The following is a 72,089-nucleotide window of genomic DNA, read 5'->3' on the forward strand; positions in this document are numbered from 1 at the left end:
ACAAAACGTGAAATGTTTGACGCCTTAACGTCCCATCCTCAAAAGCACTTGGTTACCTGTTTAGTGATTTCCTGAGAATACAAGTTGGTTTGAAAAAGTGTCAACACAAAGGTTGGTGAGTCCATAAGTTTTTTTTTGTATGCAATTATGAAAACCTTTTTCTTGTAAAAGAAGTGTCCGTTCCAGAAAATCCAATATTTTCCTTAATGTGTAAATGTAGTCTTAAAACCCAAAGACCAGAATGTACAATTAATTTGTCATATTTATAGTAAAACAATGCAAGTTTAAATCGACATAAACTCGTTTGATTTCAATGAAATCCCCGTGAATTCTATGTTTGTTAATACTTTCTGTGAGTTATTATAACCATGATATGACCTAGTTGGCCTGAAACGACGTTCTTCAGGCGTCGGAAATGTTATGACATTTGTCACCTCAGACCTGCCGGTCTAGCTGTTGCATGCAGCTCAGGTGTGGGTTTGTCAAACCCAATATAGATCTATATACAACTATCACGATCTCCCTCCAGGAGACTCTGGTTACAATACAGGACTTATTTGTAAAGTGAAGAGAATGTCTCACAAAGTCATTAACGGAATTACGTGTTGTGTAATGAAAATCCTCTTTGTATAAATGTACCCTTTTGAAATTTATGTATTATGTAATATATCATAAACTATACCTATTATAGTTTATCAAAACAAGGGTAGTAGTAGTAATGTATGTAAACTACACTTAACATAGTTTATCCAAATGTTTGTATGTAATGGATGTACTTTGATCATAACAATTTGTTATTTCTATGCTTTATCTAGCAAAATCCATTTGTTAACTGTTGTATGTCCTTATACTAATAAAAAATGTCATATAATGCAATAACATATAATCACATAAAGATATACACCTTGCTCAACATGTTACAAGGTGTAATGAAATTGATAGCATTTTCTGTTGTTAACAATTTCTATTACTGTTCTTAGAAAATTTGTAGAAAAATCATCAAAGGTCCAAATCAGAATCTGTAAATTCTGAGAGTTTGGAAAATGAGTCTAGTTTGTTGATAAATGTTCATAAATTCTGACCTCCAACTTAGGTGAAAACGTCCATAATCACAGACTGGTCCGGATTGGTTCTTGAAATGATAGGCAGTTTTGTAAAAATCACCATAAATTGTAGAAAAATCTTATGGAGATGTGCAAGTAGCCATTTTAAAGCTACGAACTTGAAATACTTGCACCTTGTACAGTTTTGAAAACGAAAATGTTTAAGTTGACCAAAACAGTCCGTGAATGGAGTCCAACTTTTCTGATGAAAGCTGTTAGAAGAATTAAGTTGTGTTCTTGGTGTTTTAACTTGTATTCCCCCCTTTAAAACATAAGAAAACATGAAAATATAGGGGTATGAACTCACCTTGTGTGATTTCAGTGGATGAGTGTTGGAGAAGGGAAGTGTTCAACTCAAGAACACTTGAAGAAGCCTTGAAGATTTCGAGAATCTAACACCAAAGGGATGGAATTTGTGTGAGCAACCCATGATTTGAGTAGAATGAAGTGTAATAATCACAAGGAGGATGAGTTATACTTACCAAGAGTGGAAGAAAACTTGATGATCAGCCTTGAAATCCCGAAATTGAGAGAGAAAGTTGGAGAGAAAAGTTGTGTTTGATCTTTGGTGGAAATGAGTGAAGTGGGTGAAATGAAGAGAGAGAGTGGGAGTCTTTCAGCTCTTTGGACGAGATAATGGCTGAAAAATGATGAGAAAGTACCTTGACATGACCAGGGTAGGGTGGGAGGAGTGGTTGGCCATAGAGTGGGTGAGGGGGGGGGGGGGGGTTGCTTGTGTCATAAAGTAAAGCAAGGTCAACACTCCACCTTAATTACTCCAACCACTAAATCTTGGATAAGATTTGCATTAAAAACGTGATTAATTAAGACATATGGGTCTTAATATGTTAAAATAAAGTTTTGGGTGGAAATCCCTCGTTAAAATAATTAAAGACGGGCTTAAAACTGAGTCGGGGTCGAAAACCGGGTAGAAAAACGCAAAATCCGAAGTCAGGAGGTGATTCCGGTCTTGCTCGCTGAAGTGGACCCCAAGTGGAGCTCAGTCGCGGATGCAGAAGGAAGGCGCTGCGGTCCGAAGTTAAGAGGCTGCGGTTCGAAGTCAGGAGAACCGAAAGCGAACATCGGATGCGTGCTCCATGCCGCTGCGGTCGGTGGCTGCGGTCGGCAGCTGCTGGCTGCGGCTTGCTGGCTGCTGCTACGGCTGCTGGCTGCGGCTTGCTGGCTGCGGCTCCTCAGGGAGACTCCGGTTCAAGGAGGGTTTGATCCCTATAGAAGGGCTCCGGCCCTAATAGGCTATTTTCCAAGGTATCTTCCCGTTTCGCATGGTTTTTCACCAAATCAAGTGTCGGGACGCCCCAATTGATTACGAAAAAAAACCAAAAGAGGTTTTGAGAGAGATTTGGGAGAGATTTGACATTCTTGGAGAGATTTCTTATACAGAGAGAGATTTGGGAGAGATTTGACGTTCTTGGAGAGATTTCTCATACAGAGAGAGATTTTGGAGAGATTTCACATTCTTGGAGAGATTTGGGAGAGATTTGACATTCTTGGAGAGATTTGGGAGAGATTTGACATTCTTGGAGAGATTTCAAATAGAAGGAGATAGAGTGAAAACGATTGAGGGAGGTTACGTTTGTGACCTTTTTGAGTGTCCGGCTTCGCAATGCAAGGTCTGTAAACCCCGTTAAGTCATGTTTTAGTGTCCTACACACTCCCGATGAGTGTGCAATAGTGTTTTATCTCTTTGGTTCATTGTTTAGCATTATCAAGGCTAAGAAAAATTAAACACACGAATTTTCCAAATGATGTTTTCTCATTAAAATAGCGGGTTGTTTAGTAATTACATAGAGTAAACCCTAACATATAAGGGTCAACTGAGTTGACCGGTTTGACTTGTTGACTTTGTTTGACTTTGACTTGACCGGAAATTGACGATTGTCACAATATATATATATATATATATATATATATATATATATATATATATATATATATATATACCTTAATAAACATTTAGCATGTTCTGCTGAATTTTAAGAGGTACAAGGTATACTGCAATATTTACAATCAGTTTATGCATAGATCTTATCTAAACAACAATTGAAAAAGTCAAACAACCTCTTATCACCCCCTGCCTTGTTGTTTTGACCAGGTCCCTATTCCTATCCGTCCAACAACCTCCCACGTCATCGATTGTTGATGATTTGAAATGGTAGACTCAGTTAAAGTATGAGCTTATACAATTACTATAAAACCCAAAATCACCATCGCTCCTACTACATAAAGAAACAAAATACGATTTTCTCTCTCTGTCTGTCTTGCAACTCTATCTTTTACTATGCTTTTGCTTGATCGTGATTTTCATGTTCTACATATCGTTTTAGGGGTTTGGGTGTGGCCGCCTCTGCCATGAACGTTGACTTAAATGATCATCATACCACCGCCTTCATGACACCGAAAGCCCTAGCATCCGACTCCCTGGGTTGTTCACCGCAACGAACTACCACCACATACCACCTCTCACCCCCAAATAAGTGCTAAATTTAGTGGTTTTTGTTGCCATATCTCATTCTAACATGTTCGATTTTCTACCAGGTTCCAAAATCTGGAACGAATCAACCTCTAAAACCACGAAAGAACTACCATTGTTCTTGGTTCCAGGTTATTTCAAGTTATAACATGTTTGGTATTTCTGTTTTTACCTTTTTAATCATTTATCGTTTTTAGTTCCCATTGTTTATGGTTTTTGTTTTTAAACAGCGAAACGAATTTGTATAGAAAATATAGAAGATAGAAGTGATGCAAGGTGGGAATGAAAGTCGAAATATAAACAGATGTGTGTTAACTGGGGTTAAATGCAAGAAATAATTGTGTTTTTCTATTTCTATTTTGAATAGTCTTTTTAATTACTCTAACATGTACGTGTATGTGCAGATAATCAGGTTTGTGTTTGTGTGTATCTTGTGTATCCATGTGTGCAGATGTCTGTATGTGTGTATCTATAAGATAAGAAGAAGGCGAGCAAGTGCTATTTTTGTGTAAATATGGGTTATTTTGTAGAGAATTTGATCATAGAAGTGCTTCAAAGGTTTTATTTTTGCATTTTTTTGTCTTGCTCCTTCTGATCTTAGTCATCTATATAGACATGTTTGATTTTTTTTTGTCTTTCCATCTGGAAATAAAAACCCGGGTTTGAGTATTGTTTGTTTTGATGCAAGGTAGATAGAGTTTGATGAACACATATCACAAGAGGGCAGAATGGTAATTAAGACTTTGTATTTTGATGGTATTTTATAATTTTTGATTAATTAAACTCAACTACTAAAATTGTGCACTAATTTGGATTTTTTATTTACTGATTATTAATAAGCATTTAGCATGTTTTGCTGAATTTTAAGAGGTACAAGGTTTACTGCAATATTTACAATTAGTTTATGCGTAGATCTTATCTAAACAACAATTGAAAAAGTCAAACAACCTCTTATCACCCCTTGCCTTGTTGTTTTGACCAGGTCCCTATTCCTATCCGTCCAACAACCTCCCACGTCATCGATTGTTGATGATTTGAAATGGTAGACTCAGTCAAAGTATGAGCTTATACAATTAATATAAAACTTAAAATCACCATCGTTACTACTGCATAAAGAAACACAGTACGATTTGCTCTCTCTGTCTTGTTAGGGTGCAAAGTCACACTTGGATGTAGTATTTTAGGCTTACCCTCTTGTATGTGTAAATGGGTTGAGTCTTTCCTATAAATAGGAAGTGAGTGACTCCCATTAGGTAAGGAACCATTTGGAGTGTTAGACTAGAGAGAGAAACTTTATACAAACCCATTTGTATATTCTTTCTAGATCTAATATGAGCTTACATAGATTTATTTACTCCTTGTGTTCTTGATTTTACATGATGATTCACTAGATCTTTCTAATTCCGCACATGCCATCATAATCAACACCACTACATGTCTGTCTTGCAATTCTATATTTTACTATGCTTTTGCTTGATCGTGATTTTCATGTTCTACATATCGTTTTAGGGGTTTGGGTGTGGCCGCCTCTGCCATGAACGTCGACTTAAATGATCATCATACCACCGCCTTCATGACACCGAAAGCCCTAGCATCCGACTCCCTGGGTTGTTCACCGCAACGAACTACCACCACATACCACCTCTCACCCCCAAATAAGTGCTAAATTTAGTGGTTTTTGTTGCCATATCTCATTCTAACATGTTCGATTTTCTACCAGGTTCCAAAATCTGGAACGAATCAACCTCTAAAACCACGAAAGAACTACCATTGTTCTTGGTTCCAGGTTATTTCAAGTATAACATGTTTGGTATTTCTGTTTTTACCTTTTTAACCATTTATCGTTTTTAGTTCCCATTGTTTATGGTTTTTGTTTTTAAACAGAGAAACGAATTTGTATAGAAAATATAGAAGATAGAAGTGATGCAAGGTGGGAATGAAAGTCGAAATATAAACAGATGTGTGTTAACTGGGGTTAAATGCAAGAAATAATTGTGTTTTTCTATTTCTATTTTGAATTGTCTTTTTAATTACTCTAACATGTACGTGTATGTGCAGATAATCAGGTTTGTGTTTGTGTGTATCTTGTGTATCCATGTGTGCAGATGTCTGTATGTGTGTATCTATAAGATAAGAAGAAGGCGAGCAAGTGGTATTTTTGTGTAAATATGGGTTATTTTGTAGAGAATTTGATCATAGAAGTGCTTCAAAGGTTTTATTTGTGCATTTTTTTTGTCTTGCTCTTTCTGATCTTAGTCATCTATATAGACCTGTTTGATTTTTTTTGTCTTTACATCTGGAAATAAAAACCCGGGTTTGAGTATTGTTTGTTTTGATGCAAGGTAGATAGAGTTTGATGAGCACATATCACAAGAGGGCAGAATGGTAATTAAGACTTTGTATTTTGATGGTATTTTATAATTTTTGATTAATTAAACTCAACTACTAAAATTGTGCACCAGTTTGGATTTTTTATTTACTGATTATTAATAAGCATTTAGCATGTTTTGCTGAATTTTAAGAGGTACAAGGTTTACTGCAATATTTACAATTAGTTTATGCGTAGATCTTATCTAAACAACAATTGAAAAAGTCAAACAACCTCTTATCACCCCTTGCCTTATGCGTAGATCTTCATGCTCTTATGTTTGTTGAAGATGTTCTTGATGATCATCATGTTCTTGATGTTCAAGAAAAAGGAGTTCAAGTTGATTTTCATTATGAAAAAGTTTTTTGCTCGATTGGAGTTCAAACCGTTGATATTTTGTGTTCTTGTGATTCGTTTGAAGGAATGATTCCTTATCGGAAGCCAGTGATCCAAGTAATTCACAAGTATCAAACTCCAAAAGATTTGATTCAAACTCATAAAGTTGAAGTTGTGAAAAGTGGGTTTGTTCATGAAATCAAGTCTTCAAGATGCAAAAAGATGAAAAGAAAAAGAAGAAGATTAATCGGAAAAACAAGCGGGTTTACTCACAAAAATTGTCAAATGTTGTGAAGCCGAAATCCGTGAAGCAAATTTGGGTTCCAAAGCAACAATCTCCAAGTGTTGCATTGAATTTGAAGTCAAAACCCAAAAGTGTTGGTGGTTCTTTTGAAGATGTTCTTGGATCGTTGAAGAACACGAAGCACGAGTTGTACATCTCGCATAGTGGGTGGTACAATGTTTGATTTGGAGATTTTCTCATTCCAACAAAAGAACCAAGATCTTCTACATTTGATTCGTTTGTTGAAAATGGAACTAGATTCGTCAAAAAGGTATCTCAAATTCTCAAATGGATTCCAAAACGTCCATGATTTCAATTCGTACTTTTCGTTTTTCATTTTTGATCGATTTGCCTCATTGGATCTAATCAGTTCCAACCCCATAGTTGATCCAATTATTTTTGTTTAGATCGAAAATTCAAAAATCAAAATCATTTTAACAAACTTCGAAATTCATTGTTCATCATTTCTTTTAATTTGAAAGTCACTGTTCATGAACTAATCTTTGAAGCCCAAACTCAATTTTGATCCATTACTGTTCTTTTATTCATTTGAGTCCCTTTACATAATTTGATTCATACGAGATTGTTCCTGGTGAAGCCCAAAAGAATAAACACTTTGATCGATCCTCATCACATGCTTCAAGTGTTTGTACTCTCAACTATTCTTGACTGTGTTCATACGAGTTTTGATTCGTATCGTAATTCTTAACAGTCAATGTTTGTTTCTTGTGGAATTCTCTTGTGAATCGATTATGTTTGGATTGTACAGCCATAAAATCGATTATGATCAAGATGTCAATAATTGATTCAATTGAAAGTCAACCGAGTTTTTGTTAAAGTCAAAATTGAAATTGATTTTGGTTCATTATTCGACTGATTTTGAATGGAAATCAAGTATGATGGTCAAGGATTGATTACGAACAGATGAAGAACATTGATTGTTGATTTCGAAAGTTGTAGGAATCGATTGTTGGATTTATTTGGTATAGACAGTCGATGTGTGTTGGAGTCGATCGATGCTCGCTTCGATGGCTTGGGGAATCAGACTGTATTTGGAATTCAAATGGATTCAACAAATTTTTAATCTTGAAATCGAAATTTGTGTTAGAAGAATTGGCGATGATAAATCGATTTGCGATGTTGCTGTTATGGATCTTGAGTAGAAATTGAATTCGAGACTGATATTGTTCTTCTTTTGTCAACTGGGAAAATATTAGGATCGAATGGATTTGGTTTAATTTCGAATCCTTATAGGTTGATAGTCGAGAGTCGATCGTGGGTATTGGAAGTCGATTTTTCAATGGTCGATGGTATTTGTGTTCATAACTGAAAAGCGAAGAATGAAAGTTTGGAGTTTGGATTCGTTGATTTGGAAACGAAATAGAATGGTTGATTTGTTGAAAGAGACGACTTGGATTCGTTGGTCATTACTTAGGTTGAGATCGATTTTGGAGTCGATTTTGGAGTCGATTTCATTTTGAATGAAGCCTTGAATTTGAATGAAGTTGATTTTAAGATGTACAGTTGATTTCGAATGTTAGTGTTGAATCGGAGAAAATTGTTGTGGAATGAACGATGAATTGATAAAGGATCTGTTATTCGATTTTGGGTTTGGTGAACTGGAAAACGAACGAAAAACGATGAACTGTAAGAACGAAAATTGATTTTGGGTTGAATATACAAAGTGAGATAATTCGATTCAGAGGTTGGATGATTAAGAGGTTACTGTTCATTAAGAGGCTTCGAATGCCTTCGAATTCGTGAATATGGTTATGGATTTGGTGCTATGATCATACGAAGAGGAGAGAGAAAATTTTGGGGAAGATGATTTTCGTTCGAAGGGGAGAGAGAAGGAAAAATTTTCGTATGTTTGGATGTAAAATTTTCGTATGTTTGGAATGGAGAAGTAAAATTTTTCGAATGTAGTCCCTCAAATTTCGAATGGTTGACAAATGGAAAAAGGCTTCATATGAATGACCAAAAACTTTGATCAAAAAGCAGAATTTTCGAATTCAACCCCTGTACCTTCGAATATTTGTCACCTCCACAATTAATTGAAGTTTTGAATGTTTGACACTTTTCACTCAAATTCGAAAATTTTCTGAATTTTCGAATGTTTGGGACAACTCTTCGTATGTTTGGAACACAAATGGCAGAATTTTCGAAAATAATACCTGAGGCTTCGAATGTTTGGCGGTTCATACCCATTTTCGAAAAAGGATTGTTTTTGCTGAAAATTGATGAAAATGCATTTCAGGCCCCTGCAGTTTTTGCAAATTGACGCTTTCTAACCAGCTTTGAAAAAGGGGAGAGTTTTGCATATTTTGCTGTTTTGGGCGCAACGGGTCCCTGCAGAATTTTTTAGTGACGATTTTTACCCGGTTTTTGAAAAATCTTGCAACTTTCACCCAAAAAGTCAAAAATTTTCATAAATTGGAAATTTTTTGTGGCTTTTTCGTGATTGTTTTTCCGTGCAAGATTTTTGGTGATTCATTTTGGTACACATCAAGCGGGAGTATCGTGAAGACTATTCCTCGGGCGTTTCTCACGCTTAATGGGTTTTATAATCATTTTTTGATTATAAAAAGGGGGAGAATGATGGGTATTCGAAGCTTCTCGGGTTTGTCGAATATTCATTTGCGGATTTGAAGACCGGTGTTACTTCGAGGGGGAGTTTGGTCTTGATCGCGCTAGATCATTGGAGACTGAAGCAGGGACATCCAATCCTAACTTTGAGGGGGAGAATGTTAGGGTGCAAAGTCACTCTTGGATGTAGTATTTTAGGCTTACCCTCTTGTATGTGTAAATGGGTTGAGTCTTTCCTATAAATAGGAAGTGAGTGACTCCCATTAGGGAAGGAACCATTTGGAGTGTTAGACTAGAGAGAGAAACTTTGTACAAACCCATTTGTATATTCTTTCTAGATCTAATATGAGCTTACACAGATTTATTTACTCCTTGTGTTCTTGATTTTACATGATGATTCACTAGATCTTTCTAATTCCGCACATGCCATCATAATCAACACCACTACATGTCTGTCTTCCAATTCTATATTTTACTATGCTTTTGCTTGATCGTGATTTTCATGTTCTACATATCGTTTTAGGGGTTTGGGTGTGGCCGCCTCTGCCACGAACGTTGACTTAAATGATCATCATACCACCGCCTTCATGACACCGAAAGCCCTAGCATCCGACTCCCTGGGTTGTTCACTGCAACGAACTACCACCACATATGTAACGTCGTAATTTTCACCATAATTTTTTTTTCCTTTTTAAAACATTTATTTAACAGAATACGTTAGCGAAAGACTTAGTTTTTTTAATTCAAAACATTTTCAAACCACACGTTACCATTTTCATAAACAAACATTCAACCATTTAATTAATGCAAAAAGGAGTTCAAAGGAAAATAAAAACCAAACGTGTTCAGGTGGCATCTTTATTAAAACTAACTACCCAAAAGGAACCCAACCTCACCAAGCCATGCTCCTAAGCTACCTGTACCAATCAAAAAGCATTTAACAAAGAAACAAGTGTCAGCAACCGCTTCGTGAGCCGACAAGTTGTACACATCCAAAAAGAAAACACACAATTCCCGTAAGGGTCATTCATGCAAATCATGATAAGAGCATAGTCAAGAAAAACAAATAACATGATATCATAATTTATTTCAATCATATAGTTTTCAACTTAACTTAAACGATTATCACATATAATTTAATTCACCGTTTATTATATGACCGATTAACTACTTTGGGGTTCCTTAGGGAGAGTCTACCCAACAACTTAACCCCGTTCACTACTCGTGTGCTCAGCCAGTTTAGTGCTCTAAGTGGCTCAAGACTACCATCCGAATACACCAACCCCAAGACTTCCACTTTCACTACTCCGACTTGCAAAGTACAAGTACTTCACGGTGTCGTTCAGGATCGGTACAAACGGTGTCAATTCTACCGTTACACCTCCCGATTCTCACGTGATGTTTGATCCGGCCACACCATAAAGCCAACACCACTCCAGTTCTCGTACACCGAGCTGCACACGAACCACATGTCACACGACTATCTAGAAAAGTTCGTGTAACTAATCACCGTTATCGCTTAAGCTCTTTCAACCTATTCGACTTGCAAGGATCTACCCATGTCACCGTTATACCCCGCAAAAGCATGCATACACCATAATAATCATGTTACTCATACAACTTAAACGAGTAATTATCATGTAATGAAGTTCATTATGATGTCACCATACAATAGCATATAACTACCAATTCATGACACATCATATCCGCATGCAATTTACAACGTTCACATAACATGAATATCACCATAGCAACTGATACCAAGGAATAAGCACACATAAGATGCAAACAACATATGTTCAACAATTATCATAAGCATCTATAAACCTAGCATGATTCCTAATTTGCATCAACAATTCACCTATGAGATGTGGTTTTCGGTTATGCACTAAAGTCAACAAAAATTATCGACTCACCTTATGTTTGAAGCGAGTTCTCCTTTTTACTTCAAGCCTTGACCCTTATTGAAGTTGTCAAGTTTTCACCTAATAATCACACATACCAAACAATCCTCAAAATGGGGTCCACGTTTCATTAACACCTTTAATTTCTTAATGGGTTACATATTTTTTTAAGTTTCACAGCTTGACCACTGTTCAGTGTTTTGGTCATAAAACAGAATCTCTAACTCCGATTGAGCTGACTCCGGACTTTCTGAAAACTAGACTCGATTTCCTACATTTTACCCGGAGAGGGGCATCAGCCAATTCTGCCCAGATTAGCAGCTACAGCCCTCGCAAGGTGGGGCGAAGTTGCTGTGCAGATTTCCAATAATTGCCAAAATCACCGTATGATTCATAATCTTGGACAAAGGATTAAAGCCATACGATTTAACACACCAAAAGCTTGAATGAAGGTATTAATAAATAAATTAAGTGGTTTATGAAAAGACCAAGAATTGACTAAAGTAAGATGCCCTGATGCACCAATAAAGACTTCTTTTAGTTCAAGATACATGTAGGGACGAATTTTGAGTGAACTTTAGACACACATTATGGGGTTTTCAAGTTTGTTGTTTCAGCCTCCAAGTCATGGTTTTGAAGACCAAAAATACAAACAATACCACCAAAAATTTTGAGGACTTCCAAGCTAGAATTTTGATAAAATCTTTGCTAGTCCAAACAACAACATAAATTCCCACATATCAAAACTTCTAGGGGCTGTTTTGAGACTCACAAAGAGAGTTCAAAACATGATTTTTATGAAGAGAATTCTTTACATAGGAACATACATATTTTGGGTGATTCAAGAATCAATAGGCAATTCACCAAAAGAAAAACAATTCAACCCATGATTGTAGTAAATTCGTCAAGCATGAATTCGATCAATTCATCAAATAGTGGGAACAAAACCATGATTTGAATTTTGAAGTGAAATAGTGCATGATTAAACTCCAACACAGCAAGCAATTTGAATCTAATTGAAATATGAACTTAATAGGAAGGAGATTCAGGGAATTACCAAGATGAATGGCCAATTCAACAAGTTTGGAACAAGAAATCGGAGCCACCGCCCTTGCTATCGTGATCGACACTCCACAACAAGACCGATTGGGACTTGCTTGCTGATGTTCGCAACCTGCCCCTGCCTTGTCTTCTTCTCTCTTTCTTCCAGTCGACGCACACCACACTTGGGAGGAATCCATCGCTACTTTTTTTTTCTTCACACCCTGACGACGTCGAATGGGAACCGAAGGCAGGAGGTGGGTTTCTGGATTACTTCTTATTCCACACGAGGAAACGGATTGGAGAATAATCGATCCAATTCCCTTGAAGGTTATACGTAATTACTATACTCGAAGAAAACGGAAGAAAATAAGCACATACGTAACTATCGGTTAAATTGAATTCAAAATAGAAATGTTACACTTTAAGTCCTTCGATTTATTTCAAAATAATTCTTTTAACCTTTTAACAATTTCTTTAATAATCAAGTTTCATTCAATGACATTTTATGACATTTTAACTCCTCTATGTCATTCATACGTCTTACTGAATTATATATATACCTTATTTTCTATAAAAATCAATTAATTAAATTATATACCCGTTAAATATGTCGATTAATTAATTTAGGTATTAATTGACACCCTTTTTGTTTAGTTTATTTCATTCTATACCCTTAGAATCGAAATATCTTTACAACAATTAATTTTCGAGTAACAAAAAGCTAACATCGATACCGGAAGGATTTTCAGGTCGTTACAACATACCACCTCTCACCCCCAAATAAGTGCTAAATTTAGTGGTTTTTGTTGCCATGTCTCATTCTAACATGTTCGATTTTCTACCAAGTTCCAAAATCTGGAACGAATCAACCTCTAAAACAACGAAAGAACTACCATTGTTCTTGGTTCCAGGTTATTTCAAGTTCTAACATGTTTGGTATTTCTGTTTTTACCTTTTTAACCATTTATCGTTTTTAGTTCCCATTGTTTATGTTTTTTGTTTTTAAACAGAGAAACGAATTTGTCTAGAAAATATAGAAGATAGAAGTGATGCAAGGTGGGAATGAAAGTCGAAATATAAACAGATGTGTGTTAACTGGGGTTAAATGCAAGAAATAATTGTGTTTTTCTATTTCTATTTTGAATTGTCTTTTTAATTACTCTAACATGTACGTGTATGTGCAGATAATCAGGTTTGTGTTTGTGTGTATCTTGTGTATCCATGTGTGCAGATGTCTGTATGTGTGTATCTATAAGATAAGAAGAAGGCGAGCAAGTGGTATTTTTGTGTAAATATGGGTTATTTTCTAGAGAATTTGCTCATAGAAGTGGTTCAAAGGTTTTATTTTTGCATTTTTTTTTGTCTTGCTCTTTCTGATCTTAGTCGTCTATATAGACTAGTTTGATTTTTTTTGTCTTTACATCTGGAAATAAAAACCCGGGTTTAAGTATTGTTTGTTTTGATGCAAGGTAGATAGAGTTTGATGAGCACATATCACAAGAGGGCAGAATGGTAATTAAGACATTGTATTTTGATGGTATTTTATAATTTTTGATTAATTAAACTCAACTACTAAAATTGTGCACCTATTTGGATTTTTTATTTACTGATTATTATTTTAAACTTTTTAAAATACAAAATTTTGTGATTATTATTCATTGTCACATTCATTTCTGAAAACTACCACAGTATATGGTGCTTATGAAATCATTGTTTTGTTTTGTGTTATGTTCTACCTTGATGTTAATGGGTGGTGGTTTTTCTTTTTAATTTAAGTTCTATTGAGTAGATAAACGATGATGAAGAAGCAGGGCAACTTTGTATATGGGCTATGACCGCTTATATTTATTTTCCAGCTTTGGAGCACAAGTTATACAATTTTTTTGGGTAAAGATCTACAAGTACATTTCCATTTCTTCCATTTTTCCTTTTTATTTAGGCTAAATTCTATAACAGCAACGTACGTTTCGTTTTTGTATACCCATTTATAGCCCTGTACCTCAAATAACAATGCTTGAATAAGAAAAATAAAATAATTGTAAATGAATGCAAAAATCTTCATATAATCGTATTTTTCTTTTTGAATACTCAGTTATAGCATTTTTTAACTTTACAAATTGTACTTTGAAACTACATTGTTATTGTTTGGTATGTGTATGACAATTAAATTTTATAACTGTTGCATTCAGTTTAACAAGGAACCTGGTACACATTTCGATACTTACCCAATTCATGCAATTCATACTCAAAGAGTTGGCTAGGGAATCTCATAGCTGCGCTCCAACAATTGGTCAAAATATTAGTAGTATAAAGATATAAGCGATAAGCCTAATGTTTATAACATAAGTTTTTTTTTTTAATAAAATGTTGTGGACACATGTAGTTGTATGCGCTGTAGTTTCATTGGGATTTATGTAATGACAATTACTTTGTTTTAATTTTATATATGTTTTAAATTAGCCTTCTTAATGAAATTTCTAATTATATCACAAGAAGTAACATAAAAACTAATTAAAATTTATTTTAAAAGTGCGACTAATTGACCTAATAACTTATGTCAAATTGGGTCATGCCAAATTTGCTTTACAGATTTGATAATTTTTAATCGTATATGTACTTAATACTTTTAATATATTACATATTATTACAAAGCAATATTGCCAAAGTAAAAGTCAATAATTTTGTGAAATATCATTATTTTTTTTTTAAGTTATAAATAAATTTTGATGGCTCTCTGCTCATTTACCCAACATAAATATTAGAGGGTTAAGTAGATATGAAATGATGATCATGTCCTAATCTTCTTTATCATCCATCACTTTTATTTGAGTACTTAAGGCCCTTAAACTCTAAAATAAAATAAGAAATAACAAATTATTTAAACTTATGATATTAAGTAGGTATTTATCTTTCGGAATCGGTTTTCTCGCATGGTCAATTTTATGTGGCATTATCTAGAAGGATATCACATGTCAATACAAGTGTATTAGTGAAACCTGACTAACATTTAAAGTACATCAAATGTGATGTATAAAGAAATGTTGAAGGATTAAAATGCGCAATCAATCACGTTTTCATGTACATTTATAAAGAATCCTAACTTTTCATTTTTAGTTCTTATTGATTACGTCTCTGCTAGGATGACAATACTGATAACTATTTAGATATAGTAAACCATTTTCACAAAAAAAGCAATCACCTCTACAAACTAATTTTTGAAAAAACAATTTATACCCGTCGTTTGACGCGAGTAACAGCTAGTATATATATATATATATATATATATATATATATATATATATATATATATATATATATATATATATATATATATTATGATTTTTATTTATGTTTTTAATTTTATATGTATTATTTTTAATTAATGAAGTATTTTCTTTTTATTAATTTATTATAATTATATTTTATTCAATTAAAATAGAAAACTAAAAGTAAAATATAATATAACACTCATGGGTTTGTAGGGTGAAAGAAAAATAATATGACGATGACATGGCATGACAATATGAGAAAAAAATTTGATAAATTCATAAAGTGCACATTTTTTGCACTTAATCCCCATATCATATTTTTGCCAACTTTTTAGATTTTATTTAACATAGGATCCTTAAAACGATGTTGCTTAAAGTTTCTTTTTGACTTTGAAATATATATAAATTTTTGAAGTTTTCAAAAGTATCTATTTTTATAAAAAAAAATGATTTCTTTATTGCAGTTCATCAAATAAACACCAAATTTATTGAACACGTTTGTCAACTGATATTTGATGAAGATGCTAATTTCCGAATCTGAATTTAAGCTTTAACGTTTTTTTGTGGCTTCATTCTTAAAATATTTTCTTGAAGCCCAAGGTGGCAGGCGATATTTGGAAAATTAACGTTTTTTTGAAAACTAAATTCGTTAAGTAATTCTTTACGAAACACAATGAAATTGTTCGAATATAAAAGAAATTTGTGTTCTTAATATTTTTATTCATTCAAACAACATGAATGTCAAGTAAAATTAGATTCAATAAAAACAATATACGCGGCCTCTTGCATCACCAACATGGTTTTCCATCTAAGTTTCATAAAGACGTATATGAAGATTTGGAAAACTTTGAAGCACGGGTGTCCAATAGGCAAAAGGCACCAATTATGGTCATGATTCGAACACGTAGTAGAAGAAATTTTGGAGGATTAGATGATACATAAGATAGGAATGCCAAGCTACAAGATATATTTGTTCAAGTGACACAATTCACTCGGTTATTCAGCAACTAAGAAAAATGAAGGTTGTTAGGGAAACATACGATACTTGTCAAGACTCAGAATAAGTATGATGCCACTTACCAAGTTCTGATGACCATTGTTAGGAAGTAATACGGATAATACACGAAAATAAAAGCACACAAAGACACAGTATTTACATGGTACAGTCAAGGTAACCTACGTCCACGGACAAGAGGGGAATATTCTTTATTCATAGAGTTTTCAAACAGAGATTACAAGTACAATCAGTAGAGATTCATCATATTCACTAAGGATACAAAAAAAAAGACAAGACAAATGACTTAGCATTCATCCCTATTTATACTTGAGGGATCAGACCTAAAACGTTAATGGGACAAGCCCATCTGGCCCATAGGCCCATGAAAGGTGTCAATGAATCACAATCTGTCATGCAACATCTTATGGGATATTCATCCATGTCATACAACCCATGAGCATCAGCAACACACATGATGGAGCATTATGAGCCACGGTGACGCATCACGATGCACAAGTGGCGCATCATGAACATTAGTGGCGCTTCATCCATCACGGTGGCGCATCAAGGTGTATTCCATAAGCATCTTCAACTTCATGGGATCCTTGGACAATCTTGAGCAATATAGAGGACTTCATAGCATACGGCTCATAAAGGGATACCTTGGCATATCAAGGAAGCAAGTGGCGCATCCTTGCATTAAGATGGCGCATCAGGCATGTATATGACGCATCTTGATCAAGGGATGGTGCATCCTCTTCCAAGTTGGCACCACCTCCTTCTCAAATGGCACATCTTGACTCCAAGTTGGCGCATCTTCTTCATAATGGCGCATCATCCTCATGAATGACATATCTTGTCACTAGGTGTCATATCTTGTCACTTTGTGGCATATCAAGTCACATCAAGTCACTTGGTGGCATATCAAGTCACCCGGTGGCATATTAAGTCACTTTATGGCATCTAATGACAGTTTGGCATACCATGTCCTTTGTTAAGAGATTCATTCCTTTATCAGGAGATCCATTCCTTTCTTAGATGATCTATTCCTTTGTCACGTGCTCCATGAATCCCAAGTTCTCCATTGAGTTCCAAGTGCTCCATTGAACTCAAATGCTCCATGTGAATGCTCCAAATACTCAAGTCATATTTAACAATCTCCACCTTGAATTGGGCATCCTCTAAACTCCACCATAAACAAGAACTTCCCTCCCTTCCTGTCATCAAACCCCGAAGGGGCTTACCTCTTACAAACGTCAACCAAGTCCAAGCAAAGCTTGAACTTCTCTCTGAGCAACGTCCTTGTCACCATGTCTTCTGGATTCTCTTTAGCATCAGACTTTTGAATGTATTACATGTCACAGAACATGATAAGTTTCTCCACCTTCAAAAGAATACTCTAAACAAGACCAACCACCAATGATCTATTTATCACCATATCACTTTCATGGTCCGAGTCTATCAATCAAACCAAGTTTGTATGTCGTGCATTGGCACCATACACCAGATAAACATCAAGGGTTCCCTTCAAGTGTCGTAAGAACCACTTGACCACTTCCCAATGAGCTTTCATCCGATTACCTCGAACCACCAAAGAAGTACCAACACGTTTGGACCGATCATGATAGAACGACCGCAAGACCGCATGGGGTTTCTCAAGAAGCTTCTTCAAGTTGTGTTACCTAGGATCAGTAGTACCAAACACTTCTTCCCTAGGTTGTTCAATGGATTCCTCACGTCTATGTTGTTCCATGCCACTCTGTTGTTTCTTATTTATCACATGTACCACCTCATCTCTGGTTATACATGAAGGGTTTTGAGCATTCTAACACTCCTATGGTGTACATGCAACCCTAGATGCTTTGGATCTATGTTTTCTCTAATATACATGCAAACTTTTATTTTTCCAAAGCATCATCCTAACTAGCATACAATGGAGTATCTTTACTACAAAATTCTAGTTAGATGACATACCTTTTGTTGTAGTTGGAAACCTTGGACCTTTAAGAACTTAGTGCCACAAGTGTTGCACCTCAAATGGAATCACACAATACCACCAACAATGGAGGAACTTGAGAGGATGTTACTTGCACTCATAAAATCGGCTTGCCCTCTTGTAAGCTTCCTTAGGTCCGATTTCATGAGCTAGAAGGGTTCTTATATACTGTGGCTTAATTAGGGTTACACCATGAAAACCCTAATGTGCATGACCTTCCATATTCCTCATGCTCCATGGGTTTAAACCTCCATGGATCATCCATGGGTCACCACATGGGTTTAGCCCAACACAAAGAACTATGGATCATAAGCCCACATTATAAGAATGAATGATTTACATAATCAATCCCCATATATTTAATTAGTCCCTTTTGATCACAAAATTAATTCCAAATTAATTCTTGATCAATACTAATTAAATAATATGATTTCATATTAATATATTAGAACTTATAATATATTAATAAACCATAAATAACCGCTTCTCAATTATCCATCCTTCAGACTGTTCCGGTGCCATGCAACCCAAATAGACCATGCTACTCTCGGGTCAAGTACATATCAATTATAGTTATGGACTTAGACACTAATCCAACAGTATCCCATTTGGATAAGTCTAATAACTATTATTGCAAGTACGACTCCACAACCCGACTAGCAATCGTAGCTCTTAAAAGCCGTTGTTGAACTCTGACCTAGTAAATGACGCGTCCATTAGATAAAGGATCATATATTCCTCCATTCTAGATATCATATGGACTGAGACATGGATTATAATCATTCTCTCTGTCCATCTGTTGTTTCCCGATTTCCGATTTATGACGACCGACTAATTGAACAAATCAAATCAGTCCAGGTCTTGTGTCATCACTAAATCATCGAGGGGCCCATAAATATCGCTTTTATCCACATGGGGTAAAAGGAACGGATAAATTTCGACCCAAATGCTCACTTGTACCTACTCATCAAATTACACACAACAATATGGTTTATAACATCCAAGTTATTAGTGTGTTTACATATGTCAATGTGAAACTGACTCGCAACTACAACTCACATGTCTCCGTTTCAAAAATATAAGATATTATCGTCTCATGATCACTCGTGATAAAATCCATGAAGTTATTCAAATGAGCGTGGGTTGAATCCAATACTCGAATCTTATTCCAGGAGCACTCATGAACACTGTAGCAAAACTTGTGCTATGACTAACACACCTCTACAGACTCATTCATGACAGTCTTGCCTCAATACCTACTTCCAAAGTATGATCGACTGTGGATGGTTTGAATAACCTAGTTATTCGGGAAGTCAAAACATGCAAAGTGAAACACAAAAATAATACTAATCCTATATGGCCCAAAGCTTTTGAGTCCCATATTGATTACTCATTATTCATTGTATAATGTTTCGAATAGTCAACTTAATACTTGAATTAAAACAATAGTTATGCCATGCTCCAAGCATGCACACTATGTTTGTCTAAACAATAGTTATGCCATGCACCAAGCATGCACATTATGTTTTCCTATGGTCCTTACTTTTTGAAATATATCAATTGAAAAACATTTCAATGATGCTCATTTCAAAATTCCAAATCCTTATTGCAAGTGTAGGTATTCCAAATTCTTGTCACTGCTAGAAAGTGTTAGATTCTATCATGCAAAGATTCTTTTGTAATGTCTAGGTGCCAAAAGTCACAGAGACTTGACCAATGATATTACAAAATATTCCTTTGGAGATTGTTACAAGACAATTCCATGGAAATGAAGTCTCAAATTCAAAGTACATTCCTTTGAACATCCTACTTGCATAAAAGTTTCTTACTTTTTCATCTATTCTTCAACTCCCAATATGGAAACATTCCATATTTTCCATACAACAACTCATTATTAGTAGACTCCTGTCTATTCATAATAATGTCAATATGGTCCTTCGGTTACTATACTTCCAACTGTCCTTAAGCGACCAATCTTTGGCAAACCTTAGATTGTCCTTAACAGTTGTTTAACCACTTTAGTCTAACATAAAGACATGATATTTGATCAGTCTTTTGCTATAACATTTCTATTTGTCATGTTCTCATAATTTTGATTATGAAGAGGGATGTCGTAATCATAATCAAATTTTGAGAACGCAATTAACATTTCCATATATCGAATTTCCTGATGTTGAACCATTCCAACATACCATTCATATATATTTGACTAAATTTGATTAAAATCTCACAATCTAAGCTTTTAAATTTGAAATGAAGTATAGATTACTCCCCCTTAATTATAGCAAAACAACTTTTCAAACCCTGCGACATTGCGACTTGAAACTTTTGTTTTCTATAATTAACATTGCCAACTTGCAACATTTTCCATAATAATTATGCTCCCACTATCATAATAATTATTATCTTAATTAGCATAACACTTATGCTCCCACTATCTTTGACATATATTCAGAAATCAGATGGACTTCTAGAAATCAATACTTATTGACTCTCATTACCAAAGTTCAGATTTCTGATATGAGACGCTTCGATAAGACTTTATCTAGGCTTCTCAAACTAATACACCTTTCTTTAGATAGGTCACATATGTGTCTAAACAATTTTAGAACTTATAGCAATAAGTCTCAAATGTTTAGACCCTTTGACTTTTCTCACAATTCAAATTATGAAGAGGGATGCCGTAATCATAATTGAATTTGAAAATATCACAATTGTATCTCCTGAAAATCTACTTAGTGAAAGTGTTTTCTCAAAATCATTTTCATGAGTCAGAGAGAAACCTTATGACACTTAGATTGTATGGCGTATATGTTCCTATCCATGTGAATTTTTCATAACCATAATCACAAGACAAGGTCAGTGACAAATCCAAACTCATATGGACTGAACTTTTTTTAATCTTAATTTCTTGCCACTTGGCAGCACAAGGGCCTACCATTGCTTCCAAATTGTTATGCAACCAATTGAGAACTCTCAGAACTCACATGCATACTCAACTTTAACCTGAATGGGCACAGAAACAAGAATATGTCAACACGATAGGTCACAAACCTCAAGTCGTGTGCTAGTGTTTAACAATAGGTTTATTCTTGATTAGTTCTTGAAACTTGTCAAGATCTTTAAGACTCCCACTGACCTCTTGACATATATGATTCACTTTGTCAAGGAACATTACTTGACAAACAAATATTCAAGAGTTATTGCAGATTCTAATCAAGACAAACACTTCACACACTTGGCCTTAGTTGGCCTTTGTTTTATCCACAACATCACAACTTACCAATTTCAAATGTACAAGTGTATAAAACTATTACTCTACATTCGAAAAGTGTTTTAAAGTTTTCTTAAGATTATGTCACTCAAGGTTACAATCTTGGAGTATGACACTAGGACTTGTTTTGGGAACGAAGTATGGCTCATCTTCTTGATTTAAACTTTTCAACAATTCACGATTCCTCTTCTCAGCCATACGAATGCACTAAGATGTGTTTACAGGATCAATTGTAATATGGTTTTTCCATAAACATTAAGATGATCATAAAACACGATACTAAAGTACTATCCCATTTTTTCAGATTGGAGAAACTTTTATATTTCTGCCTACTATGATTCTTCTCATTCGTTGTGCCATACATTGAACATTTTCCAATGTTTCAGAATTATACTTAAACTTGTAAGCATAACCATGTTTACTAAACTTTAGCAAATCATGACGAATAGTCTTATGGATCTTTGTGGTGCATCTTGACCAACGCACACCCAATGTACCCGATCCCCTAGTTCTTCACTTGACTCACATATACATGTGAACAAGGAATTAGTCTTAATTTACCAAAGATGAAAATTCTCATTCATCATACAATACAAATTGCATGATTCCAAGTTTCTGTCCAATTGAAACTTTGGTGATGAAAATCTTTCCTTATTTGGCAAAAACTCGACACTACCACAAACGAAAGAATCAAATTCATATTGCTAATATAGAAACATACAAACATCAATTTTCACAAATGCCATTGCATGGATATATAATAAAAATAAAAACAAAATTTTATTTATTTATAAAATGCGGAAAAAACTTTTCCTTACAATGCAATTATAAATGAAAACTATGTTATTACATATTTCCTAGCAATCTATCATAACTCTAAGCAGCAGCTAAAAAATCCGATCTTCGAACCATGCGATTGAAATCCATCTTCGCGATTAGATTCAGCATACACTTCCTTTAAGCTTCCTTCCCTTTGCATGATCCTACAAAACATCAAAATGCAACCTTGTCACATCATGTATTAAGAATCAACAATTAGGAACTTAATAGAGTTAGACAGTAGACTTACCTGAAGCAGAGTCAAACTTTTTGATTCTACCTTTTCTCAGATCTTTCAGGTAGTCAGGGCAGCTTCGCAACCAATGCCCCTTCTCTTGGCAATAGAAACATATAGACTCTTTGGGAATGGTACGCGGGACAATCTCAGACTTAGCCTTTCTCTTTCCCTTGGAAAGAGAAATCTTTTATGGACTTCCAATGTTTCCATTGTCAATGTCCATGGCAGTTTGGGGAGTATATCTTCCAATCAAATTTACTTTTCCAGTGCGCCAAATCATTTCTGATTCAGCAGCAATAAGCAAATAGGTAAGATCAATAAGGGTCATGTCATGGACTGTCACATAGTAGTTATTTATGAACTCACTATATGACTCGGGAAGTGATTAAAGAACCCAGTCGACCGCCAACTTCCTCGAGACAACGACACCCAATACTCTCAGCCTGTCAATACGTGACTTCATCTCCAAGACATGAGTACACACATGCCTTCCATCTGATCTTTCATTGCAAGTAGGGCTTGAGTGACCTTGAATTTTTCAAGTCTTTGAACTTGTAGGTTAGGGGGAATTATTGGAGGAGGTGGAGGAAGTGAAGTATGACTTCCACGATCCAACCGCGGGACATCATCTTCAAGAGGAAAGCTTGTTCCAAAAGATTTGGGAAGACCATAGTTGTCTGAACTAGACATCTACAATGGGAGAAATTTAAGTTAGTATATTTAAGTCCTTAATACAACACCCAAATGAAATATTAAGGCTAGGACCCAACACAATATTTTACAATTTGGAAGAGGGATGTCGTAATCCAATTGCAAAATATTTGAAGGTAGGTAAATGACGATTTACTAATTTGCATCACCAAAAACAAAAAAGAATTTTAGGTTTTAAGTGAATTGAAGTTCCTAGATCCTTTGAGATTATTGAAACTTTCAATGGCATGTTTAAATCTCGATTGTGCCCTTCAAGTTTGTGACTGGGATGCCGAGGATTATAAACAAGGTGTGAATAACCATGCAAATTAGCTTGGTACACCCAATGTTACAACCAACTAATTAATGTGTCGGTTAACCACACACACTCCATTGCTCTATGATTAACATCAAGCTACCCTTTGCCACGCACTGTCAGTCCAGATTAGTGTGCTGGTTAACCACACACGCTCCACTAATGGCTTAACAAGGTGCAAAGTGCAATTTCATGGGTTTGCACCATATTCACATTTTCCTAAGTAACTAAGATTTGGGAATTTATAAGTGTTTAGTTACATTATATTTATCATTACACTTTTAATGAAGGGAGAATTGGAGTCCTATCCTACCCGTTCGGCTAACGACCCTCCACCAGTCAAGGAAACGGTAGGTGAGAGTGGATACCTGTTAAACTGCCATTTTATAGGCAGTAACCTTATAGCCCCCTTATAGACCGACTTCGTGAATGAGGCCTACTAATGGTAAGACTGACTTTGTTCTTATACATATATATATATATATATATATATATTCATATTAAACCTATAATATTATAATAGTATAAGGGTAGAATTTTAAACTTTAAAATTCTAGGGTTTGGAATTAAATGTTTCAAAACCTAGACTTTTACATTGACAAATTCCAAAACTTGAGGGCAAGTTTTCAACTATTCAAAAACTTTTGGAATACATAACTTATGAGTTTAATATAGGTTTTAATGAAAAGACTATTGAAAATCCATAACTTGAGGACAAGTTATGGAGTTCATAAAAAACATTTATGTAAAAAACTCTTCCCTTTCCCAAAACCTATGAGTTTTAATGACCTTTTAAAAGAAAGACTTTTCATTTGTCCATAACTTGAGGACAAGTTATGGAGTTCATTAAAACATTTAGATCAACTAATGTAACTTACAAAATCAAACAATTTCTCAAAGATCTAAATTAAACTCATAAGAACAAGGCAATTCATATCAAACACATTTCATGTAATTAGCCTAACCATATAAACTAATACAAAACATGAAACTATGACAATTATCTTTTAAAATGGATAAGCATGATCATTACCTCATCAAAAACAGGTTTACAAGTTCAAAAACAGTTTAGGGTAATGATCCTAGTCCAATTCCAGCCTTAAAACTCGAAATTCTGCATCCAGGAGCCCCAACTCGTCGAGTGCATGAACTGCCTCGGCGAGTTGGTCAGTTTATAGGGTGGACTCGTCGATTTCCCTAGTGGACTCGGCGAGTCCACTGTCCACACAGAAAAAAATCGATTTTTCAAGCTTTGAAAACAAGTACCATCAAGTATATAAGAAAACAACCCTAGGCTCTGATACTACTTAAGGGTTTTGAGCATTCTAACACTCCTATGGTGTACATGCAAACCTAGATGCTTTGGATCTATGTTTTCTCTAATATACATGCAAACTTTTATTTTTCAAAAGCATCATCCTAAGTAGCATACAATGTGGTATCTTTACTACAAATTTCTAGTTAGATGACATACCTTTTGTTGTAGTTGGAAACCTTGGACCTTTAAGAACTTAGTGCCCCAAGTGTTGCACCTCAAATGGAATCACACAACACCACCAAAAATGGAGGAACTTGAGATGAGGTTACTTGCACTAATAAAATCGGCTTGCCCACTTGTAAGCTTCCTTAGGTCCGATTTCATGAGCTAGAGGGGTTCTTATATAGTGTGGCTTAATTAGGGTTTCACCATGCAAACCCTAATGTGCATGACCTTCCATATTCCTCATGCTCCATGGGTTTAAACCTCCATGGATAATCCATGGGTCACCACATGGGTTTAGCCCAACACAAAGAACTATGGATCATAAGCCCACATTATAAGAATGAATGATTTACATAGTCAATCCCCATATATTTAATTAGTCTCTTTTGATCACAAAATTAGTTCTTCATCAATACTAATTAAATAATATGATTTCATATTAATCTATTAGAACTTATAATATATTAATAAACCATAAATAATCTCTTCTCAATTATCCATCCTTCAGATTGTTCTGGTGCCATGCAACCCAAATGGACCATGCTACTCTCGGTTCAAGTACATACCAATTATAGTTATAGACTTAGACACTAATCCAACAGTCTCCCACTTGGATAAGTCTAATTTCTATTATTGAAAGTACGACTCCACAACCCGACTAGCAATCATAGCTCTTAAAAGTCATTGTCGAACTCTGACCTAGTCAATGACGCGTCCATTAGATAAGGGATCGTCTATTCCTCCATTCTAGATATCATATGGACTGAGACATGGATTATAATCATTCTCTCTGTCAATCTGTTGTTTCCCGATTTCCGATTTATGATGACCGACTACTTGAACAAATCAAATCAGTCCAGGCCTGGTGTCGTCACTAAATCATCGAGGGGCCCACATATATCGCTTTTAATCAAATGGGGTAAAAGGAACGGATAAACTTCGACCCAAATGCTTGCTTGTACTTACTCATCAAATTACACACAACAATATGTTTTATAACATCCAAGTTATTGGTGTGTTTACATATGTCAATGTGCAACCGACTCACAACTACAACTTACATGTCTCCGTTTCAAGAATATAAAATATTATCGCCTCATTATCACTCGTGATAAAATCCATGAAGTGATTCAAATGAGCGTGGGTTGAATCCAATACTCGAATCTTATTCCAGGAGCACTCATGAACACTGTAGCAAACTTGTGCTATGACTAACAAACCTCTACAGCCCCATTCATGACAGTCTTGCCTCAATACATAATTCCAAAGTAAGATCGACTGTGGATGGTTTGAATAACCTACTTATTCGGGAAGTCAAAACATGCAAAGTGAAACACCAGAATAATACTAATCCTATATGGCCCAAAGCTTTTGAGTCCCATATTGATTACTCATTATTCATTGTTCAATGTTTCGAATAATCAACTTAATACTAGAATTAAAACAATATTTATGTCATGATCCAAGCATGCACACCATGTTTGTCTAAACAATAGTTATTCCATGCACACTATGTTTTCCTATGGTCCTTACTTTGTGAAATAAATCAATTGAAAAAAATTTCAATGATTCTCATTTCAAAATTCCAAATCCTTATTGCAAGTGTAAGAATTCCAAATTCTTCTCACTGCTAGAAAGTGTTAGATTCTAAACTATCATGCAATGATTCTTTTGTAATGTCTAGGTGCCAAAAGTCACAGAGACTTGACCAATGATATTACAAAATATTCCTTTGGAGATTGTTACACGACAATTCCAAGGAAATGAAGTCTCAAATTCAAAGTGCATTCCTATGAACATCCTTCTTGCATAAAAGTTTCTAACTTTTTCATATATTCTTCAACTACCAATATGGAAACATTCCATATTTGCAATACGACAACTCATTATTAGTAGACTCCTGTCTATTAATAATCATGTCAATATGGTCCTTCCATTACTATACTTCCAACTGTCCTTAAGCGACCAATCTTTGGCGAACCTTAGTTTGTCCTTAACAGTTGTTTAACCACTTTACTCATATCCTGTTCTATTCCTTTTTTCCTCTAAATGCCCTAGGCATTTGGAAAATTAGAACACGAGAATATTATAGCATATGAATCGATCCTATACCCGAAGCATATGGGACACGATTCATACTGTCTTAGATAAAGACATGATATCTGATCAGTCTTTTGCTATAACATTTCTATTTGCCATGTTCTCATAATTATGATTATGAAGAGGGATGCCATAATCATAATCAAATTTTGAGAACGCAATTAACATTTCCATATATCGAATTTCCTTATGTTGAACCATTCTGTCACACCCCAAAACCGGAACGACAGAAACGTTCGGGGGCGGAGGACGTCATGTACAGTATCACAACAATGCATAATAGTAAACAAGCAACAACATCATCCATTGCATTAATAGTAATAATTTTAATACAAGTGTGTTCTGAAGTTTATGAGACACCAAAAATGTATGTCGAAATAAGAAATGAGTCTTGAATGTGCTCCATCTTCTCAAAACCTGGCCATCGGCACCTGTCTAGCGGTGACCAGAGAATACAAGTTATTTTGAAAGCGTAGATCAACATTAAAGTTGGTGAGTTCATAAGTATTTTAGGGTCATTGTTTGTATAAGTTTGAAGAATGTACTTGTAAATGTTTGATGTAAAAGTTTGTAAGTATTTGATGTAAATGTTTGTAAACTTCCTAGAAAATCCTATATTTTCTACTAAAGTAGTCTTCTACCAAGACTCAACTGTTCTCTATGTTTGTTCTTTTGTAAAAGTGTGAGTTTTCCCAAAGTATGACTATCATTACCAAAATATCGTTTCTCATTACCATTTATGTGAGAAGATCACAATGTGAATGAAATGGGAAAAATAAAGATGTACTGTAGCTTTATCTAGGTAACTACTAATGTACCAACTACCTTTAAACTTTTTAGTTAGTTAAGGTAAAATGTGATATGATTGTAACCATACTTGATCGATCAGTAAAACACGACGTTCGAGACGTCGAAATGATACGACATTCGTCACCCGTAGACCTGCATGTCCCACTGTAGCTAGCAGCAAGGTGTAAGAGGGTCAGTCCCATATAGATCTATACACAAATTCACGCTCTCCCTCCAGGAGACTCTGGGTACAAAACGTGACGCATCAGTATCTTGCCGAACCATGAAGTAGTATATCACATTAATGTTATAGTATTCTTGTATTGGTATAGTATGTACTAGTATAGTGTATGCTCTCTCTTTCTAGTATGTAGTATGTTCTCTAGTGTGTAGTATGTATTGATTCTCGTTATAGTATACTCTCTCTGTTTCTCTTTATAGTGAGTATTGTTTCTCGTTATAGTATGTACTGACTCATGTATTTTAGACTCTTGTATGTTTCATTATTCTAGAAATAGTAATAGTGACTTCCTAAACTATACCTATTATGGTTTACTAGTAATGTTGTTTGTATGAATGAACATGTTTGGACACCTTTGCTACCCAAAGGTATTAAACTGAATGAAGAACTTTAATATCTATATACATACACATAATATATAACTAAGATTCAAGCGACCTTCGGACAAATAACTGATACCCTAAGTCCACAACCAAACAAGGAACAGGAAATAAGGCGAGTTATCAGTCCTAAGTCCTTTCAGTCCTACTTATATAACTATATCTATATAGACATGATTTTAACAAAGTATAAGTTTAAAAGAGTTTAATAGAAAGTATTTATCATGTAAAAGAGTTCATAAAACGATTTGAGACAGTTTGTTTGATAACACAGTTTGAAATGTAAGAAATCCACTGGTTTGATAGTTATTAATCACATGTGATTGGTATAATAACTATAATAGATCTACATGTAAAAGCATTTAAAATCATTTAAATAATAAGTCAAGGGGTATGAACTCACCTGCAGTGAGTGATACGAATGAAAGATCGATTTGAAGGATGCTAGGTGTCAAGTGAAGACTTGAGCACAACGGATCCTAATAAGCATATAATGAACATATATGTATATAATTAGTGTTTAAACTACTAATCATGTAAGGAAAACCACCTTAGGAACTAGGAAACACTTATATGGAAGCGTTATAATCACAAAGGATTGCATCTAAGGAGTTTAAGGCCACACTATGGTGTTTACGTCCATGTGTTCACGGCCACATGAGTTTGCGGCCATAGGGTTTGCGACCCTATGGGTTTACGACCGTAAACTTATGAGGTCTGGTGCCAATAAGTGATTTAAGGTCATACAAACATCAAGGAAGTGTTCTAGACCCTATCCAAGCCTTAAGGAAGAGTTTATGTCCAACTTGAAGGCTTAACAAGGGTTTACGGCCAAGGGAGATGCTCGTGGCTGTAAAATCTCTTTGATCATGGATATTTGATGATTTCAAGTAGCATAACCAGTAAGTAATACACAAGGGAAGGTACTTACAAGTTTAGAAACTTTTAGGGGTGTTTGAAGTCCAAGAACTTAGCAGGTGTTCTTGGTGTTCTTGGTGAAAACGAAGAACACTTGAAGATCAAACCGAAAAGATGAAATTAATGGATGAAATCAAAGGTTGATACTAGATAATAAGATGTATCAATGATTCAAGGGAAGAAACACTTACATTTTTGGAAGATAAAAATGAAGATCTTATGATACTTGAGAGAGAATCAAGTTCTTGAGGTTGAAATGTGAATAATGAGGAAGAAATGAAGGAATATCATGTTTATAGCCCGAGTTTACGGCCACCTTGAGTTTACGGCCGTAAACTCATATGGTGTGGCCATAAACTCCACATGATGAAGTTTATTGCTTTAAAACGCTCTAATTGACTCTAAACAATGCTAGAAGATAGCAAAATGAGTCCAACCTTGATTGATTTGAACAATTATTCAAGATATAAATTTCGGGTTGTCATACATTCCAACATAACATTCATATATATATTTGACTAAATTTGATTAAAATATCACAATCTAAGCTTTTAGATTTGAAATTATGTATAAATTCCTCTCCCTTAATTATGGAAAAACAACTTTTGAAACCCTGCGACTTTGCGACTTGAAACTTTTGTTTTCTATAATTAACATTGCCAACTTGCAACACTTTCCATAATAACTATGCTCCCACTAGCATAATAATTATTATCTTTATTAGCATAACACTTATGCTTCCACTAGCTTTGAAATGTATTTAGAAATCAGCTGGACTTGTAGAAATCAATACTTGTTGACTCTCATTACCAAAGTTCAGATTTATGATTTGAGACGCTTCGATAAGACTTTATCTAGGCTTCTCAAACTCATACACCTTTCCTTAGATAGGTCAGATGTGTGTCTAAACAATTTTAGAACTTATAGCAATATGTCTCAAATGTTTAGACCCTTTGCCTTTTCTCCCAATTCAGATTATGAAGAGGGATGTCGTAATCATAATTTAATTTGAAAATATCCTAATTCTATCTCTTTAAAATCTACTTAGTGAAAGCGTTTCCTCACAATCATTTTCATGAGTCAGAGAGAAACCTTATGACACTCAGATTTTATGTCGTAAATGTTCCTATCCATGTGAATTTGTCATAACCATAATCACAAGACAAGGTCAGTGACAAATCCAAACTCATATGGACTGAACTTTTTTCAATCTTAATTTCTTGCCACATGGCAAAACAAGGGCCTACCATTGCTTCCAAGTTGTTATACAACCAATTGAGAACTCTCAGAACTCACATGCATACTCAACTTTAACTGGAATGGGCACAGAAACAAGAATATGTCAACACGATAGGTCACAAACCTCAAGTCGTGTGCTAGTGTTTAACAATAGGTTTATTCTTGATTAGTTCTTGAAACTTGTCAAGATCTTTAAGACTCCCACTGACCTCTTGACATATATGATTCACTTTGTCAAGGAACATTACTTGACAAACAAATATTCAAGAGTTATTGCAGATTCTAATCAAGACAAACACTTCACACACTTGGCCTTAGTTGGCCTTTGTTTTATCCACAACATCACAACTTACCAATTTCAAATGTACAAGTGTATAAAACTATTACTCTACATTCGAAAAGTGTTTTAAAGTTTTCTTAAGATTATGTCACTCAAGGTTAAAATCTTGGAGTATGACACTAGGACTTGTTTTGGGAACGAAGTATGGCTCATCTTCTTGATTTAAACTTTTCAACAATTCACGATTCCTCTTCTCAGCCATACGAATGCACTAAGATGTGTTTACAGGATCAATTGTAATATGGTTTTTCCATAAACATTAAGATGATCATAAAACACGATACTAAAGTACTATCCCATTTTTTCAGATTGGAGAAACTTTTATATTTCTGCCTACTATGATTCTTCTCATTCGTTGTGCCATACATTGAACATTTTCCAATGTTTCAGAATTATACTTAAACTTGTAAGCATAACCATGTTTACTAAACTTTAGCAAATCATGACGAATAGTCTTATGGATCTTTGTGGTGCATCTTGACCAACGCACACCCAATGTACCCGATCCCCTAGTTCTTCACTTGACTCACATATACATGTGAACAAGGAATTAGTCTTAATTTACCAAAGATGAAAATTCTCATTCATCATACAATACAAATTGCATGATTCCAAGTTTCTGTCCAATTGAAACTTTGGTGATGAAAATCTTTCCTTATTTGGCAAAAACTCGACACTACCACAAACGAAAGAATCAAATTCATATTGCTAATATAGAAACATACAAACATCAATTTTCACAAATGTCATTGCAAGGAGATATAATAAAAATAAAAACAAAATTTTATTTATTTATACAATGCGGAAAAAACTTTTCCTTACAATGAAATTACAAATGAAAACTATGTTATTACATATTTCCTAGCAATCTATCATAACTCTAAGAAGCAGCTCAAAAATCCGATCTTCGAACCATGCGATTGAAATCCATCTTCACGATTAGATTCAGCATACACTTCCTTTAAGCTTCCTTCCCTTTCCATGATCGTACAAAACATCAAAATGCAATATTGTCACATCATGTATTAAGAATCAACAAATAGGAACTTAATAGAGTTAGACAGTAGACTTACCTGAAGCAGAGTCAAACTTTTCGATTCTACCTTTTCTCAGATCTTTCAGGTAGTTAGGGCAGCTTCGCAAGCAATGCCCCTTCTCTTGGCAATAGAAACATATAGACTCTTTGGGAATGGTACGCGGGACAATCTCAGACTTAGCCTTTCTCTTTCCCTTGGAAAGAGAAATATTTTCTGGACTTCCAATGTTTCCATTGTCAATGTCCATGGAAGTTTGGGGTGTAGATCTTCCAATCAAATTTGCATTTCCAGTGCGCTAAATCATTTCTGATTCAGCAACAACAAGCAAATAGGTAAGATCAATAAGGGTCATGTCGTGGTCTGTCACATAGTAGTCCTTTATGAACTCACTATATGACTCGGGAAGTGATTGAAGAACCTAGTCGACCGCCAACTTCCTTGAGACAACGACACCCAATACTCTCATCCTGTCAATACGTGACTTCATCTCCAAGACGTGAGTACACACATGCCTTCCATCTTGATGTTTCATTGCAAGTAGGGCTTGAGTAACCTTGAATTTTTCAAGTCTTTGAACTTGTAGGTTAGGGAGAATTATTTGAGAAGGTGGAGGAAGTGAAGTATGACTTCCACGGTCCAACCGCGGGACATCATCTTCAAGAGGAAAGCTTGTTCCAAAAGATTTGGGAAGACCATAGTTGTCTGAACTAGACATCTACAATGGGAGAAATTCAAGTTAGTTGATTTAAGTCCTTAATATAACACCCAAATGAAATATTAAGGCTAGGACCCAACATAATATTTTACAATTTGGAAGAGGGATGTCGTAATCCAATTGCAAAATATTTGAAGGTAGGTAAATGACGATTTACCAATTTCCAACACGAAAAACAAAAAAGAATTTTAGGTTTTAAGTGAATTGAAATTTCTAGATCCTTTGAGATTGTTGAAACTTTCAATGGCATGTTTAAATCTCGATCGTGCCCTTCAAGTTTGTGACTGGGATACCGAGGATCACAAACAAAGTGTGAATAACCAATGTTACCGTTGGGTTTTGAGCATCCTAACACTCCTATGGTGTACATGCAACCCTATAAACCTTGGATCTATGTTTTACTATGAATACATGCGAATTTGTTTTTCCAAGGTTCATAACCTATCTAGCATGGCATGGGGAACTTTAAACATAAAAGCTAGATGAATTACATACCTTTGATTAGTGAGTTGATTCCTTGGAGTTTGAGAGCCAAGCACCAATAATGTGGATGCCTCAAATGGAAATCACAAATCACCACAAACTTGGAAAAACTATGAGAGTGTATGTTTGCTTCTAGCAATCGACCACCTTCTTTCACACGCACAACTAGTGCCATTTCAAGCATCACAAGCTCCTTTATATAGTGTGGAGGATTAGGGTTACATCCATGTAAACCCTAATACCCATGACTCTTCCTTTCCAAGGATCCATTGGTTAAAAGCTCCATCGACTATCCATGGACTCCCATTGCATGCCAAGCCCATTCCAAATGAGTATTAGCCCGCACTTATATAAATACAAGAGCCCATATTTAATTAGTCACATTTTTTATCACCAAATTATTTCTAAATTAATTTATGATCAATACTAATTAAATAATATGATTTCATATTAATATATTATAACTTATAATATATTAACAAATCATAAACATACAATTCTCAAAGGTTTAACCATAAAAATAGTTTGGGTGAAGTGCAACCCAAATGGACCATACCAGGTCGGGTCAAGTATATACCAAATAAAGTTATGGACTTAGACACCTTATCCAACAGTCTCCCACTTGGATAAGTCTAATAACTATATTTGCCTATATTACTTCAGGAACCAACCGGCAATCGTAGCTCTTAAAACTCTGTTGAACTATGAAGCGCCATTTTAGATAAGTGATCATATAATCCTTTGTTCTCAAGATATCAGCCGGACAAATACATGGAACAACGTCGTACTTATTGTCCAGCAGTTTGTTTCCCGATTTCCGATTTGTTTGACATAGAACTGAATTGAACACATCAATTAGGTTCTGACCGGGCCCGGTACATAGGTCAAAACAAAATCATCGAGGGGCCCAGATATCGCTTCTAATCCTCCAAGGACTAGAAGGAACAGATAAACTTCGACTCATATACTTGTTTCTACTACTTGTTGAATTATACACAAAGGCACGTTTTATAACATCAAGTTACTGATGCGTTTTCGTGCAATCAATGCATAACCAACTCATATCTCTAGGTTTGAAGACTTATATGATCTTACCGTCTCACGATCACTTGAGATAAATTCCATGAAGTGATGCAAGTGAGCGTGGGTTTATTCCAATAATCAGAACTTATGAGCACTCATGAATGTTGTAGCAATCATTGCTATGGCTAAACACCTTTAGTAATCTACAAGCCCAGTTCATGACAGTCTAAATTCATACCTACTTCCGACGTATGACCGACTGTGGAAGTTTGAATAATGTAAATTATTCTGGAAGTCAAAACATGCAAAGCTGAAACAATAGTAAATAATTGACAAGAGACAGTAACACCTTACTCATAAATAAACACACCTTTTATTCATCATCAAATGTCGATTACATTTTACAAGTTTCAGAAATAGCTATCTCATCTGTAAAACTAATATCATACTTCAGCCCGATGCGTCTCGCATGCTGTAAATGCCCAACCCTTGTCAGTCCCTTCGTGAGGGGATCTGCAGGATTTTCTTCTGATGATACCCTCTTTGCCACAATGATTCCTTCTTCTATCTTATGTCTTATGAAGTGATATTTTCTGTCAATGTGTCTGGATCTACCATGATCTCTCGGTTCCTTGGCTAAGTGTAGTGGTGTTGATTATGATGGCATGTGCGGAATAAGAAAAGATCTAGTGAATCATCATGTAAACTCAAGAACACAAGGAGTAAATAAATCTTTGTAAGCTTATATTAGATCTAGAAAGAATATACAAATGGGTTTGTACTAAGTTTCTCTCTCTAGTCTAACACTCCAAATGGTTCCTTACATAATGGGAGTCACTCACTTCCTATTTATAGGAAAGACTCAACCCATTTACACATACAAGAGGGTAAGCCTAAAACACTACATCCAAGAGTGACTTTGCACCCTAACATTCTCCCCCTTAAAGTTAGGATTGGATGTCCCAAATTCAGTCTCCAACGAGCTAGCGCGATCAAGACCAAACTCCCCCTCGAAGTAACACCGGTCTTCAAATCCGCAAATTAATATTGGACAAACCCGAGAAGCTTCGAATACCCATCATTCTCCCCCTTTTTATAATCAAAAAATGATTATAAAACCCATTAAGGGTGAGAAGCGCCCGAGGAATAGTCTTCACGATACTCCCCCTTGATGTGTACCAAAAATGAATCACCAAAATCTTGCACGGAAAAACAATCACGAAAAAGCCACAAAAAAATTTCCAATTTGTGAAAATTTTTGACTTTTTGGGTGAAAGTTGCAAGATTTTTCAAAAACCGCGTAGAAATTGTCACTTTCTGAAACTTGCATGGATCCATTGCGCCAAAAACAGCCAAATATGCGAAACTCTACCCCATTTGCAAAACTGGGCATAAAGCGTAAATTCGAACAAACTACAGGGACCAGAAATGAACATTCTTCAATTTCTCAGCAAAAACAGTCCTTTTTGGAATTTGGGTACTTGTTGCCAAACTGTCGAAATTTCAGGGGCTGTTTTCGAAAATTCTTCATTTTTCTTCAAAACTAACGAAACTTTGACCATATGCAAAACTATCGAAACACCAGGGACCATTTTCGAAACTTCATGTTTTCTTCTTCCCCAAATCTAACGAAAATACTCAGACCATATTAACGAAAAATTTTCCTTCCCCTTCGTTAGTTTTAATCCCAAATCCACATCCCATTTTCTCTCTCCTCTTCGTTCAATCAGAGCACCCTTCGTACGAATTCACAGCACCAAAATTTTGTTCGTTCAACAGCAAGTCAACATCAAGTAATCTGAACATTCGTGCTTTAGCCCCAAAATCACCGTTCTTTACATTCACTATAGCGAATCCTCAGAATCAGTCGACATCACAATTCCAAATAGTTCGACCATCAATAACGAAAAATCGACAACCTTCGCTTTTCATCAACAGCGACTCACTAGCAAACCGTCGATTCGTTAGTCTCAGGTCGTACCCAACTATCGATCATCTCTACTCCAATAAATCCATTTTGTTTTCCAGTTCATCAATATCAAACCAAAATCGACAATTGAAAACGAAACCATTGACTCCAAATACTTCCGATTAACTCTTTGATTTCGACTGTAACCACAAACTCCAATTCGTTTCCAGTTCATCAAAATCCCCATTTTGACTTTCGTTAGTTTGACCTTGATAAACTGTAATCGATGAACACCAAATTGATTTACGATATCGATTTTGAATCCATTCACCATTACCAACCCTTCGATTCTCAAATACTTCAACCATTATCAAAGTTACTAATCGATATCAAATCGAAACTGAAATCAAATTAGCCTTCGTGAATCGAAATTAAAAATTATATGAAGCTTTCAATTTCAGCGACCAAGAACCAGTTTCGACTTCCAAACATAATCAGTTGGACACAAAACATCTTTTGACTCATCATCGACTCAATCATTCGGAAATCAATCAAAAATCGAGTTAAAAAAAACGTTTCCAAGCAACGAACTCAAGAATCAGTCGAACTCCTACAGTATGACTTTAATAACCGGTAACACAATCTACTTTGAATTCTCAAATCCAAAACAACTTGAAAGCAATACTAAAATCGAAAACGATTTCAAAGATAAATGGTTCATTCGAAATCAAACACAAACATGAGTCAATTTTGACTTTTGTGTTGACTGTTCATCATCGGAAGTCGGAACCCAATTAACAACGAGTGTGTTCATTTGATTCAAAATGGGCTAAGTAAACAAATATTATCTGATTTGTTAAAGTGGGCTCAAGTAAATGAATCACGTGAATTGGACTTTTGGATCGAAATAACACTGAACAGATTTGGGCTTCGAAACCAAATGCACAGTAAATGAACAATGCTTTTAATTTCTTTTGGATTCAATTAAAAATCTGGATGAACAAAGAATTTTGAATTTGAGAATGATTTTTGGAATTTTGATCTAAACAAAAATAATTGGATCAATCAATGGGGTTGAAACGGATTAGATCGAATGAAGCAAATCGATCAAAAATGAAAAACGCTCAATACGAATAGAAATCATGGACGTTGTGGAATCCATTTGAGAATTTGTGATACCTTTTTGACGAATCGAGATCCGTTTTCAATGAACGAATCAAATTTGGAGGATCTTGGTTCTTTTGTTGGAATGAGAAAATCTCCAAATCGAACATTGTACCACCCACTATGTGTGATGTACAACTCGTTCTTCGTGTTCTTCATCAAACCAAGAACATCTTCAAAAGAACCACCAACACTTTTGGGTTTTGACTTCAAATTCAATGCAACATTTGGAGATTGTTGCTTTGGAATCCAAATTTGCTTCACGGATTTCGGATTCACAACAACATTCGACGATTTTTGTGAATAAACCCGCTTGTTCTTCCGTTTAATCTTCTTCTTCTTTTTCTTTCTCATCTTTTTGCATCTTGAAGACTTGATTTTTATGAACAAACCCACTTTCCACAACATGAACATTTTGAGTTTGAATCAAATCTTTTGGAGTTTGATACTTGTGATTTTCTTGGATCACCGGCTTCCGATAAGGAATCATTCCTTCTAACGAATCACAAGAACATAAAATATCATCGGTTTGAACTCCAATCGAGCAAAAAACTTTTTCATCATGAGAATCAACTTAAACTCCTCTTTCTTGAACATCAAGAACATCACATTGAACTACATTGTCAATAACTTCAACAAACTTAAGAGCATGAAGATCATTTGGGTCTTCAATAAGAGAAACATATTTCTTTTTGAACAAATATTCTTCTTCTCCATTCTTATCACTACTACGTGTTGATATGGACCATGTAATTTCAGCCAACCATTTAATCTCACAAAATGGTTGAAATATCAAGCTTCCATGATCATCCTTCAATCCTCCATAAGAAACCATAGTTCCCCATGAAATCAACTTGTTTACCACCAACCCATAATATTGACTTTTATTGACTTTGTATTTGACATCTTCAACGATCACAATCCAAGAATTATACGGCAAATTCACCATTATCACAAAAACTTGAAGATATCTAGAGAGAGAAAGTGATTTTGAATGGGTTTTCTAGAGAGAGAAAGTAAAAATCACTTGAATTCTAGTGAAGAAAATCGAATTATGAGTAGAATCAAAGATGAATTCGAGTTCTAGAATCCAAACTCTCAATAACACGATGATCAAAGATCAAAATGAAGAATCACCAAATCTAGAAAGCCATCAAGGATCAATTCTTGATTCAATCAAGAACACCCGCTCTAATACCAATTGTAGTGGTGTTGATTATGATGGCATGTGCGGAATAAGAAAAGATCTAGTGAATCATCATGTAAACTCTAGAACACAAGGAGTAAATAAATCTTTGTAAGCTCATATTAGATCTAGAAAGAATACAAAAATGGGTTTGTACAAAGTTTCTCTTTCTAGTCTATCACTCCAAATGGTTCCTTACATAATGGGAGTCTCTCACTTCCTATTTATAGGAAAGACTCAACCCATTTACACATACAAGAGGGTAAGCCTAAAACACTACATCCAAGAGTGACTTTGCACCCTAACACTAAGGCAATCACACTATTGCTGTCACATAAAATCTCCATAGGCTCCTTAATAGTTGGTACAACTCCAAGGTCTCCGATGAAGTTCTTCAGGTATATCGACTCCTTTGCCGCTTCACCCGCTGCTATGTACTCTGATTCACACGTCGAATCAGCTACCATATCCTGCTTGTAACTCTTCCAAGTAATAGCCCCTCCATTTAGAGTAAAGACCCATCCCGACTGAGAGCGGAAGTTATCCCTATCAGTCTGAAAGCTAGCATCATTATACCCTACTACTCTCAAGTCATCACTCCCACCAAGGGTAAGGATCCTATCCTTAGTCCTCCGCAGGTACTTGAGAATATTCTTTACCGCAGTCCAGTGAGCCTTGCCAGGGTTCCCCTGATATCTGCTGACCATGCTCAAAGCAAAGGCCACATCAGGACGGGTACAAGTCATAGAATACATGATCGAGCCAACAGCCCTCAGCTATCTCAGCCTCTGTACTCGGACTCTGAGCCTTTCTCAGTTTGGCATTGATTTGGATCGGTAATTCTCCTTTCTTGGAATTCTGCATGTTGAACCTTTTCAACACCTTATCCAAGTAGGTACTCTGACTAAGTCCAATTAGTCTTGTACTCTTGTCTCTTAATATCCTTATCCCTAGGATATAGGTAGCCTCTCCAAGGTCCTTCATAGCAAAACACTTCCTAAGCCAGGACTTCACCTCCTACAAAGTTGGAATGTCATTTCCTATGAGTAGTATGTCATCCACATACAGCACCAAGAAGCTAACTATACTCCCACTAGCTCTGACATATACACATGACTCATCTTCACTTCTCGAAAAGCCAAACTCTTTGACTTTCTCATCAAAACAAAGATTCCATCTACGAAGTGCTTGTTTCAATCCATAGATGGATTTCTCAAGCTTACACACTCTATTCGGGTACTCCGTACTGACAAAACCCTCTGGCTGACTCATGTAAACATCCTCAGCCAACTTCCCATTAAGGAAAGCGGTTTTGACATCCATTTGCCATATTTCATAGTCATGAAATGCAGCAATGGCTAACATAACCCTAATAGACTTAATCTTTGCTACCGGTGAAAAGGTATCATCATAATCAACTCCCGGAGTTTGAGAAAAGCCCTTTGCAACCAGTCGCGCCTTATAAGCGTGTACATTACCATCCATGTTGGTCTTCTTCTTGAAGATCCATTTGCACCCGACTGTCTTACGACCTGGTACATTGTCAACCAAGTTCCAAACTTGATTGTCATACATGGACTGTATCTCGCTGTCCATAGCCTCTTTCCATTTAGCAGCCTCAGGGCCTACCATGGCTTCCGTGTAGCTGTTAGGTTCATCCAGATTTACCAGTGTATTATCACTGATAAGTGTATCACCTTCTACAGTAATATGGAAACCATAGTAATGATCAGGTGCATTCCTAACTCTCGTGGAACGCCTCAGAGGTGCAGACTCGTCAGTAGGATCAACAGGAGTTTCCTCCTCAGGTTGATTGGTAGGGTTTGAGGTTCCTTCACCACTTGACTCTTGAAGTTCTTCAAGGTCAATTTGCCTCCCACTGTTTCCTTGGCTCATGAACTCTCTCTCACGAAAGACCCCCCTCCTTGCCACAAAGACCACATTCTCATTGGGTCTGTAGAAGAGGTAACCAAAGGATTTCTGTGGGTAGTCGATGAAAATACACCTCTCACTTCGAGGTTCGAGCTTATCGTGAGTCTCACGCCTCACAAAAGCCTCGTAACCCCAAATCTTGATATGGTCCAAGTTGGGAACTTTCCCAGGCCACATCTCATGAGGTGTTTGGCAACCTTCTTTGTAGGGACTAGATTTAGGATATGGGCGGCAGTCTCTAAGGCATACCCCAAAAAGAGATTGGTAACGAAGCTCGACTCATCATGGAGCGAACCATATCCAACAAGGTTCGATTACGCCTCTCAGCCACACCATTCAACTGTGGTGTCCTGGGAGGTGTCAATTGTGAGACAATCCCACCCTCCTTAAGATAGTCGAGGAACTCTGTGCTAAGATACTCACCACCTCGATCGGATTGAAGCATCTTAATTATCCTGCCCAATTGATTTTCTACTTCCTGTTTAAACTCTTTAACCCTTTCAAAAGTCTCTGACTTATGCTTGATTAAGTAGACATAACCATATCTACTATAATCATCAGTAATAGCGATTAGCATCCCTTGTGGCGGTTTTGATGGGTCCACATACATCAGTATGTATAAGGTCCAACAAACCCTCACCCCTTTCACAAGTACCAGTGAAGGGTGATTTTGTTAATTTTCCAAGCAAACAAGATTCACAACTATCATCTGACTTTAGGTCAACTAACTCCAAGACTCCATACTTTTGGAGTTGCCTATGCGTTTCTTGCTTACATGTCCAAGACGACAATGCCACAATGATGCTTTATCCAAGCTAGTAGAGGAATCAATACACAACACATTATTTCCTAGGTTATCTACAACCCACACAGTTTCATACACACCATCACAAGGTACTGCTTTAAATAAAAGAACATTATTAAGTAAAGCATTAATACCACCACATTCGTTATCAAACGAAAAGGTAAATCCTTGTTTGTACAAACCATGAAAAGAAATAATATTCCTCGCCATTTCGGTCGAGTAAACACATTTATTCAAATCTAACTTTAACCCACTACTTAGAAACAAAGTATAAACTCCAATCTTGGTAACATGTGAAGCCTTCCTATTCCCCATGATTAAGTTTATCTTCCCATGCTCCACATCCTCACTTCTTCTTAGGCCCTGCAAATCACAACATATGTGAATACCACAACCTGTATCAAGGACCCAAGAGTTAGAATATGGTGAGTTATTAGACAATATAGTGTAAATACCTGCATGGGATGGTTTTGCTTTCCCATCCTTGACATTCTACAAGTACTTTGGGCAGTTTCGCTTCCAGTGCCCCTTATTCTGGCAATAGAAGCAATCAGCATCCTTAGGGATGGCAGAAGGAGTATCAGAACCACATCTGGTTCCACTTGATGAGGAGCCATCAATACACTTTCCCTTGGTACCCTTCGAATGGGTCTTCCTCTTCTTCCCTTTGCCTTGCTGGATATCCAAAACAGGGGTTGTTGTAGGAGTAGCAGGAGTAACAACCGACTTACCTTTAAGACCACTTTAGGCGGTCTTCAGAAGTCCTTGAAGCTTGCTGAGTGTAACTTCCTCCTTGTTCATGTGGTATGTCATGCGGAAATGATCATAACACAAGGATAGGGAGTGCAAAATGATGTCAATTGCCAACTCCTCAGGGACGTTCACATTCAATTTCTGCAAACGGTCCACATACCTTTGCATTTTCTGCATGTGGCTCGTGATGGGTTCACCATCCTTCATTCCGGTTATTATCATGGAGGAGATTATTTCATACCGCTCTTGACGAGCACTCTGATGGTACCTTTCCATCAAGTCATGGTGCATCTCAAAAGGGTAATAGGCCTCATAGGACTTTTCGAGCTCGACTGTCATCATGGCCATCATGATGCATGCCACTTTGGTGGCATCTCTCTCATATGTCCTGTATTCAGCGATCTCCTCAGGAGTAGCAGTAGTCTCATCGAGTTCCTTAAGCTCCTTGTCGAGGACATATTCCTTGTCCTCGTAACGAGTGATCATCCTGATGTTTTGGATCCAATCCATAAAGTTAGAACCATCGAAGATGACTCTCCCACAAAGGTTCATGAGAGAGAAGGAGCCGGTAGGGTTAGAACCCGAAGCATTGTTGGAAGACATCTGAAAAGAAGAAAGACAAGTTTAGATTAGATATATTGAGTCCTTATTAAGACACCCAAATGTAATATTAAGGCTAGGAGCCAACACAATATATAACATATTTGAAGGTTGTAATCTAAGCTATAACATATTTGAAGGGATGTTGTAATCTAAGCTATACAATATTAAGGCTAGGAGCCAACACAATAACTTAGAAGAGGGATGTTGTAATCTAAGCTATAACATATTTGAAGGTTGGTGAATGACGATTCACCAATTTCCACCATGAAAACGAAATAAATTATTAGGTTTAAATTGGTTTTGAAATTACTAGATTCTTTTGAGATTCATTGAACTTTTGAATGGCATGTTTCAATCTCGATTGTGCCCTTCGGGTTTTGTGACTGGGATGCCGAGTATCACAAAACAAGGTGTGAATAACCATGCAAATTCACTTGGTACCCTTAATATTATCACCTAAGCGATGTGTCGGTTAACCACACACGCTCCACCGATCTATGATAAACAATAAGTCACCCTTTGTTATCCTTACTAATCCAAGTTAGTGTATCGGTTAACCACACTCGCTCCACCAACGACTTGGTAAGGTACAAAGTGTGAATTTCATGGGTTAGCACCATTTTCTCATTTTCCTAAAGTAACTAAGAATGAGAATTTATAAAACATTTAGTTACTTTATAATATTCATTATACTTTTAATGAGATTTAAAGTCATTGTCCTACCCGTTCGGCTAACGACACCCATTAAGCTGCCATTTTATAGGCAACAACCTTATACCCCCCCTTATAGATCGGCTTCGTGAATGAGGCCTACTAACGGTAAAACGACTTGATCTTATACATATATATAAATATTAACCATTAATTTTATAATAGTATAAGGGTTGAATTTTAACTTTTAAAATCCTAAGGATTGGAATTAAAGTGTGTGTGACTTTACAAATTCCAAAACTTGAGGGCAAGTTTTGAAACTATTCAAAACTCTTCATTTCATAACTTATGAGTTAATGGTTCATAAAAGTGAAGACTCTTCATTTTTATGTAACTTATGTGTTTTAAATATACATTAAAGAAAGTTACCTTTGGAAATTCATAACTTGAGGACAAATTATGGATTCCATTAAAACACATAATTGATCAAGAATCAATCATTAAACAATTTAGCAAGTAATTCCTATGATCTAACAATAAGTCATAAGAACATGAATATCATATCAAAATTTCAAGAATCATATGAACACATATAAAACATGGAATTTTGATATTGGCCATTGTAAATGGATTAGCATAACCATTACACCATCTAAAACAGGTTTTTAAAACATCAAAACGGTTTAGGGTAATGTTTCTAGTCCATTTCCAGCAGCAAAAGTCGAAGAACTGCAGTCAGAGCCTCCTACTCGTCGAGTGCAGGAACCTACTCGACGAGTAGGATGAATTTGTGCTTGGACTCATCGAGTCCCCCCATGGACTCGGCGAGTCCACTGTCCAGACAGCTCAATTTTTTGATTTTTTCACAGTTTGCATCAAGTATTCAAGAAAACAATCCTAGGCTCTGATACCACTGTTGGGTTTTGAGCATCCTAACACTCCTATGGTGTACACGCAACCCTATAAACCTTGGATCTATGTTTTACTATGAATACATGCAGTTTTTTTTTCCAAAGTTCATAGCCTATCTAGCATGGCATGGGGAACTTTAAACATAAAAGCTAGATGAATTACATACCTTTGATTAGTGAGTTGATTCCTTGGAGTTTGAGAGCCAAGCATACCAATAATGTGGATGCCTCAAATGGAAATCACAAATCACCACAAACTTGGAAAAACTATGAGAGTGTATGTTTGCTTCTAGAAATCGGCCACCTTCTTTCACACGCACAACTAGTGCCATTTCAAGCATCACAAGCTCCTTTGTATAGTGTGGAGGATTAGGGTTACATCCATGTAAACCCTAATACCCATGACTCTTCCTTTCAAGGATCCATGGGTTAAAAGCTCCATGGACTATCCATGGACTCCCATGCATGCCAAGCCCATTCCAAATGAGTATTAGCCCGCACTTATATAAATACAAGAGCCCATATTTAATTAGTCACATTTTTTATCACCAAATTAATTCTAAATTAATTTATGATCAATATTAATTAAATAATATGATTTCATATTAATATATTATTACTTATAATATATTAACAAATCATAAACATACAATTCTCAAAGGTTTAACCATACAAATAGTTCGGGTGAAGTGCAACCCAAATGGACCATGCCGGGTCGGGTCAAGTATATACCAAATAAAGTTATGGACTTAGACACCTTATCCAACAGTTACAACACCTAATCAATGTGCCGGTTAACCACACACGCTCCATTGATCTATGATTAACATCAAGCTACCATTTGCCACACACTGTCAGTCCCGATTAGTGTGCCGATTAACCACACACGCTCCACTAACAACTTAACAAGGTGCAAAGTGCAATTTCATGGGTTAGCACCATATTCACATTTTCCTAAGTAACTAAGATTTTGGAATTTATAAGTGTTAAGTTACTTTATATTTATCATTATACTTTTAATGAATGGAGAATTAGAGTCCTATCCTACCCGTTCGGCTAACGATCCTCCACCAGTCAAGGAAGCGGTGGGTGAGAGTGGACACCCATTAAACTGTCATTTTATAGCCATTAACCTTATACCTCCCTTATAGACCGGCTTCGTGAATGAGGCCTACTAACGATAAGACTGACTTTGTTCTTATATATATATATATATATATATATATATATATATATATATATATATATATATATATACATATATATATATATATATATATATATATATATATATATATATATATATATTAAACCTATAATATTATAATAGTATAAGGGTAGAATTTTAAACTTTAAAATTCTAGGGTTTGGAATTAAATGTTTCAAAAGTTAGACTTTTACATTTACAAATACCAAAACTTGAGGGAAAGTTTTGAACTATTCAAAAACTTTTGGAATCCATAACTTATGAGTTTAATATAGGTTTTAATGAAAAGACTCTTGAAAATCCATAACTTGAGGTCAAGTGATGGAATTCATCAAAACATTTAGATCAACTAATGTAACTTACAAAATCAAACAATTTTTGAATGATTTAAATTAAACTCATAAGAACAAGACAATTCATATCAAACAAATTTCATGTAATTAGCCTAACCAGATAAACTAATACAAAACTTGAAACTTTGACAATTATCTTCTAAATTGGATAAACATGATCATTACCACCTCAAAAACAGGTTTATAAGTTCAAAAATAGTTTAGGGTAATGATCCTTGTCCAATTCCAGTCTTAAAACTCAAAATTCTACATCCATGAGCATCAACTAGTCGAGTACATGAACTAGCTCGGTGAGTTGGTCAGTTTATAAGGTGCACTCGTCGAGTTCCCCAGTAGACTCGGCGAGTCCATTGTCCAGACAGCAAAAAAATCAATTTTTCAAGCTTTGAAAACAAGTAGCATCAAGTATATAAGAAAACAACCCTAGGCTCTGATACCACTAAAGGGTTTTGAGCATTCTAACACTCATATGGTGTACATGCAACCCTAGATGCTTTGGATCTATGTTTTCTCTAATATACATGCAAAATTTTATTTTTCCAAAGCATCATCCTAACTAGCATACAATGGAGTATCTTTACTACAAAATTCTTGTTAGATGACATACCTTTTGTTGTAGTTGGAAACCTTGGACCTCTAAGAACTTAGTGCCCCAAGTGTTGCACCTCAAATGGAATCACACAACACCACCAACAATGGAGGAACTTGAGATGAGGTTACTTGCACTCATAAAATCGGCTTGCCTTCTTGTAAGCTTCCTTAGGTCCGATTTCATGAGCTAGAGGGGTTCTTATATAGTGTGGCTTAATTAGGATTACACCATGCAAACCCTAATGTGCATGACCTTCCATATTCCTCATGCTCCATGGGTTTAAACCTCCATGGATCATCCATGGGTCACCACATGGTTTTAGTCCAACACAAATAATTATGGATCATAAGCCCACATTATAAGAATGAATGATTTACATAATCATTCCCTATATATTTAATTAGTCTCTTTTGATCACAAAATTCATTACAAATTAATTCTTGATCAATACTAATTAAATAATATGATTTCATATTAATATATTAGAACATATAATATATTAATAAACCATAAATAACCTCTTCTCAATTATCCATCCTTCAGATTGTTCCGGTGCCATGCAACCCAAATGGACCATGCTACTCTCGGGTCAAGTACATACCAATTATAGTTATTGACTTAGAAACTAATCCAACAATACATAACATATTCAATGGTCACACCTTTAATAATAATGAACTTTTGAGTCTTTCCTACTTCTATACACCACAAACAATGACCTTTCCCTCCAGATGCATATCCTATAAATATGTACTTCATTGCCCTCGCCTCTAGTTTAACGTCATTCACACGAGCTTAAATAGGGCATCCAAATATTCGTAAACAAGAATTATCAGACGTTTTCCCATACCACACCTCTTAAGGAGTCTTATAATTAATTATAGTTGATGTAGATCTATTCGCAAGATAGCAAACAGTTTTGATAGCTTTCGACTAGAATTGCTCTGATAAATCAGAAGATAATTGCATGCACTAAGCATGCTCAACAAGTGTTTGGTTCATTTTTTATGCCACTCCGATTAGTTGTAGTGTTAGCCATACAGTGCGATGCCTCACTATACCTTCTGTTTCGCAAAGATTGCCAAACGGAGCCTTGCAGAACTCCAACCCATTTTTTGTTCCGAGTGACTTGACTTGGTTCCTGGTATGTTTTTCAACCATAGTCTTCCACTCCTTGAACCGCCAAAACACTTCATCTTCGTCCTCTGTCTTCTGAAAGTACACCCAGGTCTTCCTTGAGTAATCATCGATAAAAGTCAAAAAGTATTGACATCGACCATGAGACTTCACATGATTGGGACCCCACATGAGGATCTCCTTACTTGAGTGTTGAACCTAACTGAACTTCACCCCGCATTGTATCTATTAAAAATAAGTTTCACCAGGTTTAACATTTCCAGTTACATCTTCACCAAACAACCCCTTCACTCTCATATGTCCCAACTTACGATGCCATAACTTTCTTTCATCATCATACTGATCCAAGGATTGGGATATAGTAAATGTTTCCCCAACTATACAGCCATCCATAATATATATCTCATGAGGATTTATCATTCCCTTCATAACTACAAGAGCACCCTTGGAGACTCTTAACCAGTCACGCTCTCCAGAATACCTCATTCCATCCTTTTCCAATGTGCGAAGAGAAATTAGATTCTATAGAAGCTCCAAGAAAAACAAGCAATCCATTTTCCTGATTATACCATCGTGCATCTTGATCTGCACCGTGTCACTTCCCTAGATACTGATCACCCAATCATCACCCATCATGATTGTTCTATTCCACTCTTTGAAGGAGTAGAAACAGTCATGATTGCATGTCATATGATAGGATGCTTCAGAGTCCGACAAAAGAGCATCAACAGAACTAGTTGTACATATAGTCAAAACATCACCGTCATCCCTTTCATCACAATTTCCTTGAACCACAACAACATTGTTGTTGTTTCTTGATTCAGCACTGTTATTCCCTTTCTTCAGCAACGGAAAAACTCCTTTGAAGTGCCCTTTTTCCTTGTAGTTATAACATTTGATGTTTCCTTTAGATTCGAAACTTGACTTCCCTTTGTTACCTCCACCTCTATCTGATGTTCATCCTCTGGCTGTGAACAAATCGGAACTGGAAACTTCTTCTTTCTGAAACTTTTCTTTTTAGTTTCGTGGATATCAAATAATCCTTCACATCTTTCACACTGATCGTTGTCCTACCATAAAATATGGTATTAACGAAATTCTCATAATAATTTGGTAGTGAACATAAGAGTATAAGTACTTGATCATCATCTTCATTCTTCACATTCATGTCTTGTAAGTCCAACATGATCCTATTGAATTTATCTAGATGATCCTTCACTTGGGTGCTTTCGGACATCCTAAGAGTATACAAATGTTTCTTCTGATACATCTTTTTTATTAGATATTTGTTCTGATACTTGTCACATAATTTCTCCCAAAGACCAGATACATAGGTTTGATCCATGACCTCTCTCAATACTTTGTCTGTCAAACTCAATAGAATAGCTCTATATGATCTTTCCATAATATCCATATTCCTTTCTGACGCCATTTCATTTGGCAGTTTCGCTTCTCCTTCAAGTGTCACTACATATCCTTGTGGAACTAGAAGATCCTTCATCTTTACCTTCCACAAAGTGAAATAATTTGAACCATTGAACTTCTCCAAAACGAATTTGTGATATATCATCTTCAATAAATAGAACACCAATCGTAGCTCTTATACCACTTGTTAGGGAAACATTTAATACTTGTCAAGACTCAGAACAAATCAGATGCCACTTGCCAAGTTCTAATGACCCTTTTTAGGAAGTAATGCGGATAACACACAAAACTAAAAGCACACAATGACACAGTATTTACATTGTCAATGTGACCTACGTCCATGGGCAGGAGGGAGTATTCTTTATTGATAGAGTTCTCAAAAAGAGATTACAAGTACAACCAGCAGAGATTCATCCTACTCACTAAGGATACAAAAAAGACTAGACAAATGACTAAGTATGCATCCTTATTTATACTTGAGGGTTAAGAACTAAAACCCTAATGGGCCAACCCCATTTGGCCTAAAGGCCCATGAAAGGTGTCAACAAATCACAATACACCATGCAGCATCTTCTGGAACATTCATCCATGTCATACATCCCATGATCATTAGCAACACACATGATGGAGCATCGTGAGCCATAATGGCGCATCATGATGAACAGGTGGAGCATCATGAACACCAGTGGCGATTCATCTATCATGGTGGCGCATTAAGGTGTATTACTTAATTATCTTCAACTTCATGGAATCCTTGGAAAATCTTGATCATCATAGAGGACTTTATAGCATGCGACTCATCATGGGATACCTTGGCATATCAAGGAACCAAGTGGCGCATCCTTGCATCTAGATGGCACATCAGGTATGTAGATGGTGCATCTTGATCAAGGGATGGCATATCCTCTCCTAGGTTGGTGCATCCTCTTCCAAGTTAGTATACCATCCTCAAATGGCACATCTAGACCCCAAGTTGGCGCATCCTCACTGTAATCGAGCATCCTCCTCATAAATCTCATATCATGTCACTTGGTGGCATATCCTGTTACTTGGTGTCATATCAAGTCACTTGGTAGCATATCAAGTCACTTTGTGGCATCTCCTGTCACTTTGGCATATCCTATCCTTTGTCAGGAGATCCATTCCTTTGTTAGTAGATTCATTCCCTTCTCAGATGATCCATTCCTTTGTCACATGCTCCATGAATCCCAAGTTATCTGTTGAGTTCCAAGTGCTCTATTAAACTTAAATGCTCCATGAGAATACTCCAAATGCTCAAGTCGCATTTAACGAAGGCACTTTGTGGAAATTTGCGGATGAGATCAAGAAATGTAAGGAAGAAGGAGTGATGTTAGGTGGAGAAGAATGTATCCGACGACCCATTAGGTATTCTATAAAAGACGATTTAGGATTCCAATTATTATATACAAATACGAAATATTCCAAACCCTTGTAAATATATAAAAATATTCATTCATTTATTTTTCCTTTGGTATTGTTGATCTTTAATATTTTTGTTCATTTTTTTGTCGGATAATTTCGGTTATAAATAAAACATTTTACCTCATTTGTAACAACATTATAGTTCATTTGGTAGCTAGTTTAATTAAATTTTCTATCTATACATGTTTCATTATATTGGACACAGCGGCGCTCATGGTGGGGTAGATGATAAGTGGTACCGTCGATGAAATGATTTTGGCCATCCTAAGGGTACCATAGGAGTGAAGAGGAGCGGGTTACATAACATGTTTAACATCTCTCTCTCTCTCTCTCTCTCTCTCTCTCTCTCTCTCTCAATTTATGGTTTGTTGTATGTCATGTATCAAAACTTGTACCAAAATAGTTTTATATGTTTTTATATGTTTCTGAAATGAGAAGCAATGTGGTAGGCGTGTGAGGTACAATTGCTGACCTCCATGAATCTTAGGCGCGTCAAGACATTTGCAAGTCCATTTTCCCATTCTATATTACCAGCTGCCCGAAGATGGCTACTCAATCAGCTCGTCACGACATGTTTTACAGGAAGGGGCACATATATTCCAACTTATACTTCAGTTGCATTCAGTTGGAAAAACCTTTGTCTTCCACCATCGAACCACACTACTTTAACAACATGGGGCGTCTTCTTCGACTCTATTGCACTAACACTATCGTATAACTTTTATAATTAAATAATAGATAAGAGAATCAATTACCATACACTTTTGCTAATAAATCTTGAAAATTAAACATTTGTTTGTTTGATTATAAATGTAAAATATAAATTAGCTATAATTAACAATTGTAAATGGACTAAGGGTAACAACAACTTTTTTTTATATAATTTATTTAACTTTTAGCGTCTTTTAGGCTAGGTTTTATTTTTTCACTTATACCCTTTTAGTAGTTTTCGGTTATCGGTTGTATACATGAATATAGGTAGCGCTCCACATGGGCGTTGATTATTTAATTTTGGTGGACATGGGTGTTGGTATGCCCATGAGAGTTCCCTTTATTTAAAAAACGAGGGGGTAGCAATAATCGAAATGAGCACCTCCTCAGCGCCTCCAACAATCAATAATAACACTTTACCACTAAGTTATAACTATTTTCGTGTAGATATGCATAAAAATACATAGATCATGCATAATATCGATTATTACTACTATTATTACTTCGATTATTATTTTTTATTTTTATTATTACTATTATTTATTCTTATTTTATATATATATATATATATATATATATATATATATATATATATATATATATATATTAATCGAAGGTATGGAACCTTCGATATAGACAACTATGTAATATTTCCACTCTACAGAATGAAGACTTCGACATATTGATATCATCACAACATATTTTGACTCTATAATCTCACCCTTTGTGATGAATATCCAAGTCTTCAAATAGCATGTCGAGTCTTCACTACATTCAACAGAACTCTTCGAATCTCCATATTCCAGCAAATAATCTTCCTAATTTCCATTCGATTTTCATTAAGTCCTTCTTACACCTGTTGATGTTAAGAAGAATGCTAGAAAGATTCGATGTAGAAAACATCCCTTTGAGGTCTGTGTAGAAGAAATATTTCTTCTTATTCTTCCCTTGGGTTTCATCAGAATTTCACCATCTTCATAATCATCAATATTTAAATCCTCCCTCAATTTTCTATTTCGATTCTTTAGTTTCTTCTTGTAGGCAGTAGCAAACATAAAGTCTTTTAATCCCAAATAAGCAAAATAACAATTGATGAAATTCTTGAGGTGGCCATAACAAATAATGTATGGTGCTTTGTCTGAAATTTGATCATTATCAATATTTCCCATGAGCTTCACTATAGTGATAAGATCATTCATATTCCTCATAGGAAAATCGGCAATGGTGAATTCTTAAGGAGTATTGTCTGATATGGCAACCTTGTATCGATAATTTAGAATAATGCCTTCAAATATCACATCATTTGTTATTGAGATTAATTTGATTATCTTTTTCAAGGATTTCCTCTTCTTTGTTTCCAAGAACTAAATGGAATCTTATCTTCAAGCTTTTATATTCATCTGTCTCTTGATAGTTATCAGGAAGCTTGAACTGAGGAAAAGTAAACATTGAAGGATTGAATGGAAAATCCAACTTATTGAAAGATGAATATTCTATCAAATAACCATGCTTTGGTTGCTTCTCAAATGCATTCACTTCTCTAAAAGCAACATTCTCAATAGACTTATAGCACCAAATTTTCTTAATATCCCCATTTTCAAGACTAGGTGGGTCATTCTCTCTTTGTCTCATAATGTTATTTAGTTGCTTGAGCTTCTCCATCTCTAACTCTGTTAATCTTTTCTTTTCTTCCTCAGAAGGTTCGACATGTACGCCTTTTACTTTATTCTTTGGTTCAGCTGTTGCAACAGGCTTTACTGTCGAAAATCCGGAACCTCCTTCATTTATATTCAAACCCTTCTTTGACTATAACTTCTACATATCAACATTTAAAGTGGCACTTGAAGTTGTTGTTGTTGCTATTGTTTGAACAGGCTTGATAGGAATAGAAGCAGGAATTTGAGTTAAAAAACCTTCCCAGCCACGTTTGCTTTCTCATCACCTCCAACCTTCGATGATCCATGCTTATCTCCCATTTGTGACACGAGCATCAGTCGTGGAACATTCTTGGGTAATCGAAGCACCAAATCCAAAAATAGGAGCAAGTTGAGACTTAATAGAAGACTCTATCGAAGATACAGGCTGTGAAAGTTGCTCATCATTTATCGTAGGAGTTGGTTGGACATCAATCGATACATAATCCTGTAAAGTAGTGAGAGAGGTATCAATACTTTTGAACTTTTTCTCATTAGATTCATTCTTCTTTCTCAATTCTTCCTCCTATCCTTTGTTAAATGCTCGAATGTATTCAATCAAAGTTCTTGTAGCAGAAAGAAGAACATCCACATTGTTTTGAATGCCCATAAAAAAGCATCAATCTTCTTAACTTCTTTGGTAACCAAATCATAAAGGTATTTGACATTCAATTCAATGGATTCCTTAGAATCTATCACAACCTTCTCTAGCAATTCATTCTTCTCTCTACCAATATTTTGAACTTCAGTAAGGTTAATCTTATAAGAAGTCATGTTCCCTTCAAGGTAGTCTCAAGATTAGTCACAAAATTTTTGACTAAAAAATTCATCTTCGTTTTTTGAGATTTCAACAAAGATTCAACATATTCTTTGTTTAATGATGAAGAAGAATCGGCAAAATCATTGAGGAATTGTAAGATCGTCTTCAGCTTAGAATTGAGAATCTTGTACTACTTCCTCACATAATGGCATGATCTTCGATGTTTTCTTCCTCATAATCAAACTCAAGATCAAAAAATTCAACTCGCTCATCTTCTTCAATATTGATCTCATCATCAGTAGATTGAGAAGAAAATAAAATATTGATGGGTTGTTGTAAGATTCCTGCAAATGTAGGTGGGTTGAATGGAACTATGGTAGTATGAACTATCAAAATTATCAGTGGTGGGGATGGTGGTGGCTGAACTATCGAAGAATCCAGCGAAAACGTTTTACCAATATTGACGTTTGGATCATTATTAGATAAGTTCCTAGGGATGTTTGAAGACCTATCCTCCTCCATATTGGACTTGGTACTAGGACCTTCGGGTAGTATAACTGCAGTTTAATCAGGAGCTGTAGTCGAAGTTGTTTTACTGTTTATGATGTTTGTATCCACATAAGATGTGTTAACATTGAGATCCAGGTTTCTTGTCTCCTCGATGTTCGATTTGACAAAGGCATCCCTTCGCAGTAAAAAAAGTGGATTTTCATGTAGCATCTGATCCACATCATCTTCATTTGCTTTTATGATGATATTTTGAAGCTTGAGTTTGCTCTGGCACCTCAGTATCAGTATCCTCATCTTCTATTTCAACTAATACCCCTTCTTCATTAACAACAGTCTTCTTAGGCTTCTTTGTTTTAGGCTTCGATGTATACTGTTTCCCTTTGGTTTTCAAAAACCCAGCTACATTTCTCTTCTTGGGTTGTTCTAAACTAGATGGTTCCTTAATTGTAACTCCCTTAGTCTTCGACTTCACTTTCCTAGGAGTTTAAACATGAGGAGCAACACTCAATGTTTTCCTATATTTAATCAACATATGAGTTGACTCAGCTATCAAACTAATCATAGCTTCAAGAATCCTTCCAACAAATGGAACCTCAATAGGATCTTCAGTAACATTCTTTGGAATTTTTAAATGAGAAAATGGAGCAACTTCAACTCCATTAGGAACTTGAATTCCTGCCTGATTATATGCTTCTCATAAAAGCAAACTCCAAAATTGATCACTCGCTATCTCTGATGTCTTCTTTGAATGCTTAACATATGTAGTGAACTCATTCCACAACAGCGAAGCATAATCCACCTTCAAACCGTAATACAATCCAGCCACATGTCAAACAACGAATCGTAACACCAAAGAAGAAAATCTACATAATCGGTAAAATGGACTTCCTGAAATTACTAATAATAGAAATAGGAGGATTGTACCCTATTTTATTCAACATTTGAAACACTAGATCAAAACATGGGACGTCAAATGGACCTTTAGACGTCAATTCAAGAATCTAAGTAAACTGCTTCTTCACCAATTTCTTTGTTCCTTTTGATTCCATCTGGAACGTAACAATATCAGCATCAGGATTATAAATGCTCACTGAAAAAGCTAGAGACAACCATTGTGTCGATATAACAAAAAAAGAAGATAAAGCAGGAGTAAGAATTGAATCGTTCAAGCATTGAACCAACATCTTAAGTTCTTCGTGATAAGCAGACAAGTTTGGATTAAACCAAACATTTTTTGATTGTATCTTCATCTATGGAATGGAAACAGCTTCATCGTTGTGTTAAATTGATCGACTGTTGCTAAAATACTAGACATAATCAATGTCTTTCATTTATTTTGCACATAGAATTTTTAAGGTTAGGGTTCTTGTGAGAAATTAGGAGAGTAGAAAACTAAATCGGAAATGTCAAAACCCTTTTTATAAATGGCATCAAATTTGAATTTGAACCATTTCCCAATCAAAAATGCCATGTGTCAAGTAGGTAACTGAAGCGACAACATCCGTATCCGCGATGTGTAGACGTAATAAGTGAATTCCTCGACCAGCGATAAAGCAATAGCAGCTATATGTTATTTCTCCAGTGGTTACTTTTTCTTCTCAGTCAGTATCGAACATTAACTAAATGAAGTATCTAATATTTGTTGAACTTCGATTGTAAACATGAACCAATCATCGATAGTTAAGGCTAGATCTCATTCACTTATGGGCATTGTAAGCGAAATCGTAAACCAGACTTTGTGAAATCTTGGTATGGGTGGGTAATACCCAAAACCTCGAGGATTTTAGTGTCCATGTGTATCCAAAGAAAAAGATAGAATCAATGATAACAAAAATTTGGATAAGTAGTGATATCAAAGAAACTTTGATATAACGCAATAAGATCTAGGGCAAAGATTCTCTTCCTCCGACATCAAGAGAGATATCAAAGTGCTTGTGTTGTTTCTCGTGAGTTACATATGAATACTTATAGAGAATTATCAAAGGGCCACTTTTAGTTAGTATGGAAGGTAGGATTTATTTTAAAAACATGTTTTTTACTTATCATAAGAGCAAAAACAATGTAATAAAGTACCTAAGTGATCAATGTAATCGACATCAAGTAAGATTTGATGATATTTTTCAATGACTAAAGGTACAGAAAAAATATTCAAACGGAAATCTCATTTCATGAAAAATAAAGGTTTGGATCTTCTATGGTAGAATGACTTAGGATTAGTCAATTTAACTAAGGTTACGCAACATAATGAAAATGAGATTTTGAACATTACAAATGGTACATTGAAACATAAAAGTTTCATACGTGTAACGTCCCGAAAATCATGGCATAAAAATTTTTGTTTTTAGATTAATAAATCATTAGTAAAGCTTATTTCCATAAAACCAGGATAACCAATATTTAGCAACACATTATCAAATCAGAGTAATTCACACAATGCGAAAACATGTGATGTGTGCTCTGCAATCATTTAAAGCTCTCCCATTTGAAAATCGGAGTACCTGAAACATAAACTAAAAACCGTAAGCACAAAGCTTAGTGAGTTCCCCAAAATACCATACAACATACAACTACAGATTATCATGCAACATACATATAGTTGCCATGAGCTCCCCCCATGGTCTTTATCTGGAATGCCATGGGCTCCCCCATGGTCTTTACCTGGGATGCCATGGGCTCCCCCATGGTCTAATATCCAAGTGCCACGGCCTACCCCCAGGGTCTTCTACACATGTATCACATAGACAACTATCATACCACATAACACGTAATGGGTCGGCATTGGTGCCTTCTACCCATAGATATAGTGAGAAGACTCACCTCACAGTCTAAAAGAATAGTTGCACCGATCACTGCTCTAAAGGCTATGTCTACCAGCCACCTATACAATTAACAGGAACCCAAAAGCTCAACTATAAATCAAATTACCCAAAATGCCCTTAGGTCAAACTTGGTCAACCCTGGTCAAAGTCAAAGTCAACGGTCGAGGTCCAAAAGTCAATATATCTTCCTAGCGGAGTACGCCCTGCATACAAAGAGAGTACGCCCAACGTACTCTGATGTTGAGCAAAAGCAAGGCGCTGATCGCGTATGCGCAACGTACCACCAGGGACCCCCATCGTATGCCACCTAGTCCCAAAGCTCCATTAAGAGTTTATCCCATTAATTCATACATCCAAAACTCAAATCCAAGTCCAAAATGATGTCCTAAGTCATAAAGTTTCCAACTTTATTACTTTGCATGGCTATAAAGTGCTTAATGTCCAAAACCCTAAGTTCTTAACCCAATAAGACATCACAACTCTTGCATGGAAGGAATAGAATGGCCAAGATCACATTTTTATTGTTCATGATAGCTTTATAATTGATAAAATTTCCAACTTTATCCATTAGAATTGTCCCAACATACAGGATCTAGTCTTTAAGTCTCAAAGGGACCCAAAAGTTCATCTTTTTCAACTTAATCCATTAACTACAAGTCTCCAACCTTCATATTTGAATCCAAAAGATATTTAGATGGATAAGGTTTCCAACTTTATCCATAACAAGGTCACAAACTTTCTATATCTAAACTTTAATCACTAAAACGACCAAAATCTCATAACCTCAAAAACTAGCTAGATCTAAGAAATGCATCATCAAGATTCAAACTTTATACCTCTAGAAGATAGATCAGGGTGAACAAAGTCCAGATCTAGAAGCTCCAAAGCAACCAACACTTCTCCAAGAGGTTCCTTCTTCTCCAAGGTGCACCATCCATACTCAAAAGCACTCAAAACACCTTCTTTTACCTCATAAGGCTCAACTAGCGTTAGGTTTTCATGGAAGGGGTATTGGAGGGGTGGAGGCTGAGAATGGAGTAGGTTTGGGGGAGTTAAGGAGCTTAAATAGGGCTCAACCACGAAAATAGGATTTGGGCACTGTCCGCATACACCCAACGTACACTTTGAGTATGCCCAGCGTACTCAGCTTCACCCAAAATCGACCAAACTTCAAACGGGCATAACTTCTTCATCCTAACTCTGATTTTGACATTTTTTATATCCACATAAAGGTATTGAAGAGCTCTACAATATTATCTAACTATCTTGGACTAAAAACACCTCGAACAAAAATCCATATTTCATGCAAGAACCCGGTCTATGACTTTTCCCGTTTTACCCTTTGACTCCAAAACACAGTTCAAAGGTTTAGATCTCATAACCAATATTACCTCCTTCTAAAAGTTCTAAACATCGCCTCCTTAAGGCCCAAAGGCTTTACACAACCGACTTCCTGCCCATGGCCTTGAATCACAGAATAATCTCAAGCATGATGTTACAACTCTCCCCTACTTAAATTAGATTTTATCCTCAAAATCATTCCTTACTATCTCTTTTACCGAGCTAAGCGATCCTGACTGAACTCCCTGAATCCTAAAAATGACTGGGGAAGTGACCTCACTCTGATGACTGTGCACCCTTACTGTTGTCGAACCCAAATTAGCAGATATCCCAAGCCTTAACGAAGAGTGAACCTTAACTTTTTCTGTAAGCCAATGAGTATCCAACCGTTATACCTGAAATTGAAAGCCCTGAACGATGTCTGACTCCCAGACAGACAAAACCAATCAAAAATGTTCCCACAAAGACTCAACTTCACAACCCGAAACATATCCACCTTGACCACCTACCAGATCCTTGAAAAAATTTGACCCTATCATAAGATGGCCTTCCAATAATGAAACCCATGCTTAGCAAAACTCACATATTGATGACAGACGAATCCTTGTTCCCGCTGGCCTTAACCTATAAAGGACAACCATCATTACTCAGCTCATAACCAGGAATCCAATACCATATCTGACTTCCCGACATACAAAACCATTCGAAAACACAACCAATATGGCTCCACTTCGCAATTTAATCCGAACAAAATCCTTACGACCCTAAATTATCCTGCTGAACCACATTCGTATTTTCGATCTATCCAAGATCTTTTGAGCTCCGACCAGATCTATCAATAATCTGATGCGCCAGATTCCCGACCGGTCGTTGAAATCGACATCCTTTCAAATGACTGTACCACCAGAGTCTATTCAAGAGTTTGTCTGGCTAAACTACCCTAACCTACTTGAAACTAATCCTCCTATTCCAATGAGGGATATCATAACCAACCATCACACTGATGCAATGAAACTTACTTTGCTCTAAAAGAATGTTACACGTCCAACTGTAGTCTTACATCACGACCAACCCCATATGACCCACATCCTTCCTTGATTCCATGAATGTTGGGGCCTTCCCACAGTCTCACAACACCTCTACTACTACCTACCGACCTAGTGAATGCTACGACCACCCCGTAGTCTTACAACACTTCTATCACTACCTGCTAACCTAGTGAATGCTACGGCCACCCCGTAGTCTTACAACACTTCCAAAATACCTGCCAACCTAGTGAATGCTACGGTCACCCCCACAGTCTTACAACACTTCCACACTACCATGGACCCAAACAATGGTCTTACTTTGCATCTACCATATTAACCATAATCATCATGAGTCGAAACCTCATCCGGATATACCCCAATCTGGTATTTAGCTTAGGCTTCGAACCCCAAATCCTTCATCAGACAAGAACATGCAAACATGCTTTAACACAATCCCTCAACCTGAAACTAATCACATACCCTCCATGCACCACCGCTAATGCGCAAGGTAACCTGAAATATCATTCCTTGTAAAATCCCTTTGTCCAAGCGATTCTCCCCCACTTGGATTCAATTATGCTCTTCCAAACACAAAATTGATAGATTTCGAATCTATCTCGTAACCTAACTACTTGAAGCTGCTGTCACACCCCAAACCGGAACGACGAAAACGTTCGGGGGCGGAGGACGTCATGTTAAGTATCACAACACATGCATCATAGTAATTAAAGTAACAACAACCATCGTATTAATAACATAATATATACATTGTGTTCAAAACATTACTTGATTTACATTAAAACTAAAGATAAGACGTACCGCTCCGTCTTCGCAACACCTAAGGGAATATATGTCTACTAATGATACTGAGAATACAAGTGGTTTGAAAAAGTGTCAACATTAAAGTTGGTGAGTTCATAAGTATTTTTGTTATAAAAAGTATACTCTTTGTTCTTTGGAAAAGTTCGCCTGTTCCTCCAGAAAATCCTATATTTTCTTAATAAGTAATATGACTGTAGTTATTCCTTTTGTGATCATTTAGTCAATACAAATTATATATAATACAGATCGATTAGACAGTTGAATGTTTGAATCTGCCCTAAGCCCACAACCAAACAAGGAATAGGAAATGAGGCGGAAGTCACACATTCCACTGTCTACCGGATCTTTATTATATATAATCCTAATGTATTCATCAAGTAATCACTGAATTAACATTAATGATTCTCTAGTATAATGGTAACCACAATAGTTCCTTCTATAATCACTTAGTTTATACTAACTATATATAATCTAATATCGAACGAACAGTTGAATGTGTGAATCTGCCCTAAACCCACAACCAAACAAGGAACATGAAATGAGGCGGAAGTCACACATTCCACTACCTATCAGATATTATTTATATATAATTCGGATGTATAAACTAAGGAATTATGGAATTAACCATTAAATGTCACACCCCAAAACCGGAACGGTGGAAACGTTCAGGGGTGGAGGACGTCATGTCAAGTATCACAACACATGCAGTATAGTAATCAAAGTACAATAACCATTGCATTAATAGTATAAGTTTTACAAAGGTTATATTGAGCAAAAACATCAAAAGTAGATATAGAGAATAACATAAGGTGCAGCTCGGTACAAGGCTCACTTCGTAAAAGCTCCCGGAGTGTACCTGTCTACTGGCGACCTGAGAATACAAGTTATTTTGAAAGAGAGGATCAATATTTTAATGCTGGTGAGTTCATAAGTATTTTAATGACATTGATATAAATACATGTTTTTCCTCAAAATAATCTCATTAGATGATGGTGATAAAAGTTTACAGAGTATTTGAATTCCTTCCAGAAAATCCTATATTTTCTATTAAAAGTAGTCTTCTACCAAGACTCGACTGTTTCATGTTTAAAAGAATGAGTTTCTTTACTAAAAGCAGTCTTCTACCAAGACTCGACTGTTTTATGTTTAAAGAGAATGAGTTTCTTTACTAAAAGCAGTCTTCTACCAAGACCCGACTGTTTTATGTTTAAAGAGAATGAGTTTCTTTACTAAAATCAGTCTTCTACCAAGACCCGACTATTTTATGTTTAAAGAGAATGAGTTTCTTTACTAAAATCAGTCTTCTACCAAGACTCGACTATTTCGAGTTAAAAGAGCATTTTTCCCAAATGTTACTATCATTATCATAATATAGTTTTACATTATCGTTTTATATCAAAACGTTCTAAGTTAATGTATTAGGGAAAATATTATAGTACCGTAGTTTTATATGTAGAACTACCATGGTACTGCTTACCTTAAGGCCATGAATTATAAGGTAAATGTGAAGATACTCGTAACCATACTGATTGACGGATGTAAGCACGACGACCTGCTGGCGTCGAAATAAATGTGACATTTGTCACCCCTTGGCTTGGTCGGCCGGGACTATAGCTAGCAGTCAGGATGTGGGATGGTCTGTCCCGTATAGATCTATACACACAATGCCCGCTCTCCCTCCGGGAGACTCTGGTTACCAACTCGACAACGGTGAAATTCGCGTCATGAGGATGTATCTCGCGTTTTGATTTCTAATATACGTTTGTTTTTACTAAAAGTATATATTATAGAATATTGATATAGCTAGTTTCTCCTCATAAAAGTTATTGTTGATTTCTAAACTATACCTATTATAGTTTACTTGAGAGGTTATCTAGGTACCTTTGCTACCCAAAGGCGCTGAACTGGAGTAAGAGTTTTAATATCTAAACAAATATACATAATATATAACTAGGACTTCAACGACACTCGGACAGATAACTGGATACTCTAAGTCCACAACCAAACAAGGAACAGGAATTAAAGCGGGCTATCAGTCCTAAGTCCTTCAAACCCTGCTTATATAACTATATCTATATAGACATCAATCTAAAAAGAATATAGGTTTAAAAGACTTTGATAAAAGTTTAGTAATTTAAAAAGAGATTATAGTACTTTAAAAGAGATTTGAAAGTAATACATGAAAACCTTTAGCTGAATGAAACAGTTTAACATGCAAAATCTATTTGATTGACAGTTATTAATCACATGTTATTGATATAATAACATAATAGTTCAACTTGTAATCCCCCCCATAAAAGCATTTAAAATCATTTCAAAGGTTGATTAAGGGGTATGAACTCACCTGTAGTGAGTGGTTGGGATGAACGGATGGTATAGGATGCTAAGTATCAAGTGAAGACTTGAACACACACACAGATCCCATTAACATATAAAGACACATATATGAATACAATTAGTCATTTAACAACTAATTAACCAAGTTAAGACACCCTAGGACATGGAAAACACTTTGATTCAAGTGCTAGAAGTACCAAGGGTTGCATCTAAGGGTTGTAAAGCCACTTAAGGGAGTTTTCGGTCCAAGTGGTATGTTTCTTGGAGTTTTCGGTCCATATGGTTTTTGGTCCATATAGTTTTCGGTCCAAAGAGGTTTTCGGTCCAAATGGTTGGCCGAAAACTCATGGTCTTTGATGCATAAGGTGGTTTCCAAGGGCTTTCAACAATCAATGAAGTGTTCTAGACTCAATACTAAGTATTAGGAAAGGCTTAAAGTCATTTTGTACCCCTTTATAAAGGGTTTTCGGTCTAAGGAGATGCACTATACCGAAAACTCCTTTTGTTCTTGGTAAATGATGATTTCAAGGCCCTAAATCAAGTATCCTTACTGGATAACAACTATAGGAGATAGATACTTACAATATAGAAGCAAAGAAGGGTGTTTTCGGCGCAAAACACTAGTGTGTTTTCTTGGTGTTCTTGGTGTTCTTGAAGAACACTTGAATATCTAAGAAAAAGAGAAGATTTCATGGATGAAATCATGTATAACTACTAGATGAAGTGTTGTATCAACAAATCAAGAGAAGAAACACTTACATTTTTGGAAGATTTGGAAGAAGCTCTTATGATACTTGAGAGAGAATGTGGGTGTTCTTGAGTTTGGAAGTAAGAAGTGAGGAAGGAAGCAGTAAACTCATGCCTTAAGCATGAGCTCTCGGTCAAAAGGGGGTTTTCGGCCCTACCCCTCATGTTTGGCCGTAACACCTTATTAAGGTGTTATTTGTTTTATTTGTTCCCCAAAATCCTAGAAAAGACTTCCTTTCGTTTGTTCTCTCGACAAATAAATATTTAAAAATACCCAAACGGACTTTAAACCGAGCTAAACATTAGCAGAAATGAATTTGACTTTTAATTGAAGTTCTTGACTGTAGAGTTTGTACAAATGAAAATTTCGGGTTGTCACATCATCCCCCCGTTAGAGGGAATTTCGTCCCGAAATTAGAGTTCAAGCAAGTAAGTTATTACAATTAACTAAGTAAAAAGATGAGGATATTTAAGTTTCATTTGATCCTCGCGCTCCCAAGTGAATTCAAGTCCTCGCTTGGCATTCCAGCGAACCTTCACTATCGGGATTTGGCTTTGCTTTGTTCGCTTGACCTCTCGGTCCATGATCTCTACAGGTTCTCCCATAAAGTTGAGGCTTTCATTGATTTCGATCTCGTCGAGTGGGATTACAAGAGTCACGTCAGACAAGCACTTTTTCAAGTTTGAGACGTGGATAGATTAGGGTGGAATTTATGGAATCCCTAAAGTAGTTGAAGTCTGACGGATGCTGGACCAATTCTTATCAAGAATTTCTGATGATCCTAAGTTCTAGGGAAAATAGAACGTTCCAGTATCTAGAACATAATGTACTTCCATGGTGAGATCATCACTTGACGTGATCGCCATTCTGAAGTTCCAAAAGTGTTCTCTTACTCGAGGTATAGTCCTTTTGATTGGTTCTTAGGAGGCTCAGGTCGTCTTCAGATTCGTATTTCCTACTGGTTGGCTTTCGGAGGTTTTCTGGATCATTGAAGGTGCTGACTATATGCTGGCATCTATTGGTTGCGTGGCATCTATCCCAGCCCGGTGCAGAACGAACCTGCACTTCTAACTCATGAGGTGCTTCTAACGGAATATTTCAACGTCAGGATGATAAAGCTTTTACCGGATGATGCTTAGATAATTCCAATTTTCATCATCGTCTAATAGATGCTTTCACAGTATGATCCCTAATTGGAAAGAATCATTCTTTCACTCGGTTTGCTGTTTCATGGATAGCAGTCTCTGATCAGGGCTAGCTTCGCCCTTAGAGATTTTCTGAAGTGATTGACTATTTCAGGAGGTGGTTCTACTATCTCTTTAGAGATAGTATTCCTTGCAACACCTAGTAGTCTAGCAATCTCTATGACATGCTCCATTAGTTTTTCCATCGTGTCTGCTTCCTCAAGTTTGTAGGGAGCGCGTGATCTTGTATAACCCGTCGATTAACTCCTAGACTGGTGTCGAGTCCACAATCTCTTTATGACCTGGGTTATAAAGCTTAACGCAACTTGCTGCCTACTTTACTCAAGTATTCCTGGTCGCGGAGGAAATCATGCGATTCCTTGCATCCCAATATTAACTTTGGTGAATGCAGACTATCATCTATAGGGCGATGATAACTTTCTCACATGGCGATGCACTATCACAACTCTTTCCGACCTAGGCGCTTCTCGTATGTATCTGGATGAACGAAGTGCTTGAGTAGTGCAGGCATCCCCTGGAAGCTACTCTTCCGATGTTACTGAGTTTCTCTATCCAAATTAAATCTAGAGGGCATAAGAATCTGTCACTCAGAACCTCTAATTTCCCCATCCATTCTTCTCAGAGTTTAACCTGTCACAGCTTTCCAGGTTTCTTGGCCCACTACTGAGATGCTTAATTTGTGGGATTAGGCATGAATGGATGGTCGTAGTCAATGTTTTTGACTCTTACGACGTGAGTTGCTTTTCCTAATTGAGGGTGTCAGCTACCATGTTGGCCTAACCCGGGATGACAGCAAATTTCGAATTTGTAGTCATTTTAGTAGCTCAACCCACAATTGTTTTCTTGACTTCAGCTCCTTCTTTATGGGTATATGATGAAGGGTTTTATTTTAAGCTTCGTGGTAGACCTCATACTTGGCTCAACACTATTACTCAGTGTATATGAGTCGTATAAAATTGAGACTGACAGGATGGTCAGATGTATGGCCCCACCCCAAACTCTCAACCAGACAAGGAACAGGGAGTAGGGCGGAACCACACATCTTAAATCTTATTGACCTAATTTATATACCACTCTAATGCCTATACTCAGTAGTAGTAAGTTAATCCCATGAGTTCTTTTTTCTTGCTTCACGAACGAGATCGTGCGGTGCAAGTGGTCTTTCTGGGGGATCTACTGAGTAGGCCTCGGGCGGTTATTGTCTCCTGGAATATCTGCAGTGCCTTTCGCTTCTGGTTTTTAATGTCTAATGGGTTGGTTAATAGCGCGTAGTATCCTTTTCCTGGGTACTTCTGAAGATTGAATGAGAGAGACGACCGATGGTTCGCATCAGGTTTTCTATTAGGTTCGAAATGAATTTTTATTTGACGCTTAGGATAAGGTGAAAGTTCTTTTTACACAACACTAGGAATTCTCGCATGGTCGAACCAAGTCGAACCATGGCTGACGGTAGTGTCGAAATTAACGAACATCGACACGATATGGAATGGAGATTGATAGGACCATGTGCTGAACAGAGCACACAAGTTCTTAGCGTTTCGGGTTCGTCCATGGTATTACTACTGCAAATACTTGGACCGACATGACTGACTCTGGACGCTAGGGTCCTGATACTTTGGAAAGATGTACTTTTCATAAATAGATTTCTCATGAGGCCTCTCTATAATCGCCTAGTATACACTAGTCATGTATAATTAAAATTAAAAAGGACTGTTGACTGAGCGACTCCGCCCTAAATCCACAACCAAACAAGGAACAGGAGATAAGGCTGCATCACTCAGTCGAGGTCTATCAATCCTAATTATAAATGGCCTTCACGTATATACTAAGCCATCATAGCTTTAGCTGATGGGTTTTTAAGTTTTACTACAGTGCTGCGACTTTTGCCTTAACGAGGGAGTAATTTCAATTAGAATTAATTATTTAAAGTTTTCGATTAGCGACTTAAGGTTGAGAGGCATACCAAAATTCTACCGGGTTCCTTGATGCTCCCCTAGGTATTAGGGTTAAACTCCTCCTGCGTCCTTGTCATTTCTTTCAGTTGGGCAGTCCCTTTTGAGGTGTCCCATTTCACCACATAGGTGGCATATTGGACTGGTCCCAACATTGGTGGTTGATGTAATGAACTCAACCGGGGTTCTGCAGTTCCGAGCAATATGCCCCTTCATGTAGCACCTAACACAAAAGGGTTCTCGACAGACTCCATAATGATGGTAGTTACATTTGCTGCAGTGGGGAAAGTTTCCTAGGTATGGCCTTCTTGGTGTCGAGACAGGTGGGTTGACAGGGGTATTATCTACCTCAGCTTGCTGCCCTTTGGAAGGTCCTTGAGCCGAGGTACTCCCTTTCTCATTCTCAAACTTTCTTTTCAGGGGATTAGATTGGAGTTCTTGGGTGGCTTTACACACCGTTGTTGGTTGCTGGTGTCCATTGCTATGATCGGGATTTTCGATAGTGCTCCTGCTAAAATTTGCGTTATTAGCATTCAGGTGAGCCATGACAGCTGCTACGGCTGCTGAAACTGCAGCTTGGAACATAGCTTCATCGATCTGAAGAGTCGGTGTCTTGCTAGCGGGTTGGTTACGTTTCTTCGGAGGCATGGTTTTTCCTACACGATGAGGAACACAAGTTGATGAGAAACGATGGTTACCCCTAGACATATCTTTCTTTACTATAATAGGCATAAATTTTTCCCGCGCTTTGAGCTATGGTTCTCTAAGGGTCGACCTACATCCCTATGATGCAGTCCTGGTAACAGGGTAGAAGTAAGTGTATCGGAAAGCCATAAATCGGGTGTCGTTCCAACTAAGTTATCTTTATATTGGAGAGGTTCACTCTTCGGCTTTGAAAGGATTTTAAAGAAGTTCGGAACGAAAATTACACAAGAAACGACTCATGAAAGTTTAGGGCTAAACACTCTTAATCGAGATTTTGTGATCCGATCTATTTATCTTAGCCGCGACGGGAAAGTCGATTTGCCTAACACATAGTGTGAGTAGTGTAACCACTAACTCACTAAGTTGTATTAATTTAGGGGTTATTAGTGTGACTTTATAGGGGTTGAACACTTCTCGGGTTTCATACATTGGCTCCTTCTGTTCTCCGTTTACTCTTGACTGGAATAAACGTTGGTTTTCTTCGGGTACTTATATAGGGTTCTCTTCTCCTGTATACATATTGAATTTCTGCTCCGCGTTACTTCCGATTCTGACTATGATTGTCATTACTTCATAGTGGATGACTGGAATCTTGGAAATTCAGGCGAATTTCCCACCGACGTCCCTAAAAGGTATAGGCACATGGTGATTTCAATAGTCTCATCATTGTTCATTTATTTCCTACTTGGAAATCTTTCTCAATGAACCTCTTCTGGGTAGGTTTTCTAAAGGGGTTTATGCGAGAATGGAAATGTCTAAAGAATCTTAAGAGATTATTAAAACATTTTACCGGGTGATCCATATCGAGTCCTACTACAATTACATAGTGTACACAAATCATATATAACTTAGATCTAATAGGCCTTCGAATATGTGATACCACTCTATATCCACATCCAAACAAGGAAAAGGAAGTAGAGCGAAACCACATATTCTTAGCCTATGAGATCCTCACTATATATATAACCTTGGGAGCATACACTCTGTAATCATAGACTGATCCATAAGGGTCTTTTTACTTTTCACGCAAGGTTATTTATGGTTCCTAAAATACTCCTATAGTATTTTAATTACATGTTTGATTCTAGAACTTTTGAACATGCCTTTGGGTTTATTGTTAGTCTTTTATTATCATAAAATACTCCTATAGTATTTTTAAACTTTACGTTCAGCTCTAGCATTCCTATATGGTAAGTTTCAAATTCATTGCAACACCACCATCACTCCCAAACACACGTTAGTCACATCTCGAATAAATATAGTTGATCAGGCTATATTTATTCTAGCTACGATTACATAGCTGCCCAAGTTTGACGGTAATGCTCAACATCCAAAGACTTTTATTCTTGTTCTTCTTGTGATACTTGTTCGGGCTTTTATATTCTGGATGTATTTATACTTCTGTAAAATATGGTTATATTTTAAAGTATAACTCTTGGTCAGAGCGTTTTTATCCCATTGTATTTATAGGTTGTTTATCTTTTATGATTTGATATACTAAGTTCACTATAAACAATGCTCTGATACCAATCTCTCACACCCCAAAACCGGAACGGCGGAAACGTTTTGGGGTGGAGGACGTCATGTCAAGTATCACAACACATGCAGTATAGTAATCAAAGTACAACAACCATTGCATTAATAATATAAGTTTTACAAAGGTTACATTGAGCAACAACATGAAAAGTAGATATAGAGAATAACATAAGGTGCAGCTCGGTACAAGGATGACTTCGCAAAAGCTCCCAGAGTGTACCTGTCTACTGGCGACCTGAGAATACAAGTTATTTTGAAAGAGAGGATCAGCATTTTAATGCTGGTGAGTTCATAAGTATTTTAATGACATTGATATAAATACATGTTTTTCCTCAAAATAATCTCATTAGATGATGGTGATAAAAGTTTACAGAGTATTTGATTTCCTTCCTGAAAATCCTATATTTTCTATTAAAAGTAGTCTTCTACCACGACTCGACTGTTTCATGTTTAAAAGAATGAGTTTCTTTACTAAAAGTAGTCTTCTACCAAGACTCGACTGTATTATGTTTAAAGAGAGTGAGTTTCTTTACTAAAAGCAGTCTTCTACCAAGACCCGACTGTTTTATGTTTAAAGAGAATGAGTTTCTTTACTAAAAGCAGTCTTCTACCAAGACCCGACTGTTTTATGTTTAAAGAGAATGAGTTTCTTTACTAAAAGCAGTCTTCTACCAAGACTCGACTGTTTGGAGTTAAAAGAGCATTTTTCCCAAATGTTACTATCATTATCATAATATAGTTTTACATTATCGTTTTATATCAAAACGTTCTAAGTTAATGTATTAGGGAAAATATTATAGTACCGTAGTTTTATACGTAGAACTACCGTGGTACTACTTACCTTAAGGCCATGAATTATAAGGTAAATGTGAAGATACTCGTAATCATACTGATTGACGGATGTAAACACGACGACCTGCTGGCGTCGAAATAAATGTGACATTTGTCACCCCTTGGCTTCGTCGGTCGGGATGTGGGATGGTCTGTCCCGTATAGATCTATACACACAATGCCCGCTCTCCCTCCGGGAGACTCTTGTTACCAACTCGACAACGGTCAAATCCACGTCATGAGGATGTATCTCGCGTTTTGATTTCTAATATACGTTTCTCTTTACTAAAAGTATATATTTTAAAATATTGATATAGCTAGTTTCTCCTCATAAAAGTTATTGTTGATTTCTAAACTATTCCTATTATAGTTTACTTGAGAGGTTATCTAGGTACCTTTGCTACCCACAGGCGCTGAACTGGAGTAAGAGTTTTAATATCTAAACATATATACATAATATATAACTAGGACTTCAACGACACTTGGACAGATAACCGGATACTCTAAGTCCACAACCAAACAAGGAACAGGAATTAAAGCGGGCTATCAGTCCTAAGTCCTTCAAACCCTGCTTATATAACTATATCTATATAGACATCAATCTAAAAAGAATATAGGTTTAAAAGACTTTGATAAAAGTTTAGTAATTTAAAGAGATTATAGTACTTTAAAAGAGATTTGAGAGTAATACATGAAAACCTTTAGCTGAATGAAACAATTTAACATGCAAAATCTATTTGATTGACAGTTATTAATCACATGTGATTGATATAATAACTTAATAGCTCAACTAGTATTCCCCCCATAAAAGCATTTAAAATCATTTCAAAGGTTGATTAAGGGGTATGAACTCACCTGTAGTGAGTCGTTGGGATGAACGGATGGTATATGATGCTAAGTGTCAAATGAAGACTTGAACACACACACGGATCCTATTAACATATAAAGACACATATATGAATACAACTAGTCATTTAACAACTAATTAACCAAGTTAAGACACCCTAGGACATGGAAAACACTTTGATTCAAGTGCTAGAAGTACCAAGGGTTGCATCTAAGGGTTGTAAAGCCACTTAAGGGAGTTTTCGGTCCAAGTGGTATGTTTCTTGGAGTTTTCGGTCCAAAGAGGTTTTCGGTCCAAATGGTTGGCCGAAAACTCATGGTCTTTGATGCATAAGGTGATTTCCAAGGGCTTTCAACAATCAATGAAGTGTTCTAGACTCAATACTAAGTATTAGGAAAGGCTTAAAGTCATTTTGTACCCCTTTATAAAGGGTTTTCGGTCTAAGGAGATGCACTATACCGAAAACTCCTTTTGTTCTTGGTAAATGATGATTTCAAGGCCCTAAATCAAGTATCCTTACTAGATAACAACTATAGGAGATAGATACTTACAATATAGAAGCAAAGAAGGGTGTTTTCGGCGCAAAACACTAGTGTGTTTTCTTGGTGTTCTTGGTGTGCTTGAAGAACACTTGAATATCTAAGAAAAAGAGAAGATTTCATGGATGAAATCATGTATAACTACTAGATGAAGTGTTGTATCAACAAATCAAGAGAAGAAACACTTACATTTTTGAAAGATTTGGAAGAAGCTCTTATGATACTTGAGAGAGAATGTGGGTGTTCTTGAGTTTGGAAGTAAGAAGTGAGGAAGGAAGGAGTAAACTCATGCCTTAAGCATGAGTTCTTGGTCAAAAGGGGGTTTTCGGCCCTACCCCTCATGTTTGGCCATAACACCTTATTAAGGTGTTATTTGTTTTATTTGTTCCCCAAAATCCTAGAAAATACTTCCTTTCGTTTGTTCTCTCGACGAATAAGTATTTAAAAATACCCAAACGGACTTTAAACCGAGCTAAAAATTAGCAGAAATGAATTTGACTTTTAACTGAAGTTCTTGACTGTAGAGTTTGTACAAATGAAAATTTCGGGTTGTCACATTAAAGGTCCTTTATATTATACTAGTTTGATAATAAGTATTAAACCTTTTGTAAATAAGTTTCTAGTTCAACTTACTCTATTGTAAAACATTGTTTTCAGTAATAATGGTTATTGTTTTCGGAAAGTTCTATCGATAATTGTTTACCTTTAAAATAGCGATGTTTACCATAGAAAATCCTATATTTTCTATAAAACCGATTTGTAGACTTAATCATTCTATGATCGAAAAGCACAAGTATAATTACTATACTTACTTAATTGATATCTAGTTTTGTTGATAAGTTAAATTGACTAAAGACTTGTTTGCCCTGAAAACCTGATGCGACGATATTACCCTCCTATGATCACTTAATACATACGAGTTGTATATAACCAAGATCGAACAGACAGTTGAATGGTGAATCTGCCCTAAGCCCATAACCAAAAAAGGAACAGGAAATGAGGCGGAAGTCAGACATTCCACTGTCTATCGGATTTCAATTTTATCTAACCTTATTGTATATATACTGAGTATCATATAGTTAATATCCCTTGAGAAAGTTTAGGAAAAGTATATCTCTATGTAAATAATTAGTTAATACTTATTATGAATATTCATTATAACCATACTAAT

General features: G+C 36.1%; 1 long non-coding RNA gene across 1 annotated transcript; it reads right to left on the reverse strand.

The window, feature by feature from the left end:
* Window positions 1-9,939: 9,939 nt before the first annotated feature.
* LOC145162939 (uncharacterized) lies at window positions 9,940-12,451 on the reverse strand. Its single transcript, XR_013739448.1, has 3 exons — window positions 12,129-12,451; window positions 11,084-11,152; window positions 9,940-10,084 (listed from the first exon to the last, which is right to left on the reverse strand). It is a non-coding gene; the product is annotated as an uncharacterized LOC145162939 (long non-coding RNA).
* Between the last annotated feature and the right edge of the window lie 59,638 nt (window positions 12,452-72,089).

This window comes from Lactuca virosa, chromosome 3 (assembly GCF_052849685.1).
Source record: "Lactuca virosa cultivar CGN04683 chromosome 3, Lactuca_virosa_CGN04683_v6, whole genome shotgun sequence".
NCBI lineage: Eukaryota > Viridiplantae > Streptophyta > Magnoliopsida > Asterales > Asteraceae > Lactuca > Lactuca virosa.